Source organism: Taudactylus pleione, unplaced genomic scaffold (genome assembly GCF_031769625.1).
Source record: "Taudactylus pleione unplaced genomic scaffold, aTauple2 ptg000016l, whole genome shotgun sequence".
Taxonomy (NCBI): Eukaryota; Metazoa; Chordata; class Amphibia; order Anura; family Myobatrachidae; genus Taudactylus; species Taudactylus pleione.
Genome location: NW_028284418.1, coordinates 37,063,018 through 37,135,106, shown reverse-complemented (window position 1 = coordinate 37,135,106; position 72,089 = coordinate 37,063,018). Strand labels below are relative to the sequence as shown.

Genomic DNA, 72,089 nt, shown 5'->3' with positions numbered 1-72,089 from the left:
AAAGGAGTGTACAATTTTCCATAAGAGGAGGTCTGGATCTAAGAGACACTTCATGGCTGCCCCTAAAACCATATAAATGTAGTTTGGTAGAGCCCCCCTAATGTGCCCTTCAAATGTCCTGAATCAAAATACAGTAACTAAACAATACAGCAGCAATTCCAGGTCTACACCAAAATATGGCTATAGGTGGCCAGTCCCATAGACAATGTTTCATACATGCCCCAAATCTTGCACTCTTGGGACTGCCTGGTTTTGAGCCTGAAAGGGCTCCTGTAGAGCTGGACATGTACATTTACACATTTTTGTACTGTACATCCATAAAAACGTATTACACTTTCATCCACCCATCCAGCATCTTGCGCTTAAGAGTCCTTACCCTTTAGAAAGTCGGAACAGTAGTGGGAGGACGAATGCAAGCATAGGCTAAGTATAGTAAAAGGTGTCCTCTTAAATGCTATTAGCCAGATGTGCCTGTCAGGAGGTATATTACTTGAGCATGCTTGACCTATGGTGCAAAATACACACTGTCAATTATGATGATGATCGGCAGCTGAATCTGATTGACTGATTGTGTCTTGATCCTTCCCACTGATAGTATACAAATAATTCGTGTGGCTGCAGGAGTCTTTTTGCATCATTTGGTTGATATTTGAACTCAGCCCGTGGGAGAAAAGTTTCCTATTTTTTTAAAAGGGAACACCATTCTACCCCCTGGTGAATCCTCACAATATCCGCCTGGTGAGGTCACCGTATCTTGCTTTGGACATTAGCATTCTGTGCTTCGCAGCCTCTGCCTTCACTACCAATGCTCATCTGCACACCACCTGACCGTCTCCTCAGGTCTCCAACTCAGCACAGCGCTGCTGTCCTTTACTAATTTAGTCCATGGCTTTGGCCTAGTCACTGCTAATGCCCGGTCCCACTCATGACTGCCACTTTTATTATCCCTGTCTATTTTTTTTCATCTCCCTCGCATACTCCCTCCTCCCTGCTCTTCTCTACCATTCTGCTCTTGTCAGTTACTTTAACACTCTCTGTCACTACTTCATCACATGTCTGTTCTGCCTGGCTCTGCAATCATGCTGACCCTAATGGTGACCCTGCTGCTATTTTATCCCATATACCTCTCCATCTTCCATGCTTCTTTTTTCTCCCTTCCCTTACTCGCACATCTGCACCTTTACACTCCTCCCCTGCTTTCTTAAATTCATCCCATCCCACAAGTCCTTCCCCCACCACCTTTTGACCCCACTCAGTTCTACCCCTATTGACCTTCTTCCTATCTGCTCCCCCCGCATCCCTTTTCCATATCACTCCTGCCGTGCCCACCTCCACATCCCCTATTCTACTTGTGCTAGGTTGCAACCTATACCCTCTCTCTTCCACTCCTGCTCACCTTGCAACAAGTCTGACTCTGCCCCATCATCCAGTAGCCTGGGTAAACTCATCACTTCACTCTTTTCCTCTCTCTTGTGGCTTATGGAAGGCCAGGCCTGTGAGTAATAAACTAATATCTGCTCATTACTTCTGTATTTTAAACTCCCTCATCTCTTTGCTGTCACTGAGACTTGAATCTCCCATTCTCTTGCTGATCTCTCTTTTACGCGTCTATTTATCAAGCAGTGAAAAGCATGGATAAGTGGACCAGTGGAGAAGTTGCCCATAGCAACCAATCAGCTCCTACCTATTATTTGATAGACTGTACTTGATAAATGCTACTTCAATTGGTTCCTATGGGGAACTTATCCACTGGTTCACTTCTCCACGCTTTTCACTGCTTGATAAATAGACCCCTTAGGGCTCTATTCATTATGTAATGGCGGAATGAGAAACCCTTCTCACTCTCTGACTTTATTCATTCAAATTCATGCTCTATGTTTGCTTTCTCAAAACATTTTTCCTTTATATTCCTCATCTCCTCAAACTTCCAACCCCTGATCCCTCTTGGCCAGTTTCGATTCCCTTCTTTGCTCCCTTCCACTCTTTACATTTCATTTTGCTACTTGCCTTTCTTACAAAATTCCTCCACTAACCCTTCTGCTGACTCATCCCATTTTATTGTTGGCTGACAACATCATCCTCCCTATCTACATGCCCCCTTGATCCCATTCCCTCCCACTTCCTCTACACTCTCTCTTGAGACTTGCTCTCAATCTCACCAACCTCTTTAACTTCTCTCCCTCTCCACTGGCATTGTCCTCTCTTCCTTTAAACTTGCTCTTATCGCTCTCATTCTTAAAAAAAAACCTCTCTCTAGATCCTAACTTGCTCTGAATCTACCACCTCATCTTTCTTCTCCAATTTGCCTCTAAACTCTTAGGAGTATATTTACTAAAGTGCGGGCTTATAGAAGTGGAGGTGTTGCCCATAGCAACCAATTAGATTCTAGCTATTATCTTCTAGAAGGTGCTAGATAGATAAGTAGAATCTGATTGGTTGCTATGGGCAACACCTCCACTTCTAAAAATTTTATTAAATATACTCCTTAGAGTGACGTGTTCAATAGCCTATCCATCTTTCCTTACACTTCCTCCTTCACCCTATCACGGTCACCTGTACTTGTTTGATCCATGTGGGGACCTTGGGTCTAGTTAAAGCTGGTTTAAAGCTGAAACTACTGTAGGTGCTTTACTGGAACTTTTGCTCATCGAATATGACCAGGACCAGAGTAGCACTGGGAATAGGGAATGACCCTGGGACCAGAGACTAGACCGGAATTAGGGACTGGAATCCACCGGAATGAGACCCTGGAACCGATCGTGGCATAATCAGCCTCAGCACCTGAACTCCAGGTACTAGAGTCTGGCACCTTCTACTGGGAACTCAGAGCACAGACAAGTGGAGACTCAGAACCAAATAAGGGAAACTATTACTTGTAATTATTAATAACTCGTAAAAACTAGACTGGAATCGAGAACTCTGAGGTAGAGAGCTCAGACATGTACATCTGAAGACATCCAGAACCAAACCCACTCACCAGCATAGAACTGGAAATTTAACCTGAGACTCAGCACTAGCCCCAGCTACCAGATAACTGGAACTTAGAGACCAAACACCTACACTTAGGATGTGCTAGCAGGTGGACCGGTATGAAGGTAAGTAGTGAGACAGTGACTAGATGGAGGCAGCGCACTGCTGAGGACAGATGCTGGATGGTAACGTAGAGTACTTGCTGGAGGAGAATCCATGAAAGGAATGAGAAATCCTTTGCAACAGCAGCAGCAGGTGGACTTGCTGGAGTACCAGTGGAGTCTCAGGAGTGATAACTGATGACAGGGGCACCAGGAGAACTTGCAGGTAAACAAGGGTACTTGCAGGTGAAAAGAGCGGTTGCAGGAACACAAGCATACTTGTAGGTAAATGGGAGCGCTTGCACATGAATACAGGAACAAAGCAATAGCAGCTGAAGCCCGGAGCCAGAGAGAATCCTCTTCCTAAGCAGCAAGTTGTTCTGGCAATGAGTAGCTCACAAGGTCTGGTTTAAATAGGGTGCTCGTCTGCTCCATTGGTAGCAGTGGTCATGTGAACGCAGTTCCTGAGATGTGACTGGATGAGTGTTCACTTGACTGAATCCAATATTGCCATATCCATGCAGTCAGGATATTTGTATACAAGGTAGACTCTGAAGTTTAGGAATACCGGCGACAACCAGGAGAAGAGTTGGACACCATATGACAGTGTCAAACAGGATAAGTAAGGCTAAGACCCCAGTGCATGACAGACCGCTTCAATCTGGTACTCATTCCCTTCATTCCACTGAAACTGCCCTTACCAAGGTCACCAAGAACCTATTCACTACTACTTCTAAGGGGTATATTCAATTGGGCGCGAGGTTTAGCGAGGCTAAAACCTCACGCCCCTCGTGGCCAATTTCGGAATCCCGCGAGTATGCACTCTCCCGATACCCGCAGGATTCAATTAAAAAAACAGTGGACACGGGGTTTTCATCAATGAAAACTCTGCGCCGCATAAATTAAAGACCTTCCCGGCTCCCAGTGGCTTCCCCTCTCACTTCTTACTGGAGAGAGGGCTGCTGGGAGTCCCAGGGGCTGATGGTAGGAGCAAGGGCTGCTGGGAGATGTAGTTCTCCCAGCGCCCATTCCGGGGGGGCCACACACACTGCACCGTGGGTCACACACACATACACACACTCATACACACTTACATACACCACACACACTGACATACTCACCCTGCAGCAGAACAGCCGGCTCCCGACGCTGGATGCAGAAGAAGATGCAGAAGACAGCGCTGAGGAAGGTGAGTAATTAAGGACTAATTAAGCTAATTGTATAATTCCAATTGCTTAATTAGTCCTAAGGGGGGGTGCCGCGGAGGTGTCAGGGCAAGTCCCGGAGATTTTTCCTTAAATCATCGATTTTAGGCAAAATCACGCTTGCTCAGGAGGTGCGTGGAAAAAACCTCCCGGTGCGTGTTTTTTAAAAAACCTCGCACCTAATAGAATAGCTACAAACCCGCACCTGCAGGAAAAACCTCACAGGTGCGGGTTTTTTGCTATTCTCGCACACAATTGAATATGCCCCTAAGAGTCCTATGGGTCACTTTTTTTTCCTCTTCCTTCTAATCCTTCAAAAATAGTCTAAAGATTTACCTCTTCACCCAAGCATTTCACTAATGTCCCTTGTTTAAGTTTATTTTGTATTTTGTACTGTAAAGATAAAAGTAAAGCACTTTGAGTCCTTTAGGAGAAAAGCGCTATATAAATAAAATTATTATTATTATTACCCTGTCAGCTAACTTTTACACTTTTGACCATTTTCTCCTTTTTCAAACCCTCCATTCCTTTGGGCTCCATAGCACTGCCCTCTCATGACTGTCCTTCTAAATTTCTAACCACTCCTTCTAAATCTCTATCTCCAACTCTACCTCCTTTCTCTTCCTGTTGGTGTTCCCCAAGGACTTGTTCTTCGTGCCCTTCTCTTCTCTCTACACCTTCTCCTTTGATGAGTTCATCAGCATCTTCATGTCTGCAATACCACCTTTATGCTGATGATACACAAATCTGTCACTCACTGCTAGGGAATGCCTCCTATTTGGTGGGCTGTGGGGCCCAGCTGGTGTTCCTTGCCACTCTCCTTAATGACAGTTTTGCTGACTCTGGTGGATCTCTGCTCCTACAGTGCCCCACAGGGTGCCACCATTTTGCTAGTGCCTTTTCCCTTTGTTAGGCCTCTAATGGTTGCCCATACAAGTAATTTCTGGGAGGTGCCCTGCTCCAGTGGGCATTCTTCTTCCTATGTAGGCACCATATTTAAACCCCTCTCTCCCACAGCACAGTGTCAGATCCTTGTTTGCACTTCCCAGACAGGGGCCATGGCCAGGGTGCATGGCGAAAACCACAGTCGGGTTATAACCACTTTATTTGTCAGATTTCAGGTCATTTTTTACACAGTCCAATAACGCACCCCTCATGTCCCTTGATATGCCTCAAAGCCCCCTTATGCCCCTAAATATGTCTCAGAGCCCCCTAATGCCCTTATATGTCAGCCCAGAGACATCTTATGCCATTTATATGCCTCTAAACCCCCTGTGTTTCTGAAACTCCAGCTCCAATGTCTCTCCAGAACCATTCACCGTCTCTCCAGCTCTAGCCTCGTTATGTCTCTCCAGCTTCAGGCCTCTTACATATGTCTCTTTAGCTCCAGACCCCTTACATGTCTCTCCAGCTCCAACTTGTGACCTGGACAGTGCAACTGATTTATGGACTGTTCAGAGGAATCCCGGAAGGATGGTAACCCTAAATGATGAAGTTTGTCAAACACAATAAATGCTTAAAGGCATTAACAACTTATCTGACAATCCCCCCCTTCAGAAAACAAAACGGACAAAAAACGGTCAGGAATTGTCATTTTTGTTTCACATTTACGTTTTTTTTTTAAGTATCAGGCTGTTTCAATGTTTTTATGTGGATCTGTTTTTTTCAATGTACAGTATTTTATGTGGATTTGACTTTTTCAATATTAATATGGATCCTGCTTTTCTTCTATACGTATTGTTGTGGCTTCATCTGACTTTCCATATATATTTAGTAGAGATGTGCGCCGACCCCCGTGTTTTGGTTTTGGATCTGTATTTTTTCCAAAAAGTGATATAAACAGCTAAAACCACATAATTTGGGCCTGTTTTTGTTCCTACAGTATTATTGACCTTAATAACAATCATTTTCAGGCATTTCTAGGCATTTTTAACTACCTCACAGCTCACAATATTGATTTCACTATTTTTCACCAATACAAGCCAAAGACTGCAGGGAGCTGGCTGGCTAAAGTAAGCAACAGAGCAACAGCACAAACGCAGGGCAGTTTAAACAAATATAGGACATCTATGAAACATTATCACACAGCAGTGGCAGACAGAATGGCAGTTTAATAAACTATAATTTCAGTCGACAATGCCCCAAATTGTGCCAAATGTAAAGGAAAGAGGTGCAAGATGGAATTGTCCGTCCCACCCACTCTTATGTGGGATATTAAAAAGGACATGCACAGTTTAACAAACCAAGCACTTTCGTGGCTGAACTCCTTGGTTTGTTTGGGCCCCCACAAAACATTTTTTGGAAGGACTACCTTCAATTATTAAGGAGGAGGTTGATGATGAGGGTGTTGGTGGTGGAGATTGCATGTGCTGGTCCAAGCTGTTGGTAGCTGATACTGGACTGCTTGTTATTAATTTACAAATTATAATTTTGTTAAACAAATTGCATGAACTCCCTGCAAATGACGTAACAGGGAGGAGGTGCCTAGATGGTTAACGTCCCTTCCTCTGCTAACTTTGGCTTTACAAATGGAACAGATGCCTTCACAACTGTTGTCAGAATTTAGACTAAAATAATTCCACACCCAAGATGTTGCTTTTCTGGCTTTCTTTTTATCATTAGCAAGAACTGTTGCCACTGGTGGCTGATTTACTCAAACCACATCCTTATCATCAACATCCACATTAGCATCAGATAGGACACAAATATCCCCCTCATCCTCCTTTTGCACTTCCTCCACACTTTCATCCTCATTTTTTATTATTTCACCATCTAATACTAGCACAGCCGTCATGGCGTCAGTGATCCGCTGTGAAACTGGGTGACAGCTGTTATACTTTCTTCCTCTATCAAAGGACTGTTTAATAGTCAATTGTTTTTTTAAATGACTTCTGATCACGAATGAGGATGTTGATGATGATGCAGGTGTTGATGTTGGAGATCGAAGGCGCTTGGATCACACAGAGAGGGAGCAGGTAGGTGACACTGGACTTGTTACGTTTTGAGTTTTGGAACTTGGCGACATACACTTTGATATTTGATGAATGTGCTCCAAGTGACGTAACAAGGAGGTTTAGGTCCCTCCCTCTAATCACTCTTGCTCTGCAGTGGTTACATATGGCTTGACAACTGTTGTCCGGATTGGGGTGGAAATAATTCCACACGTGAGAAATGGATTTTTTTGTCTTTTGCCCCGGCATGACAACAATGGGCTTTGGCTTTTTCAATCCATGGGCAACAGCTGTTGCCTTACTTACACAAAGGACATCCTCGGCATGAACATCTTCATCACCAACATGTTCATCATCAACATCCTCATCATCTTTAGCACCTTCAACTACCAAAATATCTTCCTCCTCCATGTGCAATTGCACAGAAGCATCCTCAATGACTACGTGTGCAAGATGTTGACTGCCCTTCCCCACATTTACAGAGGGCACACAAATGTTGGAACTTGGAGGATCCTCCAGTACACTAGTATTTAGGTCGTGCTCACACATGGCAACCGCGGACACACTTGCACTCTCCTCGGGGATTTGTGATTTCGATTTCTCAGGGCACACAGTTGGTTTTTCCGGAGCTGTCTTAACAACTTTCACATTTTTAATTGGACCACCACCACTACTATTACAAGCAGAAGGGCTATCAGAATCAGCAGTCTTCCTAAAGAAAGGCCAAGGCCTTATCCTTTCCTTGCCACTTTGTGTAGTGAATGGCATATTGCCAATTTTTGTTTATCTAAAGGCAAATATCATTTCCATTTTATTTTTCTTAACTTCAGTAAAACTTGCTTTACCATATTGATGGTGTGACTTAAGCCCTGGGGCATGGGCCTTCATAGAGGACGAGGAAGTTGACGGCCTTGCATTGCTGGCAGCAGCTACAACATGAGGTTCTTGGCCTTGCTCTCCTGTCATGTGACAGACCTCCATATTTTCTGCAGTCTTGAAGCAGTGTCACAATCACCAATAGTGTAGCCAAGGTGCAGTTACAAAATTCACACACGTGCAGTCATGCGCACACACAAAAATATTAGAAAAAAAGACAAATGATGATTTTTACTTTTTGTCAGCTCCAGAAGAACTTGGCCCCAGAGCAACGATTGATCATGACTGGAGTCGGGCAGCACTAGATTGCAACTTTCGCTGCTGGCTGGATCTTGTGCGGTACTGCGAATAAACCTAACACGCATGAGCACACACACACAGAAAAATATAAAAGACACTTTGATTTTTTCTGTTTTTAGCACGACTAGAGTTGGGCTGGATCTTGTGCGGTACTGCGGTTAAACCTAACACGCACGCGCACACACACACAGAAATATATAAAAGACATTTTGATTGACTTTTTTTTACTATATTTTTTTTTTTTTGGAGTCCAGAACTTGGGCCCAGATGGACACAGCACAAGCCCAGATGTATCTGCAGTTCTGCACCAGCCCAGATGGACACAGCAGACATGAAAAACACCAGCCCAGAATGGATCAGCAGCACCAGCCCAGGACACAGCAGACAGCCCAGATGGATCAGCAGATAGCACAGTGACAGTGACAGCACCGTGACCAGAGACCAGAATGGATCAGCAGTCACCAGCCCAGGACACAGCAGATAGCCCAGATGGATCAGCAGATAGCACAGTGACAGTGACAGCACCGTGACCAGAGACCAGAATGGATCAGCAGTCACCAGCCCAATACACAGCAGATAGCACCAGCACCTCTCCCAGCCCTACACTACCCACCCTCCCTGTTCAGTCTCCACAGCCGGAGCGAAATGGCGTCTGTCGTGTGGTCCCTTATATACTACATTGATCATAGAGACGAAAGCTCGCGAACCGCGAGATTTCGTCTCTATGGTTTTGCCTCGATTTGCCTCAATTTGAGAGATCCGAGTAAGGCAGGAAACTCCGACTCGGTTATGCTAAATTCGGGTGGGTTCGGATCTCTGGAATCCGAACCCGCTCATCTCTAATATTTAGTATGTATTCTGGTTTTCTGTGTGTGTGTGTGTGTGTGTGTGTGTGTGAATTTACATTAGTTTGCTTTCATTTATTTCTGTATTTGTAGTTATATGTACTTATATAATAGATTGCTATGTTATAATAACACCCACCTTTTCTACAAAAATAGCACTGGTGCATTCCTTATGTGGTAAATTTAATTATTTTCTTTTTGAACTCACACCATAGGTTACTTTGGTACTGTTACCTACATATTGCATGTGATGTGCTGTGGCACCACAGTGACCACATCCAGGTCCCATACAGCGAGGTCCACTCCACACCCCTCATCGTCTGGTCTGCTGTCTGGGGAGACTTGTAGCTGCACTGTGGGCCTGATTTAGAGTTGTGCGCTAATGCTCCCACAATTACTTACATATATGCAGCATTGGACGCAGAATCCTTGAGTGAGTCTATGGTCACTCAGAATGGCCGCCGTATAACTAAGACGCCGCAGCCATGTTTCCAGCGTATGTTTCCAGAATTGCAGACGCAGGTTCTGACACGCTCCCGAAATGCTCGAGGCATGTCTGGGTTTTTAGCAAACACTCCCTGCCTGTCAATCACACTGCAAATAAAGAATTGCAGTATGCGACTACGGTAATGTTCCTTGGCGCACTCACAGTGTGACTCAGTACAACTCTGAGTCAGGCCCTGTATCTGAGAGATTGAATGATTAGTGATTAATGACTGCTCACTCTCTCAGTATTGGTCATGGAAAGAAGAGGGAGAGTTGCATCGTGTATGTAGCTTGCTGATTGGTGTGGTGTGAACTGAAATGTGGAAGGGCCTTCAGCTGCAATACTTTGAGAAGGTAATATATACAGTGGGTAAAATAAGTATTGAACACATCAACATTTTTCTCAGTAAATATATTTGTAATGGGGCTATTGTAATGACATTTTCACCAAATCTCAGCAACAACCCATGCAATCCACACATGCAAAGAAATCAAACCAAATTCCACACAAACAGTCTTCAAATCTTGAAGGTTCCGTGGGCCTCTTCTATGAACCCTGATTGATATTTAGTTCTTTAAATAGATTTTCAATTGGATTCAGGTCAGGTGATTGGCTGGGCCATTCTAGCAGCTTTATTTTCTTTCTTTGAAACCCATTGAGAGTGTCCTTGGCTGTGTGTTTGGGATCATTGTCTTGCTGAAATGTCCACCCTCGTTTCATCTTCAGCATCCTGGTAGATGGCAGCAGATTTTTATCAAGAATGTCTTTTTCCATTCATCCTTCCTTCAATCACATGAAGTATGCCAGTACCGTATGCTGAAAAACAGCCCCACACCATGATGTTCCCACCTCCAAACTTCACTGTTGGTATGGTGTTTGGGGGTGATGTGCAGTGTCATTTCTCCTCCAAACATGATGTGTATTATGGCAACCAAAAAGTTGAATTTGGTCTCATTTGGCCAGACTATGGGCCTGATTCAGACCCACTCGCGAGCGGCTGCCCGCTCGCAAGTGGGTCGATGTTATGCACTGAGCATGCGCACGACGGAGGGAGCTCCGTCGTGCGCATGCGCCTGACGCGACGAGCGAAGGAAAGTCCTTCGCTCGTTGTGTCCGATCAAATAGGGCGTGCTGTCAATGTTGATTGACAGCACGCCCCCTTTGGTGGGCGTGCCAGGGGCGTGCCTCCCTGACGGGGGCGTTCCCACGGGAACGCCTCCCGTCAGAAGCCGGCCCACTGACATCACTAGTGATGTCAGTGGGAGTGATTTTGGCTCTGATAGAGCCAAAATCACTCCGGAGCTTGCGGTTGAAAACCTCAACCGCAGGCTCCGGCTCGCAATTTCGATGGTCGCGATGGTCTCGACCATCGCGGCCATCAAAAAGCACGCTCGTATAGCCTGTGGGTGGTGACCCACAGCTATACGAGCGTCCAGGAGGACGCTCCATGAAAATGGAGCCCGGCCCTCATTCAGAGCGTGCGCTCTGCTCAGAGCGTACGGCTCTGAATGAGGGCCTATATTCTCCCAGTATTTCACAGGCTTGTGGACAAATGTTGTGCAGCAAACTTTAAATTTAAAGGAGCTTCAGCATGCTTTTTCTTCAGCAATGGAGTCTTGAGTGGTGAGCGTGCATACAGGCCATGGCGGTTGAGTGCATTACTTATTGTTTTCTTTGAAACAATTGTACCTACTAATTCCAAGTCTTTCTGATGCTTTCCACAAGTGGTCCTTGGCTCTTGGACAACTCTTCTGATTATTCTTTTCACTCCTCTGCCATAAATCTTGTGAGGAGCACCAGGTCGTGGCTGGTTTATGGTGAAATTATGGTCTTTCCACTTCCGGATTATGGCCCCAACAGTGCTCACTGGAACATTCAGAAGTTTAGAAATCCTTTCGTAACCAATGCCATCAGTATGCTTTGCAAAAATAAGGTTGCAAAGGTCTTGAGAGAGTTTTTTTATTTTACCCACCATGAGATGTTTCTTGTGTGACACCTTGGTAATGAGACACCTTTTTATAGGCCATCAGTTGGGACTGAACCAGCTTATATTAATTTGCACTGACAAAGGGCAGGATTGCTTTCTAATTACTGATTTAAGGTGGTGTCTTCTTGGCTTTCCATGCCTTTTTGCACCTCCCTTTCTTCATATGTTCATTACTTTTTCCCTGTGTCAATTCATATTATTACACATGATATAATGTATGGACATCTATGGTTTGATTTCTTTGCATGTGTGGATGGCATGGGTAGTTGCTGACATTTGGTGAAAACTTCATTACAATAGCCCCATTACAAATATATTTACTGAGAAACATGTTGATGTGTTCAACACTTATTTTACCCACTATATATTTTTTAACAGAGCCACCTTACAATAGAAACATAGAATGTGAGGACAAATAATACCCTACAGGTCCATCTACTGTATAACCTGTCCCCTTTGAGTTTAGTTTACTAAAACTACTAAAAAGGAAAAATGGAGCTGCTGCCAAAGCAACCAATCAGATTATTTTTTTTTGTGTAATCAATATTTATTAGCAATCACCAAAATACAAATTGTGGGCCTGATTCAGAAGCAACGCAGTTGCTAATACGCACGCAATCAGTCGATTAATTTGCAGTGCGCATCCATCGCAGTGTGCATGCACAAAGTAGCATTTGCCATCTAAACTGCGATTGCAGAGGGTACGCAGACCCATTACAGAGTGATTGACAGGAAGTGCCATTTGTGGTTGGTGACAGGGGGGTGGTCGGGCGAACGCAGGCGTGCCAGTGCGTTGTAACGCCGTTGCAGGGGTGTGCATAAATTATCCACTTCATGGCCATATGCAGCCTGAGGCCTCATAGCGTGTGCTGAAATGAGCAATTCCAAGTGAGGTCTGACCTGCCTTAACTGTGCGTATGGGTCCCATGTTACTCGATGTTACCGATTACTTCGCTATGTTGCCCAAGTATATGGATGTGAGTAAGGGGAAGTGGGCGTCCTTATGTTAGGCTGTGGTCACAAACATTTGCATATCACCGCTGATATTAGCTACTGCGCAGCGTGCGTATTAGCAGAATAGCGATCCTTGCTGAATCAGGCCCTGAATACAGACACAGTATAAATGCGTTTTTCAAATATATAACAAAAGGAAATAAAGAACACATGGGAAGGGATATAAGGAAAGAACACTGAGGGTAGGAGAACCAGGAAATGGAATGGGAAAAAGGACAGATTAAGTTAAGTATATAAAAAGAAAACAACGTCGGTACCAAAGAAAACAGGAAATAGGAAAAGATAGGGTGTCTAAACCCACCCAGTTTATCTGGTCAGATTTTCACGGTATGCAGCAGATTCTTTGTATTCGAGCCAGGCAAACCATGTAGCAGTAAACTCCTGTCGACTGTCCTAGCTGGATAGAAATAGATCCTCCATCAGGGCCGTAACTAGGGGGGGCTAGAGGTGCACGTGCACCGGGTGCCGGAATGCAGGGGGTGAAAAAGGGATGGATCACGTTGGCTTGGGGGCTGCAGAGTCAGAAGACGGCCATCCAAAAATGGGCGCCGCCAAGGAGGAGACAGATGCTAGAGGTCCTTACTGGACCTCTAGTGTGTCTCCTCCTCGGCGGCGGCCATTTTCAGATGGTAATTTTCAGCAGATTCCATGTGGACTAGTCGTCCGCATGGACCCTGCTGAAAACGCCCATCCAAAAATGGCTGCCGCCGAGGAGGAGACGGACACTAGTGGTCCTACTGGACCTCGTGTGTCTGTTAGGCCAGCGCAAGTACCAGGAGAAGATGCTGAAAGCTGCATCTTCTCCCATGAAACCCCCTGGCAATGAGCATAAACCTCATGGCAACGAGCATGTAACCCGTGGCAACGAGCATAAACCCCATAGCAACGAGCATAAGCCCCATAGCAATGAGCATAAACCCCATAGCAACGAGCATGAAACCCCCTGGCAACGAGCATGAAACCCCCTGGCAACAAGCATGGAACCCCCTGGCAAAGAGCATGGAACCCCTGACAACGAGCAGGTAATTTTAAAGTAATTAGAAGCCTTACTGTGGGGCATAAAATGGTGTCGAGCAAATATGTAAGTGGCACTTTGGTAATAGGCATTATAGTGTGTGGCATAATGTGTAATGGGCATTATTGTGTGTGGAATAATGTAAGTCACTATACCAGGGACATTTCACTAGTGCACTGCCTTATGGAGGAGCAAGGACAAAATCCAGGTACAGGAAGGGAGGGGGCGCAAAATTGCTACCTTGCACCGGGTGACAGATATCCTAGTTTCGGCCCTGCCTCCATATCCATACACAAATCTATTCTGTGCAACCAAGCAGATATGAAGGGGGGGGGTGCTTTCCAGAAACCGGAATAACGGCCTTGCCGCATTGACAAAATGTTTGAATAAAAACTTCTTATATTTGGAAATAGGTAAATCTATCAAATTAAGCAACCAGGAGCCTGGGTCAGAAGGCGTCCACTCCCCAACTACAACCTTAGTGATCTGGAAAATCGTGGTTAGCAACCAATCAGATTCTAACTACTATTTATTTTGTACATTCTAGAAATAATATCTAGAATCGGATTGGTTTCTATGGAGAACACCTCAACTTTTCCTTTTTAGAAGTTTTAGTAAATCTACCCCTAAGACTTATCAATTTGCCCCATGCATTGTTCAATTATTTTGCCTGTATGAGTCCCCACCACAACTGTGTTGAGAGTGACTATTGCTGGGATCTATCATCATTTTGGTAAAAATTCAATAATTTCAGTCTTCCTCCCTTCAATTTCCATATGTTTCTTCTGGCTTGTAAAAATCCTGTTCTGTTATTTTTTTTTTTTTAAACACTGCCTATCTGATTAATAATACCTTTAATGAGGGGTGTGTGACTGGTGCTGCCACCTCAGGGCCACCACGGTTGCTGCCCTGACATTAGCCATTTGAAGCTTATGGGAAGCCTCCAGGTTTAGAAATGTTTAAGGGGTGTCTTTAGGACATGCACTGCACACATCTGACTGTTCCCGCCACTTGTTATGAGACACCATGAAATTATGTGCATAGGGGATGGGCGGTCACACCAATGGCACCACCGTGCCCCACTATGGCATTGTTTACTATATGGGGGTCAATCCAATTAGCCGCAAATCCGTTGTGGGTGCGAGTCAGCTCGGTAACAGCTGCTCCTTAGGGCATCCTGAATTTGCTCAAAACTGAGAGGAAAAACAAGCGCATTTCAGCTGAGAGTGGGTCACAAGGGATGCGAGATGCAGTGTCATTGCTGGTGTTTTAACGCAGTTTGCAATGGTAACCTTTGCAGTTAATTGGAATGACCCCTATGAATGATTCTATCATACTGCTGCTGTAACTTCTCTCCTCTAAGCTGCACAAGACTCAGGATAACTTTATACACCTTATTCTACCTTCATGTGTTATTTTAGAAATGTTGGGGTTTAGTGGACTTTTAATATGGGAGATGTATTTTGACAGTAGGTAAGGTAATAAAAGTGACAAATGTTATGGGTAGCATGTCCCCAAACTGTACCTCATGTACTGTACATGATGAGTGAATAGGAACTGGGAACAGGAGTGGAGGATGGGAGAAGGAGAAAGGGGAAGAAGGTTGAGAGATGGTCGTGACTTGTGAGGTCCTCACCTGTGCCTCCTAGAATTTTGCTGCACGAATCAAAGCTGTCACATTGCGTTATGGTAGGAATATGAGTCTGTGTCAAATCATTTGCATCAGAAGGAGAATGCTACTACTCTGTCATTCTCAAGTCCACTGTAAGGCCTCATATACGCTACCTCCACCATTATATGTCACATTAAACTTCACATGATCTACTGGGATGTTCAAAATGTTACAGCTTATTGCTTCTTCTCTGCAAAGCCACTGTCCATGCAGGAAAATTGCAATTCTATTCATTTCACAGTTTATTTTCTTGTTATTAAACTTAGTATAACATGTGATAATTTCACTAGGAATAAAAACACTTCTAGATCTAAATGAGTGTTATTTCATGCACTGTACACATAGGATCCCTTTTTTTAAGCTCTCCCTCCTCCCTCTTAGCTCCTTCTATCCTCTATCTTGGTGTTTGTTTTATTGGAGCCTGGGGTGTTCTTTTGATCAACTCAATCTCTCTCTGGCACTTCAGTCCTGATTGGCTAAAGGGTTTAGAGGGAAAATCTTTAATTAAGTAGATAATCTCTTCTTAGTAGGTTAGCAGCTCCATTTCTCTGTCTCCTTGGTTCTCACTTGGGATCCCTTACTGGTCCTGGCTACAACTTGCAGAAGAACAGTCTTTGATTTTAGTGCCTTTGGATTTTCCAGTCTTGGATTATGTTGTATATTGGCTCCCTCTTGATTATCTTCCTCCTACTTCCAGTCCATTTTTGCAACTCCTGGTAAGTATCATCTGGCACTTAACTCATAAGGCATATTGGGATTTATAACTCTGCCACCAGCTAAATTGTTACAAAACGTCTACATTGTTTTATTTAGTTTATTTTTAGACCTATTATTGATATATGAACACATATATAGATATAGTGCAAAAAAACTATCAAACTATCACAGTTACAGACACATACATACACATGCGCACACACATATACATGCATATGGAAATAAATATTTAAATATATTTCTAGAGAACTTTGTATTTAAATGAAACTGAAGATTATTTAATATAATTTTCCTTTCTAAAAAATTAATTCCTTGCATCTCTCACAATTTATGTTCTATTGTATATTGCCTGTGCTCACTATCTGAATCCATAAATCGATAATTAGGATTATGTAGGCACTCATTTTGAAGGATCAGATGTAACATTAATTTAGTTGTGTATATACTGTATTTAATCAAAATCTATATAAAGCACATGGGAAAATAGTTATAGAGTAATAAAATTTGCAACTTTAGTGGAAATCAACTAAGGATACATTTATTTACAATTTCTAGAGAGCACTACAATATATTTATTTTCTAGCTACAAAAAAATGAGTTTCCCATAACTTCTATATTATACAACTCCTTGTAGACAAATAACTATGGATCTATATTTAAACATTTTACAAAAATAAAAAAATATATACAGTATATCTGCTTCTTGCTCAAGAGTTGAATGAGTCTTGCTCAGTTTGGGTGTCACTAGTTACTGATATTACTATTTGCTAAGTGATTAATTGGAAGGTTGATCTCTTGTTTAATATGTACTGTTTATATATAGTAATATAACTTAAAAATTTAGTTTACTCAATTAACTCCTAGAATCTGCATTACAGTTATATAACTAAATGACTATGTACCCATTTCTTGCAGAGCTTTGTCACAGAGCCGCCAATAATATTCATAGTCATTCCATTATAGAGTTATTTAGGACTCCTATTTCACAGTAGGCAAAATATGTTTCTCCAGCATTTCCATTGAATTCAATAATCATTTTCTGGTGTTCTCAATATCAATATACACTATGTCTTATATGCAATTTCTTTTTATCTTATTGGCAACATTTATAAATTAGCAAATGCAGTTGTGTGGCATTAAGAAGACATGAATATTATTTGGTGCAATTGGTGCCTTTTTATTGCAGAAAATTATGCACATAATAATTCTAATTATGATTAACGACTCACAAGTTGTGGAGCTATTTCTAACTAGTTTAGCACTGGAAATTTTGATTAGTACCATCTTCTATGCCTATCTATTTGAAACACAAATTATACGCAGCACATGAAATTAAACATACTTAAATAATACATAGGTATGTGTTTAGCCATTCACATCCGTCCCTGCCCCAGTGGAGCTTACAATCTATGTTCCCTACCATATGGAAACACACAGACACACTAGGGTTCATATTTTATTGGGAGCCAATTAACCTGGGAGGAAACAGGATTAACCGGAGGAAACCAACGCAAGCACTGGGAGAATATACCAAGGCCACACAGTTAGGGTTGTTGTGGGAATCGAATCTCAGGGCTGTGAGGCAATAATGTCAGGCCATTACACCATCTGTGCTTACTGAACATAACTGTGTTACTTTACTGTGCTATATGTATTTGGGCATGTAGAGGGAAGAAACAAGAGAGGCAATTATTGGTATAGAACAGAATCATATGCACATTCCTGGACTACAAGTGATTACCTTTTATGGAGTATGCAACATTCTTTAGATAAAGATGTGTCATTTTCACTAGAAATAATTTTTCTTATAAGTCTGATTCTACTATTGCCTTTGGTGACGTCTCATTTGAATTCAGAGATCTGAAGCTTTGGCAGAATTTCTTGAAGCGTATGAGCCATTATCCCTTCCATCCTCACATGGGATATTCTGAGTCAGTAGACAGAGGATACTAATAAATCACTTAGGATAATTTCTTTATCTGTGTGCACAAGTCACCATGTTTCTTGTGTAGAGGATTTAAAATGACGTGACCCAGTAATAATTGTGACCACCACCTAGCAAAGTCTTTTGCCTGAGAATCCCCAGAAAGCTAAGCATTATGAGCATGGAATGTCTGGAAAATGCCTAGAATCTCTGTGATATTATTTCAAACACACAATTATAATTGGCCTTAGAGCCTAAATGATCAGGAATCCTACTTTGGTCAGAGTCCAGTACATCTGAGCATTGGCTACAAACTATGGTTTTCTCACTCTTATTGTCTCTGTGGGTTTGAATTCAGCACTAACAGCCCAACATTGTGGTTTGTTGTGCTTTTTATATATCACATCAGACAGTCGCACGATCTGGAGGATTTGCCAACTAGGGAATAATTTTTTTACAATGACAATGTCTGAAAGGGAAAATCTAACTTTTAAGGTTGTTAATTACTAATATTTTAGCATAAAAATACTTCCTATGGCATATTCCAAGAATAAGGGAACAGCTTATCCTCGGTGCCAAGGATGTTGGTTTTGATATCAGTGAACCTGTGGTTACAGGCATACAAATTATTCTAAGAATTTTCAGTGATAAAAGATAAGACTTTACCCAGTTTACGACTGTCGTAAAACCCAGGCCCCCTTCTGGAAAACCAGATATGAGGTGTCTTATGCTTCAGTAACTGATGATAATAATCAGATGTTTCCTGGGAATGGGGATGGAATACTGAACATTTCTGTGACCTATTGTGCTTTCTGCAATAGCAGAGCGTACCTCTAGTCCTTACAGCCAGTGGTGGTTTTCCCATCAGGCATGGTGCTTAGGGGTGCCACTTGCTGGGGGCGGCATTCAGATGTTTGTTTTATTACTCTAAGTCCAAAATGTTTTGAAAGCAAAATTTGAAAGCAATAAGGAAACCCGTGTAATCTGTCCTACTTAGTAAATATGTGTACATAATTACAAATACAATACAATACAAGTAATAGCTCATGGCTTGTTTTTTTATAATGCGATACTGCCCATTGCCACAATAGGGCTTTTAAAACAAATATAGAATATAGTGAAATTGGGGGATGTCTAGGGGCAATTTGACCCCGAAATCTGCCCCAGTAAATAGTAGGGCTTCACAAAATGACAAGATAATTACTACACATAACTATTTATTTCTACCATTTGGTTATCATGTACAGAGAATGTAAATCAGTGAAGGATGAACATCACTACAGCTACAATGCTGCATTCTATGAAGAAGGATCCCCAAAATATGGTAATTTTTATTTTAATATGCAAAATGAAGTATAATTGAATATTTGTCATTTTGGCAAATGAGAAAGAACGTGCAGTTCTGCTTCTATTATTTTCTGATGATGCCCCAAATATTCATTGCTGAGCTGATAACACTGCAGTTCATTGGTAATTATTATAATAATTTGTTTTGATCTGAGTAGGACTTAATATTTACAGATTCATAATTACATCTGTGCCAGTTAAAAATGTATTCCATGCTCGTTATTTACTTAAAACAAATGACCTGATTTAGTTAGTTATTATTTCCTGGCCTTCTACTGTATGTATAGGAGAGCGAGCAGGGAGATTCAGCAAACAGTCTAGTAAGTAGCCAACATCTGAATATAATGTCAAGTGACACTTGGTGCTGTATGCATGGAAGCACATCATACTCCAAGCAGTCAAAATAGAAGTCTACCAGGGGTACTCAATTTGGAGCGAAAATTACGGAATCACGTAATTTTCGCTGATTTCAATTATCCCCGTATTCAATTTCAAAGACTTTTCGCAGGTTCGAAAAGTCTTTGAGAAAAAACGGGGATAACTTTTCACCACTGAATAGGTGGCGAAAAAAAGTGCAGTATTGGGGTTTAGGGATGCAGGCTTAAAAAAAATAGCCTGCAACCCTGGGAATGTCATTTAAAAATAAATTACATTCCTAGGGTTAATGGGAATGTCATTTTATAATAAATAAATTGTCAAAAAAAGTTAAAAAAAAGAAAATTAGGGACCCCCCCAAAAAAATATTAAAAAATTGGGGTGAAAAAAAAATGGAAAAAAGTGTTTAAAAATAGGGGAATAGGTTCAGGGCTATTCTGCAAGTATGCGGCAGGTGTTTTCTAGAATAGGCTATTAGCGGCAGCGATGTGGAGTGAAAAGTCCAGCACGGACTTTTCGCTCCAAATTGAATACCCCTTTTGATATGGTTATAATCTGACTTTTTTTGCTTTTGAAATACTCACTAAGGGATCTATTCATTATGTTAATTATCGGAATCTGAATGGACCCCGATGAACATAGCAAGAGATCAAATCTTTTAGAGCAGTGAGACTAGTAAGCACCAAGCGCCCCCGCCAATCAGCCAATGCAGAAACAGCAGCCGTTTGTCATCCTAATCATCAGTGTGTGTTTTGCACCAAAGTTCCAGTACCTGAAAGAGATAAGCCTCCTGATGGGCACATGTATGTGTCTGTGTCCAGGTCTAACTTGGTCTCATTTACGTTACCACCCCCTTACTGTGCTTGACCTAAGCTTACACTTATCTCTAAGTGTAAGAATTGTAAATGTAATCTGAATGTGGAAGCAGTATTTTATGCAAGAGAAACAAAAACATGCCAACACTACCAAAGCCTATAAGAGAATAAAGTTGCAGAGTGCAAAGTGCTCCATGTACATACAGTAGAATGAGAAATATTGAACCTGATTCAGGGCTGTACTATAATGACACCGTTACTGCTTATGTGTATGCAGCTGCTACGTGAAAATATGCAAATGAGATGCCCACCTGTGGCTTTGCAAATCCAGGCAACTGCGTAAAATGTTGCAGCATCTGCGTACAAAGATGCATGATCGGTTGCAGATCATTTTATTAACACCGGAGCCATATTCCTTGCATACGAACTCGCAGTCGCAGGGTGAGACACGCTCCCAAAACTGTTGCGACACACCTGCGTTCCTTGCAGGATGCCCCGTTATCTCCCCCAAATGCTCCCTGGCTGTCAATCACACTGCTAATAAATACTTGCTGCGAGCGACTACGGTAATGTACCTTGACAAATGCGCAGTGAGACTCAGACGCATCCACAGACGGGTGGATAATCGCTCAACTGCGAAATCATCGGCACAGCGTACAACTCTGAATCAGGCCTATTGTACTGTACAGGTGGTGTAAAAAAACAGACATTTCCTGTGGAAAATATTTCCAGGGACCAACGTTAAAACTCTTGGACATAGTGCAATCTGCAATTACATTTACATGTAAAAAGGGGGATGAGTAAAAGAGTACTTTCTGTCCTTGAAACATAACCTTGTTTGATTTAAAAGTATTGTTTGGAGGGCCAGGGAGCTTTAAGTAGTGACAAGATCATTTGTATCAGTTATTTCCTTACTTGTATTTACTTAATAAGCAACATCGGTAAAGTTCATGGTAATTTGAATAGGGGGGACCCGCTGCAGGCATGGCGTGGCATTTGTTCTGTGTGCAGGGGCTTATGTGCATCGCACACTCAACACCCATTATAGAAATGCCACTGGGTAGAGTTAGTACTTGCTGACTATCCTAAAATGTCTGGGAGACTCCCAAAATAATTGGCAATCTATCTGGGACAGAATGAGATTTGTCATTATTATTATTATCCTTTATTTATATGGCACCACAAGTACATTAACAAGTGAGCAAACAAGAAATCAGCGACTTACAGTATGATACAATGCAGGACAAGGACAAAGTTAGGGATCAAAACATTTAACAAGTAGCAGGGCGCAAGCAGCCAAGTGTTGGGTGCCCTTGTGGGGAGTTAGGAGTAGATGATAGTATGAGTAAGAGAAGGATAAGCACATGAGGGAAGAGGACCCTGCTCCTGAGAACTTACATTCTAAAGGGGAGGGGCAGACAGACAGGGGTGACACAGATGCGGTAGACAGTCAGAAAAGAGCATGAAGCAGCGGGTTAGGATGAGAGCTGGAAGGCAATGATGAAGTAATGGGTCTTGAGAGTCCGTTTGAAGATTTGTAGAGAGGAGGAAAGTCTGATCGGGAGAGGGAGAGGTATGGAGAAGCATGTGCAAAATCTTGGAGGCGGCAGTGGGAGGAAGTAATCATACGGCAGGAGAGGTGGCATGCATTTGTTGAGCGAAGTGGGTGGGTGGGAGTGTGAAGGGAGATAAGGTCTGAGATGTCATCACTCTCACTCCAACTTCACTGAGTGGAACGTCAGCATTAATGATATACATGATCCAGCAGTAACTGTATTCCTGTGGAATCAGAAGAGCCATCAGAAATCCAGTAACAGAATTGGACTTGGATGCAGGCTATGGGCATATTGTGAAAGAGAACTGGGCTTTGCCTTATTGCAAGGACAACCAAAAGAGGCATTCTGGATATCCTGATTTACATCCCAGTGTTTGCTCTTTGTGACCCTGGACAAATCACTTTATCTTGATGCCAGACTGATGCATTCTATGATAACATTGCTATGGCTACTGTCTATAACAAAGTCTACATACCTGGCTGCAATAAAATGGACAGAAAAGTACAAGAACCAGAATGGCAGCAATAGCCGGTAGCAGTTGTTAAATTCAAATTTTATAAGCGGTTTTGCTTTTCTTAGTAAGTGCAATTGACAAATATTTAGCTGAAATCATGTTGCTGCAAATTGTCCATTCTCAGCTAAGCTCAATCAATGTTCATAAAGACATGCGTGATCACAAACTGCTAATGTGTTTGCCCAGACCTAGAAAGTCTTGTAGGGATTGTATTAATTGGACACAAGATTGAACAAAAAGGGAGTCAGAGATAGTTGTTATTCCAGAGTTAGAAGAATGTTGTCACCCATGAAATAGGACAGTGTAAGATTGCAAATGTATTATGATGGCTTGTCCAGATTAGTGAATTTTCAGAGTGCCCAAGTGAACACAAAGGGCTCATGCTGAGTTGTCATTATTACTATAGAACAAGCATATTCTGCTGAACTATACAATTGGGAGCAGAACAGTAATAAAATTAGACTGCGTATTAACAGACAGAGATAGAGGTAAGAGGACCCTGCTTTTAAGCTTACAATGTGTAGTATAAAAGATGTTTAATACATGAGGTAAGGACATACTTGCAAAATTTATTTAAGCCCCCGCTGAGAGGGCAATCCACTCCAATGGCGCGTGGTGCCACATTTTCCTCATCGTTGAAAGTCGCATCTTACAGTGGGGACAGGGCTACTCGTATTGTGGACGTACCACCTACTGTTCAAAACCACGATTTGTGAATTTTGCAGCTGGGGCGACGCTAGGATAATACGATTTAATGTGAATTGTGTCATCCAACCTCCCAGCTGTCCACTTCAGTCGGGAAGTGGACGGAACCAGAAGACTGACCAACTATGTTGGGGGGTCGGGAGAGACCCCCCAAATTCGGGACTCTCCCACACCTTCCGGGAGTGTTGACAAGTTTGGGTTAAGAGCCACATTGCAAGGGTAAAAAGTGGGATATACTGTACTCTATTACCCAGTCACACAGTAATGTTGGTCTGGGTCCAGTATGTGGTTTGAGCATAGAAATATAACACATGAGAGACGTAAGAGTCTAAGGGGAGGGGGCGGAGCCAATATGATTGATTACATGAGCCTAATAATGCAAAATGTCTGGCCCTGTCTCATTCAACAACTTGCTGTGCTACATCAAAAGTGTAAGTGTGTGTATGATATAGGTACCTGTGTGTTATATATACTGTACAGTATGTGTGTGTGTGTGATATAATATATGTCTCTCTGTGTTAAATATAATATCTGTGTCTATGGGCTCTGTTTATTAACATTATTTTGACTAAAATAAAGTGAAAAAGGGTGTTTTCACACCGTTTTCACATTATTTTAGTATCACCTATAGTTATTACAGGGCAATTGGAGTAGAATTCGTAAAATTCTACTCCAACCCCATAGTACTTATTTTTAGTAATCAGATCGTATTTCCCATAATTGTAATGGGAAATGTGATCTGTCTGGTAGTTACTAAAAATAAATTGTGAAAAAAATATCTGGGGAGGCCCTGTGATAATAACGCCACCTGGAGGTGGCGTTATCAAGGGTCTCCCCCGGTTACCGGACTCCTACTCTGCTCTATCGGGGAGAGCAGAGACGGGAGTCGGTCCCAGTGATCAGCTGTGTGGTCTAAACAGACCGCAAGCTGATTCACTGCAAAAAAAAAAAATTGTAAAACAATTTTTTTACTTACCTGACTCCATGGACCAATGATCAGGGCTCCGGTGATGTCCTCCCTCCGGTCAGCTGGTCTCCCATACTGCACTGCGGCCCGGTCATCAGGTGATCGGGTCCCAGTGCAGCGTGGGAGATCACCTGACCGGAGGCATGGAGGACATCACCAGAGGCCCGGATCATGCAGGTAAGTGTAATTAAGGGAGGGGGGTCGCGGGGGTGCGCGGCTTAGCACTGGGGGCGGGGCTTAGCTCCGGGGGCAGCGGCGGCTGGTCGGCACATGCGCGGGCACTTTGTCACGGTATATTTTGCGAAAATATCGTGACTAGTGTGCGGATGGGATTCGCAGGGCAGAGCTTTATCGCAAGCTCTGTCCCTGAAAGGGATTTGTAGTTAATCCCACTCGTATTGCCTGAGTTCGCAATGCGAGTTCAGTCGTTAATATCACACTACAATCTGCATTCAATATGCGGATTGTAGTAAATAGAGCCCTATGTGTGTGTTCTATGTAAAATATATATAGAACCCCCCCTCCTTTCAAATTCTGCGGTTGCCCCTAATACAATTTCTTATGTGTACTATATGGAAATTTGTATTGCTCGTACCACCCCCCCAAAAAAAAATTAAACACCTACAGCATGCAGATTTAGTACTTGCACCTTCATATGTTTGGGGAGGTGGAATGTGAGAGGGAGGGGCTGTGCCAATACAGACCAAGAACAGTAAAGGAGCATACACATGAGACAATATCGTTCAACGATATATCATTCACATCGTTCAGTGTGTATGCAGTGAACGACCAACGATGCGCACTCCCGCTGGACGATAACGATATCTTTTGTCGTCCGTGCATGCAGGCAAATTAGGACGATATCGTCAATAATTGCCTGTTCAGAGATGTGGCAGGATGACTACACTGCAAGATATCTAACATAGATATCTATCAGTGTGTACACCCAATATCATTTGACCTGCACTACAGAAAGTTCAAGGGAAATCTTTCACCAATATCGTTCATACAGCACATCATCCCGTGTGTATGCCCCTAAAGCTGGATACACACTGACAGATATATTGGCCGATCAATTGATCGGCCAATGTATCTGCTGCCCATCGGGCAGTGTGTACCTGCGATATCTTCACCGACATATTGCATTGGCTGTGCTGCACAGCCAATGGACAGATATGTCTGCAGACACATCTGTCCATCGGCAGGTGTGTACGGCAGACCGCACATACACACACAGCGGCAGCCGCGAGGAGGGGGCAGGACATGCCCCCCGCCCACCAGGACACACCCCCTGGTCGCCGTGACCTGCGAGCAGGCACAGATGATGGTTGTTCAGTGTGTACGAACAACCATCATCTGCAGATATATCTGTGTAGTGTGTACCCACCTTAAGACAGTGGAGCTGATTCAGACCCGCACGCTATGCGCTCGCAAGCAGGTCAATGTTTGCCCCCTGCACATGCCCCACCTCCGACGTGCGCATGCGCAAGATCCGGCCAGCGACGGGTGCTTCATCACTGCGGGTCTTGCACCAAAACGGGCCGGCTGTCGATTGTGATTGACAGCTCGCCCCGTTTTGGAGGCGGGCAGGGGGGGTGGCTATACAAACGGAGGCGTTCCCGAGGGAACGCCTGCCGTTTGTGGGAGGCTCCACTGACATCACCAGTGATGTCAGTGGTGAGCTTCCTGCTCTATTTAGAGCAGGAAGCTCACTGGGGCTTGCGGGAACGAGACCCTACCACAAGGGTCTCGTCGCAAGCCCCGATGGTCGCAACCATCGAGACCATCCCCTGGCCGCTCGCAAAAGCTGTAGGTGGTCACCCACAGCTTAGCGAGTGGCCAGGAGGCCGGTTCCAGAGAAAAAAAAAAAAAAACGCCCTGATTCAGAGCGAGCGCTCTGAAAGAGTGTCCGGCTTTGAATCAGGGCAAGTGTTCAAGTAATGGAGTTACCCACGTGTAGATTCCTAAATGCTTGTCAGTTACCGTACCACTTGCGGATGCAAATTCACAATGATGAATGATGACGATGTTGCCAGCACTAGCTATCTGATACTGATTAACTGAACACAGAGTCAATTCCGAAGCTTTAAGTGCTATCCTCATTGCTCATGCCTAAGTTATATTCTCAGTGTATTTAAGCATTTACTTTCACTGGTACATGAAGAAGAAAATGAAACATGCGAATATAATAATAATAACATGCTAATATAATAATAGTAACATGCTAATATAATAATAGTTTTATTTATTGAAATCAAATCTTTCCTTTAATTTCATTCTCAACTTTCTGCAATTAGTCCTCTGCCCTCATCATTGCACTGCACACACACAATTGAACAATCTACTTAAAGCAAAATTTAAAGATCACTTCTCCAGACTCATCCTCTTGACCTCTCTGATGCTTTTGACAATGTTGATCCCTGTCTACTCCTACTCTTCTCTGTCTTGGTCTTTGTGACACAATTATTTCCTGGATCACGCTCTACTTAAGGGTAGATTTGTATCAAGCCTTGGAGAGAGATAAAGTGGAGAATCAGCTTCTAATTGTCATTTCATAGACTGCAATAGATAAATGACAGTTAGATGCTGATTGGTTGCTTTGGGCAAATTCTTCACAGTATCTTTCTCAAAGGCTTGTTGCATCTCCCCCAGCTTGTTCCTACCCATGGTAATTCCTTCCCTCCTCTCCTGCTATATGTTAGGGTTGCATTAGGCACTGAGCTCAGCCCTCTGATTTTCTCACTTTGGGCTCTATTTACTACAATCCGCATTGGTAATGCAGATTGTAGTGTGATATTACCGAGTGAATTCACATTGCGAATTCAGGCAATATCACAGGGATTTACTACAAATCCCTTGCAGGGACAGAGCTTGCGAGAAAGCTCTGTCCCTGCGAATCCCCTCCGCACACTAGTTACGGTATTTTCGCAAAAAAATACCATGACAAGTGCTCTGCGCATGTGCTGACCGGCCGCCGCTGCAGCCACCTCCCTGGCGGTAAGCCATGACCCGCCACAAAGCCCTGCCCACCGCGATCACGGACCCCCCCGCAACCCCCCCGCGACACCCCCTCTCCCTTAATTATACTTACTTGCATGATCCGGGCTCCGTTGACGTCCTCCATGTCCTCCAGTCAGCTGACATCCCATACTGCACTGGGACCCTGTCAAGTGACGACTGGGCCACAGTGCATCATGGGAGACCAGGTGACCGGAGAGAGGACATCACCGAAGCCCTGATCACCTGTCCCTGGAGTCAGGTAAGTTTGTTTTTTTTTTTACTTTTTTTTACAGTGAATCAGCTGATCACTGGGGCCGGCTCCGGTTTCTGCTCTTCTTGTCAGAGCAGAGCAGGAGTCTGGTAACCGGGGGAGACCCTGGATCACAGGGCTTCCCCTGGTATTTTTTCACAATTTATTTTTAGTAACTTGCACACAGATCGCATTTCCCATTACTATTATGGGAAATGCAATATGATTACTAAAAATAAGTGATACTTAGGGGTTGGAGTAGAATTTTACGAATTCTACTCCAATTGCCATTTAGTAACTGTAGGTGATACTAAAACAATGTGAAAAGGGTGTGAAAACACCCTTTTTCACTTTATTTTAGTAAAAATAATGTTAATAAATAGAGCCCTATGTCCTCTTGGGAAACTAATTTGTTCATTCCACCTCCAATGTCACCTCCACACTGATGATAGTCTAATTGTTCTACACTACCTTGTGTTACTACATGTCTCTGCTATCCAGTGGCGTAATTACAGGTTGGCCAGACTGGCAAATGTTTAGGGTCCCACAAGGTGTAGAGGGCCCACCACCAAGCACCCTGCAGGCTCCAAACATCCTAAGGATGCTTGGAGCGGTGAAGTAGTAATCCGAAGTCGGCATTGCCCAAACTCAACTGGGAGCGTGCAGCCAATGCCCATGAAACACTTCTGCTACTGAGAGTGTCTGGAACGCCACAATGTGCGCCGCCTCTGGAAATGCGCGGTGCCATGCAATGAGCACACAGAGGTGATTGGCCGGCCGCTCTCTGCATGCGAGGAGACTTGCAGTGTTTGGGGCTGGTCAGACTTGGTGTAAATGCTGTGTGCTTGCCCGGCGTCTCAGCAGTGGCAGTAGAGTAACCAGATAATGGCAGCAGATGCAGGGCGCTCAGCCCCTCCAATGAGTTGGTTTGGTTATACCGATGGGAGCATGCCAATGATGACAGTAAGGCACCCAACTCCTTCTGTATACTGCTGTAGGGTGAGCTTGTACAAGATGGTAGGGTAAAAGTTCTTACATGAGTTAATGTATCCCAGCTATGCAGGAAGGGGTTAAAGGAGAAGATAACACAATTAACTTCACCGCTAATGCCTGACTCCTACAACATCGCACTGTATAGCGCAGAGACGTAACTAGACATTTTGGTGCCCTGTGTCAGATATAGCTTTGGCGCCCTCCTTTATACTGTAAACGGGAACAGGGCACCAAGAAGGTGCTTGGACTCGTGGGGAAGAGCGTGGCCAAATTATAGTACCCTCCATTCACATTAGTAATGTCCCTTTTACACGTTAAGCTATACAGTAGTAGTGTCCCTTACACATTACGACACACAGTAGTAACTAACCTTACACATTATGACCATAGTAGTCAAATCCCCCCTTACACATTATGCCACACAGTAGAAATCCCCCCCTTTACACATTATATGCCACACAGTAAAAATGCCCCCACACATATAACCCACACAGTCAGCACTCACCTGGTTTTTGATACTCTGACCAGGCACAAAGACTGATGACCATGTCTGGAGTGGACTGAAGGCTGAATCTGCCTGCCGCCTTGTATATGGACTGTGTAACACAGTCTGTTACTGTACTGGACTCTGCCTGCACACCCAGAAAAACGGCTCCTCACTCCTCAGTCTTGCCACTATGGGAGTGTGGTGACTGGAGAGATGTCATGATGTCTCTCTTGTCCATACAGAAAGGGCACCGAGTGCAGGAACCGGGGGAGGTCTCAGCTGCTAGTGACAGCTGAGACAGGCAGCCATCAGGGCTGCTGTGAAGGACTGGAGCCAGGTGCATCGCTGCTAGTACTGTATATACACATAAGCAGGCGGCCCGACACATAGAAATTGCATCGGGTGCCGGGCCCTCTCAAGGGCACACTGAGCTCTGTGTGGCGGCACCGGCCGCATTACTCTAGTTACAGCCCTGGTTTAGCACAAAACATTGTTCTCTACAGCGTTTAACAGTTTCTGCTATTGAGGTAACAGGAAAACGTAAACAAAACCCTTAAAGTCTTATCTTATATAACGCCATGTGAGAATCCTTTTTTATGCCGAATACTGCAGGGACAGATGGCCCTCGCTAAATCAGTCCATGCAGCCGGCTGAAACTCTGCACACTCTCTGCCCCTCATTAGGTAATTACACTGCCAGCATTCCCAGCAGTATAATTACACAGCATTGTAAAATATATATATATATATATATATATAATTATATATAAACAATGCCTTTATCTTGCGCTACAATAATGCAGCACCTCAAGTAGCTCCCATGTTAGTGGGAACAATAAATAACAGAAATAACAAAAATCACTTAGAGGGCACACCAAGCACATAAAAGTCTTTAGCTGAAGAAAATAGCTTGAACACTATATTGTAGCAATGGGGGAAAGATCCAATCGGGAATGTCAAATGCTGAACACTGATGAAAGTGTTCCTTTCTTTGAGAAATCTTCTTCAGATTTTTCTCAACAATGGTTCTAAAAAAGACCCTCTCACCAAAGAACACCCAGAGAATTTGGCCAATAAGGCCTCACATTAGAATCAATCCAAAAATTATTTATTTTTCAGAAATTTTTATTAAAATTCACTTGTCACTTGACATAAATTTAAAGACGTTACTTCATTACTAAAAATTGCTTACATCAGTAATGATCCAATGCTACAGCTTGGGAGAAATAAGTATCCTGCTGCTACCCACACAGGAGTTAGATCTTTTATAGCACGTTCTTCCCTCAGGGCAATCGGATTCCACAGATTAATACCCTATCTATATCTATCTCAAAAATGGCATTTTACTGGCTATCCGGCTATCATTTGTTTTGGATAACCAATAAGATAGATCTGAACTTGCGCTAATTTGGCGGAAAGAACAGAGTAGAATATATATAGCTATTTGCGGTGCTTGTCTGCCTTAAATTGATACGGCTTTCCCCCACATGTTTCTCAGTGGAAACTGTACCTGGGAGATGGAGGAGTATGTGGGGGAAAGACCAATATGAATTTAAGGCTGACAAGCACAGGGAAGTGCTATATATATAGTTTGTCTTGCCATATTATCCCCTTAATCTGGGACACATGTTCTGTGGCTGGCTAAATTCAAACCTGGATTTCACCTAGTTTTAATCAACCACAGAACCTGGGTAAATCACGGGTGTCCCAGATTAAAGCATAGTTGCCTACCCTCCCGGTATGAAAGGGATAGTCTCCCAGTCCACCCGCCACCTGCGCACCAATTCCTCAAAACTGAGTGAAAGTGGGCAGTCTGCGAGGGAGGGGGCAATGACGTGATTAGCCCCACCCCTTGCTTTACAATGCTGGTAATTTTCGCATTGTATAGTGGGGACGGGCCGCAATGACACGATCGCACTGCCACGCCCCCACACAGCCCTCCATTGCCGCAACGCCCCATGCTGTGCCGACCTGGCTGCCCCCTCCCGACTTGCCAACTTTCTGACTGCCCGTACACAAGCATGGATTAAAGGGATATTATGACAAGCCTATATGTAGTGTACATATAAATATATACACTATACATATATTCTGTAAGGAGATGAGGCAAGTGCAGAGCAGGACAGTCTTTTCGGACTGGCATGTGCCTTGCATGTATGTATTGAGAGGAGACAGTGCTCTCTAACAAAAGTACATAATGGATGGGGAACAATTAAGGCAAATGATTAAGAAGGGCCTCCCTATTTTTTTTATTGTTTTATTAAACACGAATATCTGTAGGAACATGTGTCTATATTTGTATGGAGCACTGGCTGCTGGTATGTAGTGATTACCAGTGTACTTTACATGAACCTTTGCATAGACAGTTAGCAAATTAGAAATCCACCAAGCAAAAGAAATTCTACTTATCACAATCAACTAATGCTTGTGTATGTGGAGTCTAGAACAGGGATATTTGGTCTCTTCAAAGCTTCCATTCACTTTAACACATCCCAATTGTAGATTAAGGGATATTGGTATTTACATTACAGCCTCACCACCACCTCAGATTCACTCCATACCAGGTGTGACTGGCCTTAAAGTTAATAGGATTATGATAATGTTGACTGGTCACCAGCCTCAATGTTTTTCCACATGTTCTTTATCCTTTTTTGTCCTGTGGTATCAGAGGTTGCCTCTTCAAACTAATCTCCCTAGTATCCTGTTTAGTCCTAAATTGCTACATAGGAACACAGCCTGTAGCTTTTCCCAACCTAAATACGTTCGGTTTGAAGAGGTCATATGAAGTACTTGGAATAGTCTTCAAATGGAAACTCACACGAAAAAAGTAGAATTATGCAAGTCTGTGATGGCAGTTCCCCCTTCTTTCAACATCCTGTTTAAGAAAAGCTCCATAGAAATGGTTACCAGGTAACCTCAAAAATACGCGGTGTTCGTGTTTTAATTTTAAGCCTCTTCATAATTAATTTGTATTTGGAACGTGCTTTCAGACAAGAGTTTGACACAACTGAAAGCGTTGATTCCAAGCTAGAAGGTTTTAAGCTGTGCTTCATCCAATGTAGGGCTGTACAACGCCAAGTCTTGTGGCCCAGTGACAAGCCGCATTGTATGAGAGAACCTGACTAATTATAAGTATAGCAATCAAAATAACCAAATCCAATGAGTGCCACATCATTGTATTCTTCATAAAAAGCAGTTTTTAAATAACTTAAATTGACTTTGATATTTCTTGAAGTTTTTTTTCTGCATTAGTTGAAAAGGTATAACCCTGGTCTTCCCCATAGCCATCACAATAAGGTTTACTTTCCCATCGTGATCAAGTATGGCAATTAGCAGTTTCCTCCTAGCCAGTACTATTGAATTTTTCCAAAGTAAAGTTCCCATTTGCTGTATTAGTTTCTAGACCTGTATTGTGTGTAACCCAGCAGCGTAACTTATATTCAAGTTGTACATTAGTTTGGTAAATTAAACTCCTCAGAGAAAATGTAAAAAATATATGTGAACAATCAATTCATGTAATTTAATAAATATTTACACCTATAAGGGGTACTTACTGTAGAAAAGATTGGAAATCCATGCATCCAACTGTCTCAAACTTTTTGTTCAATATGAAAACTTCAATCTGAAAATTTTGTAACTGCAACTGTTTCTACTTTACAATATGGATCATCGGTATAGTACATTAATTCTTATTCTGTATACTGGTTGCCAGTCTCACCTTTCTCATTATAATTTAATATATATCGTGATGGAGTATTAAAAAAAAATACAAAAATGTTCATTATACTTAATTTCAGAAAACATATGATGATAGGCATTGTACTTGTTTTTCACTTCCTTATAGTCATTAAAAATCACCACAATGTGCATTTGGACACAAGTATTAATTTCCCAAGAGTAGGTTATTTAAAATGTTTTAAATTGTCATATTTAATCAGTCATCCGAGCTGTGCATGCAGGGAAATAATTCAAAAATAATTCTTACAGTTTATTGTGTTCCTTGATGATATAATCATTAATTATAATAATATCAGATGTAGCATTTTCAAGTCTTGCTCTGCCTCATTTAAGAAACTATAGCCCTAATAAACTCAATTGGGGAAATGTAGTAGAATCTATTTGGCGGGTAGTTCAAACTTGCGACACATGGACAGAGATTTTGGCCTCTAAACTGGGTGTAATATTCAGCAGTTTGGTGGATTCAAATCGCATGACAAGACAAAATCGCTAGCAAATGGCCAGATAGATTGCTCAAACTGCATGCATCCATCAAGAACATAATAGAGGGGCACATTAAACATATATGTTTAATTGTTGCTAATTAACAATTAAAGGGCCTAAACAATTAATAAATATATTTAAGGGGCACAATTATTTAATGAATAAATACACATAGTAACATTTTAATTATGCATACAATATAATATTAATTAATTAATTAATTAATTAATATGGCCACAATTAACAAAGCCATATTAATGGCCCATTATTTAACTTATAAATAATATTAACCCCTTAAAATGTATTCAATATTATATTGTATTTGTAAATATTTATTTTCTATTATTATGTTATTTTAATTTGTTCCCAATATTAATTAAACAAATACCTGTGCCCCATAAATATATTTATTGTTTGGGACCCTTGATTAAGTGCTATTTGGTAACAAATAAAATCATATGTATAATATGCCCCTTTGCTATGATCTGGCCCAACAGATAGCTCAAGCTGCATGTAGTTTGAGCAATCTTGCCTGACTGAGGCACCTCTATTGTTTGCCCACAATTTTTTAACTCACAGCTTATTATAACAAAAAAATTGTATTCAGAAGACTGAAAACAAATGTGGATGGCGAGTTGCGGCTGGTAGTATGCCACTCGCCCCCCCCAAAAACTCCCTGAAAACCTGTGACTTGAGCATATTGCACTCAATTACATTTTTCCTACCACTTTCTTCCACCTGTCTCAGTTTCCCTAAATCGTTGTGTCATCCCAAATATAATGATGATTTTATTTTTATGGAGGGCAGGAATGAGATCAGTTCTCCAAGTTGCCATTCGTTTAGGTGCGTACACATGGTACAATATCGTTCAATGATATATCGTTCATTTTTATGTAGTGAACGACCAACGATGCGCGTTCCCGCGCGATAACGATATCTATGATCGTCTCTACATGATATTGTCAATTTTGCCTGTTCAGAGATGTGGCAGGATGACTTCACTGAAAGATATCTTTCAAGTCGTTGGTGGTACAGATCGTACTGTGTGTATGCAGCATAAGGTTGTCTCTTTTTAAGTGACCATATTTTTTATGCTGCATATACATCTTTCCTATGGATATTGTAAAGTGTCTAATATTGCTGTTTTATAGCTGTTTTTAGGTAAAAATTTAGGTTTCAATGCATGTCATACAAGGACATAGAACACAATGAGACCCTTGTCATACCGCATCAAAGCTTAAATGTAACAGACCAAATATAGAGAAATTTTCCTGTTGTTAATTTACTCTTTAAAGACACAAATGTTGGCAGTTTTTTTCTATAGGTTTTCATGACCAGATGTTATTATTCCTGAAAATGTAGCCATCAAATTACATCTTCGCTGTATCACAGTTGCCTTCAGTAAGTGCAATCAGTGAGGGTTATTATAAATGTGTGTATAGGGGATGTGCCACCTGGTGGCTCCATCTGCAAGATATTATATAATGCTTAAAAATATTTACATTTATATCTAAATGTAACTATTATTCTAACTATACTAAGAAACAAATAACTAATATTATTCACTAGAGATGAGGGACAGGGGGAGATGTGGTTCCATATATACTGTACTAACTGCTATTTAGCATAAATTGCCCTGTGGAGGAATTTCACACAATTTACAAAAGTTAAGGTGCGTACACACTGGGCGATAAAGTGTACGACTGAACGATAACGATATCGTTATCATTCAGTCGTCCACTTTATCGTCCATTTTGAACCCCAAAAAGATGAACGATAACGACGACGCGCGTTCCCGCGGGTCGTTCTTCATTATCGTTCATCGGGCTGACATGCAGGCCAACCTGACGACCTCGTCAGGTTGCTGCATGTCAGGGAATGGGGGAGAGAGCCCGGCACTGAACGATATCGTTAATGATATCGTTCAGCGGCTGTGCTCAATGTCATGAACGACATTGAGCACAGCCTGCCGGGGACAACACTACACGATATCGCTCAGGGAGCATATCATGTAGTGTGTACCCACCATCAGTTCACATTTTTCTGTTCATCTGAAACTTGTGATAAGTAAAACCCAGGTATAATACAAGTGAAGCAAAATACAAGTTAAACAAGCAAGAATGTATAGAAGAGCAAAGACTTCCATTGCACTATCCAAAAGAAAGAACAAGTAAAATAGGAAAAATCGTAATACATCATATAAATATAACACATGGTTGGTATTGCTTCTTATACCAATACATAAATTGAATTATCCCATGCCACTAATTTGTAATCTAAGAAAGGAAAAACGTAGGGCCTGATTCAGAGGCTTTGTGCATGCGCCAAAGCCTTGATGGGTTTGCAGCTGGAGAGACCCCTGGCATCTTAGGTGAGACACCCATTCTGAGACAGCAAAGGCTTGCTCAAATGTTCGATGTGAAACTGGTTTCCGATGTTTTTGCTTTTGTACATTAGAGGCGGATGTGAGATGCTGGAGAAGGGCGTTTCTGCGCTCAAGATGGCGACTGAGTCATTAGCATATTTTAGCAAATCTGCTGCATATTGGATCGCAGCATTGACAGGCATAGCATGCATCTCTCAATCAGGCCCGTAGTCCCACATAATAGAGAAATTGTTACCAATGTAGTCCATGTCTCAGTCATGCATTCATCTATGGTGCGTACACACGTAGCGATCTGTCAGTGATACGATATCGCTGGCAGAACGTTATGCACCCTCCCTGATATGCTAGATGATCAATATCGATCATCCAGCACACCACCAAGTTAATGACGACTAAAGCGACCCACGATCGTCGATTGCGGTTCCCTATAGTAACTTGCTCGATATCGAGCAAGTTGACCGACATGCACGGCCGATGGACGATATCGCTATCATCCATACGTGCCCGCGCATCACTGGTCGATGGTAAGTTGGTAGGGTCCATTTAAAAGAATGATTTGAAAGATAATAGTAACGATAACGATATCATTATTGTTCAAAACGTTCTTTTAAAACGCTACGTGTGTACGCACCATCAGCATTGCTTGTGTGGTTTTACTCTGCAAATCTTATGAATAAGAGCAATTTGAAAGAGCTACGCTTCACTGTAATACAATGCATTGCCCTTTATATTGGCTAATGTATCATACAAGGTCCCTTCCTCAAGGCTGCTGCACGAACTAGACCCCCTTCCCTGTGCTTAGCTTCCTCCATGATGCTTCTACTTGAAATTATCTCTGTCCTAGGATCCTGAAACTGCTGTCAAATATAAGGCAATATTCTGTGTTGCAAGACTGTCCTAATCTGGAGTTCTCTTTCTGAGATACAGATTGTGGTAAAAGTTCAGAAAAAGAGAGAATTTTATTTTATATACAGTATATATTTTTCCAGATTGCTAGATATTGGATTTTGTTTCATGCAGTCCCCAGATATCAGATATATAAGAGAACTGAGTTAGGCAGCTAATGGCCTTTCTGACCAGTGTCATTTCCCCTCATCTAAAGATTATGATACCACAGATTAGTTGTGACAGAGTAGCAGGTAACACTGCATGCTGGCAGCTTGTGGTATGCCTTAATACTGTGAAACATGAGACCCCTGAAAGATATCACTTTGCCACTACTGTGTGAGAATAAGCTGTGAGTCCCCTCAAGGCACAATCAGCTGTGTAATAGGTGCTTAAATATAAACACATACATGGAATTGCTGCCAGCTGGAAAGTTTACAAGACAGTATTGCATATATTTCTGACAAAAACAAACAACTGTGTCTGTCTGGCAAATTCTATTGTATGTAATAGGGAGAGGAAAGTTATGCATGGTTGCTACTCTCCCGGAACGGGAAAATCGGGTGGCTCCCGGCCCCCTGCAAGAGAAGGCAACTCTAATGGATCGGTAATATCGGCAATGTAAGCGGGGACGAGGATGCGATGACGCGATCGAACCACCATTCCCCCACACAGCCCACTCACGCCCGCGCCACGCCCCCTGCTGCACCGACCTGGCTGCCCCCTTCTGTAGGGGGCAGCCAGAAACATGTCGACTGACATCTCCAGCTCACTTCCCCATATCACCAGTAGTGACTTCATCAAAGGGTTCAAAGTCACTACTGATGAAACGCATAAGGGGAGTGGCCTAATGCACAGCACTTTGTCAGAGCGCTCAAAGTCACTACTGATGAAACACATAAGGGGAGTGGCCTAAGGCACAGCACTTCATCAGATGGCTCAAAGTGACTATTGATGAAACACATAAGGGAGTGGCCTAAGGCACAGCACTTTGTCAGAGCGCTCAAAGTGACTACTGATGAAACACATAAGGGGAGTGGCCTAATGTACAGCACTTCATCAGATGGCTCAAAGTGACTACTGATGAAACACATAAGGGGAGTGGCCTAATGTACAGCACTTCATCAGATGGCTCAAAGTGACTATTGATGAAACACATAAGGGGAGTGGCCTAAGGCACAGCACTTTGTCAGAGCGCTCAAAGTGACTACTGATGAAACACATAAGGGGAGAGGCCTAATGTACAGCACTTTGTCAGATGGCTCAAAGTGACTACTGATGAAACACATAACGGGAGTGGCCTAAGGCACAGCACTTTGTCAGAGGGCACAAAGTCAGTATTGACAAAATGCGTCCCCTGACGCAGTGCAAGAGTCACATCAAACTCTCCCTTTCCTGAAGTTGTATTTTGACTCCCGTGAAGCTGTTACTTCTCTGGAGACCTGTGTGATATGCCTGTCTAATCCGGATGGTACAATTCTAGTATATATTTTTTATGCAATGAAAACAATTTTAATCCAATTAAAACATTTATATAGGTTTATAGGGGTCCATTCATCATGTTACTTATTCGGGGGGTTGGCAGCCGCTGATAATTAACTATCCAACTCACTGTGAGTAGCAGCGGTGGATACACATTCACCAGATCAATTCAACATTTCTCTGGTGCGGAGACAACGGATCCGAAAATCAGCTGTCTGCGCAATCTCTTTCATGTTATTTACGTAGCAGTGAAAGTTAGCACTGCTAGTGTGTCTCCATGAACTGGACTTCACGCAGGTGCACAAGCATCGGCATCCGGCGGCTGGAGCCGGGCAGGGTGAAGAGATCCCTCTTCACAACCAGGGACTCCTTCCCATAGGGAAGGAGCGGGGCTTCGGAGCAAACGCCATCTGAAGATGGCAAATGCTACCACAGTCAAGCTCCGCAAACATTGTATTTTCGGAGCTAGATGAATTTAGGTCTCCATACTAGTGTATGGGGACCGTGGACAGATCAGGCTGTAACATAAGTAAGAGATATCTGTGATATCACTATACATATATCACCTATATAATGAATAGCCCCGATCCTTAATTTCTACAAAAGTTGGTGAAAATTTTAAGTTTCACCTGTTTTTGTAGAAATAAAGTGATGACGAATGGACCCTTTACTGAGAAAGGTGTTTGCGTACACCGAAATGGCTTTCATTCATCTGACTCGATAAGTATTGCTATACATTTATTGAGTGATGGCTTTGTGAATCTATGGTTTTGAAATAAATTGTATATTGCTTGTATGAGATTGAGAAGTGTTTGGCTTTTTGCCTGAACTATTACTTTACTATTTCTAAATATATATATTTGTATGTGTGTATGCATGTGTACGTATGTATGTATGTATAGCCACACTAAATATGACAAGTGAAAGAAGAATTCCTGGCATGTCCTGGCTGAATAGTAAAGCTGGAGGTTGTTTCTTTCAATTAATGGCTTGCTCTGTCTCTTGCAGGTCAGTGAACAATTTTCTGATGACCGGCCCCAAGGTAAGAAACATTCCTTTGATCTACATGTAGACTTTGTAAAATGATTTCTAGCTTGTGAGAGATCTAATTTGTAATCTGCAGCAGGGTTATGGATTTGTCCTGTACTGTAACTACTCTAATACTGTTGAGACATAGAGAATTTATTTCAGTGTTTACAGAAAATGTCCTCTTATACCACTTTCACCCATAAATCCCTGGCTTCAACCCAGCTCGGGGTCGGGACACAGAGCACAGGTTGAAGCTGGGCTACCTCTTTCACACTTAGGGGGACAACCCGGGTTATTCACGGGTCGACACCCTTCACACCGGACCCGGGACTTGCAGTGACACTGGACGTCTGGCATTCAGTGGGTTCTTGGAGATGATGTCATCTCCAAGCACCACTGTCCCGGCCAATCAATTTGTTTTAGGCATGACCTGGGTCATCAAGACTTGGGTCCCACCTTTCACACTTCATCCGGGTTGCCGACCTGGGTTGCAAGTTCCAGGAAAAACCTTGCTAGTGAGCAGGGTCGCAGATGGACAGTCCCTTTCAGATATATGTCAGACACGGGTTGATGCATGTTTGCGCATAAAATACTGTACTATAGCTAAAGCTCTGTTTAGTAGATGCAAGTGTTCCTTTCCACTTCTTCTGTTTAGAAAATAAATCTGGGTACACATTAAACAATCCGATGGTCATGGCGATCAGTGTCGTAACTAGGGCAGGGTGAGCGGGGTGCGTGCCCTGGGCGCCGTTGGACCGGCGGCAAGGGGAGGCACTGCTGGCCACGGTACCAGCCCGCCCTAGTTAGCCAGGGTAGCGCTGACCGCAATGAGTGCGGTCAGCACTACACATGTACACAGGACCGGCGCTAGGCTTCCAGTGCCGGTCCTGTGCTGCACACCTGAGCCAGTTCCCTCTCCCTGAGTGCTTGCCCAATAGCGCTAGGAGGCGGGCTCAGGCTGTGCATAACACACGCATCGCCGCCAGCGCTAGCGGCGATGCGTGTGTTAAACAGCAGCCAATGAGAGTCAGATAGACTCTCATTGACTGCTGCAGCACCCACTGCAAGAGCCGGGCTTCCGTCCAGCTCCTGCAGTGGGTAATGGGACAGACGTCATGACATTCTGTCCCATAATGCTGAGCGCGCCAGCCCGGGAGGACTGGCGGGCGGCGGCGGCAGGAGCGGCGTCGCGGACCGGAGCAGCAGCAGCGTGGATTCAGGTAAGTATATTTTTATATATATATTTCTTTTTTTAACCTATCTGCACTACTGGGGGAGGGGGGTGGCTACTACTGGGGGGACCTCTACTGGGGGTAGGGGCACAACGGGGGAGGGGTGGCTACTACTGGGGGCACCATTATTGGGAGGACCTCTACTGGGGGGGGCTACTACTGGGGGAACTTAATCGGGAGGGGGAACCTCTACTGGGGACTACTACTTGGGGGGGAACTACCACTGTGGGCATTATAAAAGGGGCCTACTACTAGAGGCACTGCGCTCGGGGGACCACTACTGGGGGCAATAATAGGAAGGGCCACTACAGGGGGCACTGGATAGGGGGGATCACTACTGGGTGCCTGCATAAAGGGGCCACTACTGGGAAAACTGCATGTGGGGGGACTACTGCTGGGGGCACTATATAAAGGGCACTGCACAGAGGGGGGACTACTACTGGGGGCACCATATAAAGGGCACTGCATAAGGGGATACCGCTACTGGGCGCACTGCATTGTGGGGACTGCAACTGGGGGCACTGCATAAGAGGGAACACTACATGGGGCACTGCATTTGGGGGGGCCACTACTGGGGGTACTGAGTAAGGGGAACTAATTGGGGGCTGTATAAGGGGGACCACTACTGGGGATACTGTATAAGGGGCACTACTATGGGCGTGCATAAGAGGGACCACAACTGCATACTGGGGGTACTGTATAAGGGGTACTACTGGGGTTAAGGTGCATATGGATAGGAATGTTCAGTGTGAAAATAAAGGGGTGTGTCATGTTGACACACCCCATTTTTAAGTGACCACGCCCATTTTTTGCCGCGCACGCCTTCGGCGCGTGCACATCCCTTTTCAAATTTGCTCTGGGCTCCAAATACCCTAGTTACGCCACTGATGGCAATTACCCTTCGCCCCGGACTATGCAAGATTGCCAGTATACACTAGAAGATTTAGTGAATAATGGAGCGATCACTCATTCCGTTCTTCATTAATATGCACTGTACCACATGCAATATCTTGTGATATCGCGCAATAGTGCATACACACTAGACCTGGGGTGTCAACATATGGCCGTCCAGCTGCAGTGGGACTACACATCCAGCATGAACTGCCACAGTTTTGCTTTTAGGGCATGCTGGGATATGTTGTCCCACAGCAGCTGGAGGGCTGCATTTTTGACACCCCTGCACTAAACAATGTGGACGATTTGTTGTTCCAATACGTCTAAAATTGTCAAATCGTTTAATTTATGGTCTAGTGTGTACTATCTTGATTTTATGGTCTAGTGTGTACTATCTTGATTTCTGTTCTACCCTTCTGTTAGGTCAATTGTAGATAAGGTTTTAAATGTAACATAATAGTAGCCTGAGTATAATGAATCAGAAGGAAAATGTGTCTTATTCCAAGCTTATATTTTTACTTTGTTTTCCAACTTCAATTTTCTTACAGGCTTATCTTATCTACTCAAGCAGTGTGGCAGCTGGAGCACAGAGTGGTATTGAGGAGTGTAAGTACCAGTTTGTCTGGGACCGCTGGAACTGTCCTGAGAGAACACTGCAACTCTCTAGCCATAGCGGACTGCGCAGTGGTAAGAGGCTTTTATCAATTGTTTCTAGCTCCTCTGGATTGTGAAGTTTTATTTACTAAATTGCTACAGTTTCTTCTATCTTTAACTAGAGAACGTAACTGATCTGCGCTGAGAATCTCATAAATAAAGAAATCTCGATAATTATATCCAGAACTCAATGATCATAACACCTGAATTAAAATTGTACATTTATTACAGATAAACACAATCACATAAATATAAAGATAAATAAAGATAAAAATTGTGGCCACAATTGTAATATAAATACCTAGAAAAATTATTGAATTAAGCCTTTTGTAAAATGCTATTTCAAAATAACCAATTGTGCATGTAATATTGATGTTACAGAATCATTTATCTTTGAAAAAGTAGCCTCTTCATGTAGTCAATACTTTGTTGCGATTCACCAAAAGTAAACCAACTTCTCTGGTGTAGGCATTTCTTCACAGTTTTGTCTGCTACATACCTACTACCTTGTAGTGTAGGCTCTTGGTCCTTGGAGGCAATCAGTTTAAAAAATTAAAAAGCTTTTCAAATATGTTTCACACTCCAAGCTGACTTAACATTTAGCATATTGCCAGGTTTCGGAGAGTCATTTCTTGGAAGAATATTCACCAAATCTATTTTGGTTATTTGTCAATTTTTTGTTTTAGTTGATTTTTGTTTTTATGGTGGTGAGTAGCAATTTCCACTCAAAGGTTCTACAAGAGATTTATCTTCTGATCAGCTGGACTTTCCTTCATCCTGATGGGATAACTCCTTTTTGGTACTTCTCAAAATAAACAAGTACTCATTAACAAATTTCCAGCTAGGTTCAAAATAAATTGACTGGGGTTAAAACAAAAACCTCAATTTCCCAAGTATCCTCTTTTCCAGACTGGAACCCTCATTCTACAGGATCTTCTACCACAGGCAGCAGCCTCTATGAAACTGGGCCTACTTCTCCAGTCTGGAGCATTCATTTCAACAGGATCCTCTTTTCTAGACTGGAATCTCAATACAACCGAACTTTCTTATCTCGTCTCCAGATTCCATTTCCACCGAATTACCCACCACCTGGAACCTCTCTTTCTACCGGATTCATTTCTCCAGGTTAGAGTTTTTATATACTTTTTTCATAATAGGACCATCTCTCCAGATGTTGGTCTTTTTTGCAGAGCCTAATCCTTCACATAATGCTTTGGCTGATGTTTTTTTCTTCCTTTTTTCAGTATTTTAAACCTGAGCTGCTTCACTCTACCTCTCAGAAAGTTAAAAGCACCAAATTGCATGAGGAACAATAAATATGCAACAATCACATGCAGACCAATTCTTCTCAAGTAAATATTTAGGGACTTTTGTATATTTGGATGCAAACACAATTTGCACTCCAAAGATTCCCCTCCACTATGGTGACTGGGACACATTTTGTGCTCAGGTCACTTTCTGCAGAGTGAGGCTATATGGGGGCCGGAGGAGGCACTTAAACGCGGTTAATATAAAATGATAGCCTATGGCACAATATGCATCACATGCTGACCACGCAGATGCGCTGTTTGGAGATGGACCACTTGCACATAATCAACATCTAATGCAAAATGTGAACTGATGATGATGATGATCATTCCTGCTTCTGATTGGCTGAATGAGTCTGATACTATTACTACTGTAAAGTGACTGCTGCAATCTATTTGCATTATTAAACTGATATTGTAATCATTTTGAACCAATAAAACAGATACCTATTTCAGCATTAAAAGGAGAAGGTAATGGATGTGTGCATTGAACATAATTAGTACTTTCCTTTTAACTTTGCTTCTTGTTCTGACTTCTTTTTACATCGTAAATGCAAAGGCATTAGTTATTAATATCATTGTCCATGCATGTACTATATTATATATGAATTAAGTATTGTAATTTTAGCATTTACTACATTGAAGTGCAAAAGTCATGGGAGAGCAGTATGTAAAGGTAATGGTAGTTGGCGTCTCTGTACTTTGATATCTCGGAAATGCCCAGACCTGGATCAGTTGTAATCTGACATCTCGTGAGTCAGTTTGAACACCGGCTAAACTGCTCATGGCAAAGCAACATGAATTATCAGTTGAAACGGGGCATGATAGTGGGTGCCCGACAAATGGAACATTCAACATTCCTCAATCTATGGTGTCACATGAGTAATGGGAATACCTGAAGGAATGCATTACCACCCACCGTGGACAGTGCAGTGGCCGACCATGGGTGCTTAATGATCATGAGCAGTGGTGTCTAGCCAGAATTGTCCATGGTAACAGACAAGCGACACAACACATCCATGTTCGATGCAGGAGGTACCAGATGCATATCCAGCAAATCAGTGCAGCATTCTTTTGCTTCTGTGGGATATGGGAGCAGAAGACCCACCAGAGTGCCCCTGTTAATACTACACCAGACACAGCTCCTCACCTGGGCTTGTAACTTCGCTAATTGGACCCTGGGGGACTTGCAACATGTGGTATGGTCCGATAAATCACAGTTGAAGTTGTTTTGGACTGATGGTAGGGTTTGGGTATGGCGCAGACCCCATGAGACCATGGACCCCAGTTGTCAACAAGGCACCGTGCAGGCTGATGGAGGTTCCATAATGGTGTGGAGTGTATTCACGTGACATGGGTTGGGTCTGCTTATCTGCCTGAATACGTCATTAACCAGTAACCGCTATGCTACATTGCTTGATGACCTTTTGCAGCCCTTCATGGACTTCATGTACCCTCACACAGATGGAATATTCCAGCAGGATAATGCCTCATGTCATCAGTCCCATGTTGTCCAGAATTGCTTTGAGGAGCATTCTGGAGAATTCTGACATATGGTGTGGCCACCACATTCGCCTGAAGCCAGGCAAGCATTTATGGGACATGGTGGAGAGGTCCATTTGAACCCAAGATGCTACACCTACAAATATCAGGGAGCTGTGGGAAGCTATCCAGACAGCATAGGTCAACACCTCTCCAGAGGTCTTCCATCCACTTGTGGAATTGATGCCATGTCGAGTTGCTGCATTTAACCGGGCTAGAAGGGGTCCTACACGATACTAGGCATCTATCCCATGACTTTTGGCAATCACCTGATCTCCAAATATACTACCATTTTCTCCAGGAATAAATCAGGTGTAAATTCTTTTCTTGCTGGGCTTCTTGCAATATGGCCAGCTAAATGTGCTTTCTTTCCGGGTGCATTTTTTGCTTGTGATTAAGAATCAAATATCGTTCATCTCAGAAAAAGCCCCTGATTGTTTAGGATGACATTTATAGTGTCCATGAACTGTGAAAAGAAGCTCAGAAGATGATTTTAAAACATTTAAGTATCATTGACTTATAAAAAAAATTTCTACCCATTACCAAAGAGTCTTTTCATTCAGTTTAAACATGTTACATGTTTAAACTGAACCAATGATGTTTTAGGACTTCTAATCTAATAATGTCTTGATCAATTCACTGGTAAATTATGGTAAATTGAGCAGGATTCTTCTATGTTCGAAGTTTTCTTGGAATCATTATATAGACATGTCAAACTTGGTTTATTTCTAAAACTAGGAACAATCTTGCTTCACAGAAATAACTAATTATTTATTAACAGCAAATGCTGCATATTATGCAACACTTTACAGAGAATATTTAATAATTCCCACCAGAACCTGAGCCAGAAGAGCTTACTACTATAGCAGTGATTCCCACACATTCTTGAATCACGGAGTATCAGCATTTTTTTCACGGCAGCCCAAGGCCAAAAGTTTTTTATTGGGAAATTTCCCAAAAATTATTAACTTAAGTGCTTATCTGTCATTTTTAGTTGTTGTATTCCCACTACACTAACAAACAAACTAGGATAACTTTTATCAGAATTCAATTAACCTACCATTATCTATTTGGAATCAGGGAAAAAATTAATTGTGTTTGTCAGTTGTGGTTATTATGGCCTATTGCACAATATACTTGAGTTTCCAGGTAAATGGTGACTTGGATACCCTACAAACCAGCGTTTTTCAACCACGGTGCTCAGCGCACTTGTACTGTAGTGTGTTTTATTCCTGAGGGGGCCAATGTGTGTGGGGGCCAATGTGTGTATTTTTTTAATGTGGGAACCAATGTTTATGTTTTTTCATTGGTAATGCACACATCGCCGGATAGTGTGCTTTGGCAATTTTAAAATCGTGTGTAGTGTGCCTCGAGTTGAAAATTACTGCTATAAATATTCAATATAGTTACCGCACATTCTGTGACCATTAACACAACTGCAATCTACACCAAAAAGGAAAGGTTATGTCATTCCTATGTTCAGCTACTAATGAGGAATTTATCTGATTTAGTCTTCCTTGCTTCTACGGTACCACTTCTTTGTTACAAAGAAAATAATCATCATTCGCCCATACAAATTATATTTACAGTGACCTTCTTGAAGATGTGCACACAAGTACAATGCTTACAGAAATAAAAGGAAACAAAAGGGTGACCATGAGTCGAACTTGAAACAAACTATATTCCATTTTTCAATCTGTGTCCAGCTTGCATTTCTACAGCCCTATAACATCTATGGATAGTTAACTCCCTGGTATGAATGCCAAAGCCTGCTCCATGTGAATCACCTGGAACCCGGCTAGCGAGGTCTTCCGCCACTAACAACTGCCCGTTGTTCCCTTAGAACTAGACACATTCACCGGTACTTAGGCGGCCGCCTGGTCTTAATACTTGGGGTAGTAGCGGTTCACAAGAAGGTACAAAGGGATCCAGTGGTGAGTGGGACAGCAGGAACAGAAACAGTAGAGGTGCAGCTTGGGAGCTGATGGTATGACTAGTGAGCTGATGGTGCGGCTTGTGTGCCGATGGTGCGGCAGGAGCCAGTGGCAGAGGTTGGTACAAAATTGATGAGGCTTTGAGAGCCAATGGTGTGGCTAGTGAGCTGGTACACAAGTGGGTGTACTTTAGGTGCGGGTTTGAGAGCCGATGGTGTGACTTTGAGAGCCGGTACACAAGTCTTTGTACTAGTTTGTATACCAATTAGTGTACTGCGGCTTGAGAGCCGGTATACAAGTTTGTGTACTAGTTTGTGTACCAATTAGTGTACTGCGGCTTTGAGAGTCGGTACACAAGTTTGTGTACCAATTAGTGTACTGCAGCTTTGAGAGACGGTGGCAGCACAGAAGCTGCTGGTGCTGCAAGGGTGCCGTCGGAGAGGCTGGAGAGCCGATGGCAGCACGGAAGCTGCTGGTGTGGCTAGGGAGCCGTTTGGAGAGGCTGAGAGCCGGTGGCAGCACGGAAGCGGCTGGTGTGGCTAGGGAGCCGTTGGAGAGGCTAAGAGTCGATGGCAGCACGGAAGCTGCTGGTGCAGCTTGGGAGCCATTGGAGAGGCTGAGAGCCGGGGGCAGCACGGAATCTGCTGGTGAGGCAAGGGAGCCGTTGGAGAGGCTAAGAGCCGATGGCAGCATGGAAGCTGCTGGTGCGGCTAAGGAGCTGTTGGAGAGTCTGAGAGCCGGTGACAGCACAGAAGCTGCTGGTGGGGCTAAGGAGCCGTTGGAGAGGCTGGTGAGCCGGTAGCAAGGTAATTTCGCTGAAGTACAGGAAAACACTACTACGAGGGGATACAGAATGCTGACCAAGCAGCTGACCCAAGAGAACCTACAGGAACGCTATAGTTGACGAGGTGGCAAAAGGCCAGCATACACAATTAGGAGGAAAAGCCAATCACACCATGCTGTGGATAACACATGACCTCCTGAGGCATGCAGATCACCTAGCAACTGAGGGAACCGGGACAACAGCGTCATGAGAAGGTAAACTACCTGAGGGAGACAAGTCCTGACCTTGACTTGTAACACTCCTGAACTGTACTTCGTTTGTCTCCACCGTCCAGATGTTTAAGGGGGCTTGTCCTGTTGTTCAGGGTGTAGGCAAGATGTGTCAAGACATGACCAAGGCAAATAGCGGATACATTCAAGTGTGTCCTAATTTATTTATCTTATTAATATTGTACATGTTGGCAGCTATGATTTTTCTTTTTCACAGTAACTTGTTCTAACACTTTTTACTGGATCTGAGGTTTGCCAAGAGAAAAGAAAAAAACTTTTTTGGGGCACTCTTACCTGAAATAATTATTATCAGGGGTCATTCCATGTCAAATCACCCAGAACAATTTAATTATGACACCCACCAATTTTCATGAAACTCTGCACATTTGATACTACGACATAGCTACAACCCCATGTAATTTTTTTTTCTCTATGCCTCATAGTTTTAGAGATATAAGGAGACAAAGTTTGGAAACATTGCACGGAAATGCCACTCCTGATGCTAAGTTTTTAGTGAGTTGTATGTGGAAAATAATTCCCATCTCAGTGCCTGATCCACATACACATATCACTTTGAAATTTTGACCCTTTGTCGATCAAAATATGGAGATTCCAGAAAAAAAATGTTTTATCAGCCTTGCCTGACTCTGAGAGTTATTATACATTCCTTCATACTTCATTTTGCTTTTGGTGCAAAAAAAAAAGTGGGCTTATTAAGCATTATCAACTTAAGGCAGATGAATTATCATGTCCCTTTTTGTTTACATTGAACCTTAATGTATACTTTAAAGGGCTATGAAAGAAAAATAGAGAGAAGTTGTTACTGCTTATCGGGGTGAACCAGTATTACCCTATAGCAGCCGCTCACTACCCAGTGGCAAACGTAGGATTTCTAGAGGAGGGTTTCCAATTACTTGATTTTAAAGCACTTAACCAGATATATAATATACATCATACAAAGGTATGTAATAATTCTGGCATATACAGGACCAGCAAACACAGTATCCCATTATATGCGGAAGTAGCGCCATTCTGTCTGAGTTGAATTTTTTTAATTCAGATGTGGGCTCCATTCCAGATCATTTGAGCAAGTTTGGGAATCTGTGTTGTATGGGGGGGGAGGGGGGTAGGTGACTCGAAAGAGAACCTTGCACTGTCATGGACATATGCAGTATGTACAGTTTGGACTCCTTATGTACTGAATAGTGTAGTATTATATAGTATTAATAATTGACCCTATAGATGGTATATTTCAGTGTAGCCCTAACAGTGCATGTTTACCTGATCTCCTAGTTGGTGCACAAGTATATTCATTACTGGCTGACACATTTTAAAAGATCAACAGGAGGTGCTAATTATTTCATTTGTGACACTGAGGAGATCTTAAAAACTTGCAACTTTAGTATCATATGCTATTTCTATTGTGGTCATCATGGTGTGGGCTAGGGAGGGGGGTTTCCAGGCAAACGGAAACCCCCTCTGCGATTGCCTATGCTACCTTCATTCTGCCCTTCTTGTTGGTTTTTTATACTGATTGTATTATCTGTAGTATGTGCACTCAATACAAATATTTAGGTGAAAAGCCAAATTGGAATCCCCTACCATACAGAATTTGCTCTTGAAATACCATGCGCGGCAAAAAATGGGCGTGGCCACTTAAAAATGGGGTCTGTCAACATGACACACCCCTTTATTTTTATACTAAACATTCCTATCCATATGCACTTTAACCCCAGTAGTACCCCTTATACAGTACCCCCAGTATGCAGTTGTGGTCCCTCTTATGCAGGCCTATAGTAGTGCCCCTTATACAGTATCCCCAGTAGTGGTCCCCCTTATACAGCCCCCAATTAGTTCCCCTTGCTCAGTACCCCCAGTAGTGGCCGACCCAAATGCAGTGCCCCATGTAGTGTTCCCCCTTATGCAGTGCCCCCAGTAGCAGTCCCCACAATGCAGTGCGCCCAGTAGCTGTATCCCCTTATGCAGTGCCCTTTATATGGTGCCCCCAGTAGTAGTCCCCCCCCCATGCAGTGCCCTTTATATAGTGCCCCCAGCAGTAGTCCCCCCATGCAGTTTTCCCAGTAGTGGTCCCCTTATGCAGGCACCCAGTAGTGATCCCCCCTATCCAGTGCCCCCTGTAGTGGCCCTTCCTATTATTGCCCCCAGTAGTGGTCCCCCGAGTGCAGTGCCTCTAGTAGTAGGCCCCTTTTATAATGCCCCCAGTGGTAGTTCCCCCCCAAGTAGTAGTCCCCAGTAGAGGTTCCCCCTCCCGATTAAGTGCCCCCAGTAGTAGCCCCCCCCAGTAGAGGTCCTCCCAATAATGGTGCCCCCAGTAATAGCCATCCCTCCCCCATTGTGCCCCCACCCCCAGTGGAGGTCCCCCAAGTAGTGGCCACCCCCCTCCCCCGTTGTGCCCCCAGTAGTGCAGATAGGTTAAAAAAAAATATATATAAAAATATACTTACCTGAATCCACGCTGCTGCTGCTCCGGTCCGCACCGCCGCTCCCGCCGCCGCCGCCCGCCAGTCCTCCTGGGCTGGCGCACTCAGCGTTATGGGACAGACGTCATGACGGCTGTCCCATTACCCACTGCAGGAGCCGGATGGAAGCCCGGCTCTTGCAGTGGGTGCTGCAGCAGTCAATCTGACTCTCATTGGCTGCTGTTTAACACACGCATCACCGCCAGCGCTGGCGGCGATGCGTGTGTTATGCACAGCCTGAGCCCGCCTCCTAGCGCTATTGGGCAAGTGCTCAGGTGGAGGGAGCGGGCTCAGGTGTGCAGCACAGGACCGGCACTGGAAGCCTAGCGCCGGTCCTGTGTAAATGTGTAACGCTGACCGCACTCATTGCGGTCGGCGCTACACTGGCTAACTAGGGCGGGCGGGCCAGTACCTTGGCTGGCGGCGCCCCCTCGTGCTGCCGGTCCAACGGCGCCCAGGGCACGCACCCCGCTCGCCCTGCCCTAGTTACGCCACTGCTGTCATGTCATCCATTATATTGCAGTATATGTCCACCTTCATTTCAGGAGTTAAAAATATATAGGGCAAACATTTTCTATGCATAAACAGTGACAGCTCATTCATCACTGCTAATGAGGAGGAGCATGAGGTTAATTGGATAATGCATGGCTATTTACGTATACAGTAGCAATATATTTAAGATGATATAAACCTTGTTAGGTAGTTACACTACTCACCAGAGCTTGGGAAGGGCTAAAAGAAAGCCACAATGCAATAAGCAGAATAGTGGGGATCTTGTTGCTCAGACTGATACCTTCCTTACCTATTGTATTCTCCATAAATTCCTAGCTTTACATGCACATCACTTGACTCTTGTGTACTATAGCACTGTGTAACTCAAGTACAGTAAGGGTGGGCACACATACAGTATGTCTATGCAAAACTATTCTGAATAAGCCACATCTCTAGTTACACCTTTTAACAGGAGTATCTTTTGCAAGTGCTTGAACCTTGGTGCAAAGATATGTGTTAATGGTGATCATCAGCATGGTTTTTTGCAGTGTTAAACAAAAATAAAATACTATAGCCTAGCATAGCACTCAAAGTAAAAAAATAAAACAGGACACATAGTCTGGTCTGATTACAACTAATGGGAATAAAGGAGGTGGCAACAGCATGAGAGCCACCCGCAAAAGTCGCAACCGGTGCCAAGTTATGACATGCTGGACTGTGCCACAGGGAAACCTGCAGCATGGGACCCTTTGGTAAAAGTGGCTTTATGCTGTAAGTTAAGCATGGTGCTGAATTCTCTAGAGAAAAAAATGCAGACAGAAACAGCAGTGTGCTGGTCCTCTTCCCAAAACCACTAGGCAATGGGTGTTATAGCATTTTATATATTTAGTGACATCTATTTATATAGCGCCAGCATGTTCCGTTGTACTTTACAATTGGAAACAAAACAGTAATAAAATGAGACTGGTTAATAAAAGACAGACAAAGAAGTAAGAGGACCCTGCTTACAATCTTTAGGGAAATAGGAATTCATGCATGAGTATAAGTGCTACATACTACAAAATGTAGTCCTGGCAACAATTATCTGATTGGGTATGCTGGTTGAGGCATTTGTGGGGCACCACTCTGTTGGGCCCCTGCATTAGCTTTAACCAACCAAGGCTATGATTGCTGGTGTACTTTTCACTATGGGCTAGAGGTCTACGCTGGGATTTTTGTTTCTTTTCATATATTTTTAATACACATTTTATACACCAGCATAAAGCATATCTTGACAGCATTATAACATACTATTTTGAGTTGCATGTATCTTAAGATAGGTACAACTCAAAATAACCAAATGAGCATAAATTTGCAGTGTGCATTTTACATGTACACACGATTTATAAATATAACATCAGACTCCCAGCAGTTGTGGGTAGTCCATATTGTACAGACAATAAACCCCTTTGTCATTCTATTGGACTGTAATAGAAAATAACTGCAACGCTGTAAAATATGGAGAATAAAAATCGATTTAACTTTCTGTGTTACAGCAAACCGGGAAACTGCATTTGTCCATGCCATAAGCTCAGCTGGAGTAATGTACACACTGACACGGAATTGCAGCCTTGGAGACTTTGATAATTGTGGTTGTGACGATTCCAGAAATGGACAACTTGGTAAGAACTGGGAAAGAGCATTTTAGACCTATGTCTTCTATACAGCTTAAGTTCTGTACAGCCAACATCTATATCACTTGTAATAGGGATCATTGATCTCGATAGAGAAATACATAGGCCTTCGGGGATATAGTTATATTGCTGGCGGACAGGATGATGCCGTCGATATACCAACGCTGGAATCCCGCCACCCGGCAAAATGCAGACGCCGCTATCCCCTTAGGGATCAGGATACCGGCGTCTGAATACTGACAGCTGGCACACCGATTGTAAGACAGAGGCCAAGGTATGTGTTAGCCGTGGGGGAGGGAGGGTTAGGTTTAGGCACTCCCAGGGGGACAGGGTTAGGCACCCCCCCAGAAGGGTTAGGCTGCGGGTAGGAGGGTTAGGCACCCTCGGGGGAAGGTTAGGGATAGGCACCCCCACCCCCTGGGAGTGTTAGGTTTAGGGTGCAAGAAGGGGGGGTTAGGGTTAGGCACAAATGGGGGGAGGGTTAGGCACCCTCCAGGGAGGTTAGGGTTAGGCACCATTAAGGGAGGGTTAGGGGGGGTACAGGGTTAGTATACTTACAGCTGCTGTCAGGATTCTGCATGTTCGGGCTGCTACTGTCGGGATTTGAACCGGCGGTTTTTATACCCAACCCGGCCTTCATAATGAACACTGGGTGGACTATAACTGTAAAAATAATCAACTAGGTGCATTCAACATGTGGCTGAAATTGGCTCAGGCTAAACACCCAGGGAGTTAGTTCAGTAAATAACATAAACACTACCTTACATAGACCAATATTTAAAAAGCATGAATTCTAGGACAGTATGTTGTATTTAATGTATAAGCTTGGTAGTAATTTGCGCAAAAGAAAACATGAAATTTATTGATAATTAATAATAGTAGGGTTTCATATATAGCAACAGTCAAGTGATTCTGCCTAAAAGTATTGTAGAATTGTGCACGTATGTATTTCTCAAACAGGAATTTTGTATACTGGGATGCAGGAAGCCAATAAGCATCATGCATCTCAGATGGATGAAATTTATAAAACCGTAGTCCTTGAATGATGTATTGCAATGTTTACCCAAAACATATTAAAAGTCTGTTTGAGCCTTCAGCGCACCCATTGATCGAAGAGGTTACTAAAAATAAACACAGAGATTTTTTTGCAGCTAGATTGGGCTCGTCAGTTTTCACTTTATCATAATGAAAGAAAGGCACAGGGAACACAGTGTGCATTAAAATGCTGTTTTGGATTAAAATTTGAGTCTGTAACATCCAATTTGAGTGGGGTAATTGGTTAACAATTTAATATTTTTACTTGCATTGTTGAAAATGTATTTATATTTTGGAATAACATTGTCAATTCAAGGAAATATCAGTATATTATATAACAATAAAAGAATGTATCTCTTCATAGATATATGAAGAATATGGGCCTTATGTAGTAGCCTGCTAGATGTAGCCATGTAAGACATTCTGGTGTGTCTGCCTGCATATTTAAAGCAGCAATAATTTAACAGGCAACACCAGGATTTCCTGACGTGAATGTCCTTACGGCATCGTGGTCACTTCACAGTGATATCTCTGTACAGATTTTAGACTCTGTGAATACAGCTTCTCTTTTCTTCCTGCACAAGAGCATCCCCGGTCTCCAATATTTCAGGCTTCTGGCAGCAAGAGCTGCTAAGAGTTGTAGCTTTAGGTGCCTCATTAGGGTAGGGATGGACATCAAAGACTGATTTATGAAATCTATTGAAACACATGGTCCATTATCAATATGGTGAACATGATTTAGTACATGAATCAATTCTGATGTCACGATCTTTCACAGACAGAGCCATCTACTTTTCCCAGCTATCTCCTCCGCTTACTGGAGGCTATCCTAGCTGTTGACTCTTAGGAATATATTTACTAAAGTGCAGGTTTATAGAAGTGGAGATGTTGCCCATAGCAACCAATCTGATTCTAGCTATTATCTTCTAGAAGGTGCTAGATAAATGCCAGATAGAAGCTGAATGGTTGCTATGGGCAACATCTCCACTTAAAACCCCCCACACTTTAGTAAATCTAACCCTTGGTGTCTTCTTATGTAGTTTTTCAACCTCTCTGAGAAAAAGATATGAAATCAGCCCAGGCCTGAAGTGCTTGCTTATTATTCTGTATAGTAAAGTGATCTGTGAGACACAGAGACAGACACTGCCACAGTGAGTTTATTTAACTTTCTCCGTTCTGACTGAGGGGTATATTTACTAAAGTGAGAGTTTTTAGAAGCTGAGATGTTGCTCATAGCAACCAATCAGATTCTACTACAACTAAGCTGATTGGTTGCTATGGGCAACATCTCCACTTCTAAAAACTCTCTTTAGTAAATATAGCCGTCTCTGAAACAATCATACTAGTGTTGTCATACAGATGGCCGTAACTAGGGTGGTGCGACCTGTGCCATGGCACAGGGCACCTCAGGGCAGGAGGGCGCTGTTTGGGCCTGTCAATTTTCTGTTAATTATCATTCTAACTTTTAGCTTCCTCTTCTTTTATCCCCAGCATCTCCTGGCCTCCCCTATCTCTTCCCTGGCCCTTCCCCATAAGGCCATGGCCCTTTTTCGGGTGCACGTCTTATGCCCCTATTTGAAAAATAGGGGAGCGGTGAAAATGCTCTCTCTGGCACAGGGCACCAAAAAGTCTAGTTATGGCTCTGGTCATACAGACAGGCCAGACAGACAGTGAGCAGCAGCTATTTGTACGGTACTGTACAGCACTGTGCTGAGGCAAATCAGGCACTTTCACAGGGCTGTAACTGCGCATGCACTGAAAATTGATAGCACAAAATATTGATTTAAGTTTTACAGTTATCTGCCTTTTGTGTTCGGCATGTGCTGATATTAGATTGAATTAACAACATAGGAGCTACAATTGTCCATCCCTACCTTAGGTTTACATAATCGAAAGGGCAACATCGATGTTACCCATAGATATTGCCAATGATGATGAACACCCCTTGGCTGGAAAACATTGATATTTTGGACCATTGATGTGTTGCGTTTTGCGCGTTTGTACAAGAAGCTAGTTGGGCTATATGACTGTAGATTATCCCCTGAGGTAAGCAAGCAATGAAAAAGGTGAAAGGATAGCAATGTCTACTTCTCATGTACCAGTGAACCTGCCCCACACAAACTGCACTAATCTAACCAGTTACATGGAGCACATCTTCGAAACTAAAAATCCACACCGGGGTACACAGCGACACTAACCAGTGCCTGGCTTCACAGCAATTCTCTTTCTCCTGCTCTTCAGATCTGAACATTCACAGGATTATACCTGCTCCTCTGCTCACAGCTTTTTCCCCTCCTTTCTTTCTCCGGACCACTCTCTCACTTCTTATCACAGCCTTCTCTCTCATTCTTTCTCTGACAACTTCCCTCCCTCCATTAACAAGCATCAGTAAAACATCAATATAAATCTACCAATGGAGGTAAACCATTGCCCTCGCGCCATAGATGAAAAATAAAAATCTATAGATGGAAAAAAAAGAAAACATCAATGGTTGATGAACAGCCGTATACTTCTATGGTTCCATAGCTGGAAGTCTCCGTTGTGATGGAGATTACATTCATATATTCGGGAACTATATTCTCTAAAACAAGCCTGTTTCAGAGCGTCACGCAGTCTGCAGGCAATGCTGATGTTCACGTAGTTGAGCGATTATTTGCAACTGCGAATGCGTGGACAATTCTGAAATCTCCTATGGCAGATGCAATATCCTGAGTATCAAAGGTGATGTTGTGATCGAGACAGATGGTACCAGAAGTGTGGCGGAGAAGTGATGGGCGCTCCTGGGTGTTGACTAGGAGGTGACTAATAGTGCGTGCAAAAATGGTCCATTCAGTGGGAGTGTCGCAGGCTTGTCAATACAGCCGCAAGCATAGGAGGTCATAGTCAGAAGGAGATACTACATCTGCCATAGAGCCAAAGCAAGTTTCAAAGGTGCAATCGGTGGTGCAATATAAGGAGGCACCAATCAGTATTACAGTGTGCATGGGCGCTAAAAGTGGGCGTCTCAGTCCCTGCACATTCAACTGCACGAATGTACCCAAGGAAAGGAGTTTGTGGGCCATCTGCAGAAAGTTGCATACTGTGACCGCCAATACACTCTGCTGCGTGCAACTCAAAATCAGGCCCTCATTGTGATTTATGCAGGTTTGTGGGTCTAGCTATAGTAAAAACAGTAAAACATTCACTTCATAGTCTAAAGTACTATAGCTTTCAGGCGAAACCCTTCATTGTAACATTTCAGGTTTCACGTCTCAGTTAAGACTTATTAATCACTTCAGTGAGTTGAGAGAGCATCAGGATGTATTTATTACATGTATTGCAATCGTGTGTTAGAATGTTTTCAGGACATCGCTTTATGTACATCTGAAGATTAACTTTCCCATATAAATTATGCTTGGAAGTAGAAGGCATCCCACTGAGTGTATATGCCAAGTCCTATTCATTGTACCACCAAATAGATCATGTAAAATTCAAGTAGAACCTTGTGTTAGCAACTGGACTTAAAATGTGTCTAGTCCACATTTAGTAATTTAGTAGTGGAAGTCACAGGTTTGTCCAGCTCTTCCCACCAGGACATGCAACACTATAGTGTGAGGCCAATTTTTATTTTTTTTTATATATATATATATAGTGAAATGGTTAAACACTACAAGCTGTCTCTAAGAATAACTGTGTGTTATTGACTGTGTATGACTGATCAGCCACAATAAAATCACATGTCTATTGTGCATGACTTTTCACATGTCTGAGTCACCAGACTTAAAGTTCAAACCAATCAGACTGCAGGCGCAAGACTTGTTTACTTGGCTCTATAAAAGGGTCTGTATGTGCCCAAGCCTGTCACTGTGTGTATTGGAGCCTCACATTGCTGTACAGCTGTACAGTACTTATCATATTGAGTGATGTTTATCTTCAATCACCTGTATCCTGTTATCTTAAATAAATTCTATTCTGATTTGGAATCAGTTCTCCTTGTTCACATTTGCTACGCACCTAAAACCAAATAATTTAGACATGCAGACTCCAAGCATATTGCATAAAATAGGGGCAAATTGCATTTTTGCACCTGGACTTTAATAAATCAACTCTACTGTCAGCTCCTAATGTAATGACTATTGACAACATCAGTCACCTCAGGGGCTCATTTGAAGTACTGTATGTCTGATATTCATAATGTTACTCCATTTGCTGAAATCAAAACTCCCAGGGGGAGCTGAACCCTGTGCAGAACGGGACTTAGGCGCCCCTTACCTACTCATGGTGAAAATGGAGGTGTGGCCTAATTACCATAGGCAACGCCCCCTAAATGCCGTTATTTGGGGGCGTGTCCGTATGGCACTCCGTCAGTAGCTGGGCTGCCCCCAGCCCTCTTCCTGCACTGAATGGATGCCGCACGAATGCGTGCGGCATCCATTCTCATCTCCAGGGTCCAGCACCGCCCGCACAGCTGCGGCAGTGGAGGTGCCCAACCTCCCGCGGGACACTTCGGCTCGTGGGTGGTACAGCAGGGCAGCGCCCGAAAAACGGGACTGTCCTGCTGAAATCAGGAATGGGTGGGAGGGGTACGCCCTCTATGGGGTGGCGCCCCTGTTCGACAGCACTGGTCGGACGTGCCTCGAGCCGGCCCTGCTTTTTGACAGGTGCTGTAGAGATGAAATAAAAGGCAAAATCTAATAACTACATGTACTCTATGAGGATGTATTTTATTATATGTGGTTGATAAATACACTGCTTGCTACTATTCAGAATACAAACAGTAAGGACCTTTTTCTAGTTAATGCCATACACTTCAAGATGTTAATTGAGCTGTAATGTTTTTGGGCTCACAGGCGGACAAGGATGGCTCTGGGGTGGCTGCAGTGACAATGTGGGTTTTGGAGAAGCCATTTCTAAGCAGTTTGTGGATGCACTAGAGACGGGACAAGATGCAAGAGCGGCCATGAACCTCCATAATAACGAGGCAGGAAGGAAGGTACAGTTTTACTTTGAATGTATGTTTCTTCTTCTTCATTTTTTATTGAAAATGTAGCAATAAAAAAAACAAATCTAATAAGCAGATATTGAAAATTATATTACAACCAATATACTGTATGAAATCTAATATTACTATCAAAGGGGAAGAGTGAATAGACTTTTATACTACAGTAGCTAGGGGATGGGTATATATCCTGGAAAGTCACAATTGCCATATCAGTTTGAAGTTTTGCTAACTGCATAGACTGTGCAATCCTTAAAATAGATATATTTCTTCTTTAGAGGCAACAACAGAAATGTAATAAGCTCTGTAGGCTAGTATATAGCTGCCACATTCCGTTGTGCAGTGGCTTGCCATTCTGTTTATAAACCACTTCTAGTGACCCTGACCTTTGGCTTAATTTAATCTCCCCTCAGATTCTGCCTCTGTACTGCGATATTGCATCTTTGCTATAATTTCCAGTTCCTTTGGTACTTTTCCTGGGGCTGCAGCGTGTGGGGGTTCCTGCAGTGAAGTACATATATCCTTACGGGGTTTCCTGGTGAACACCAGGTCCTTGTTAGACTGTGGTGCACCCGCTGTTAGAGAGAAGCATTCTGCGCAAACTCGGTTACAGGCCCCAGAGATCTCTGACCTTTGAATGCGCTACTACGCATGTGCAGCTACAATACACGTCTTTCTCCTGTGGTGTCCTTCATGGATGGACATACCCCCGAGTACTCCATGCTGTCTGAAGCCACGAGCAAACTCCATTACTGTGTGTACAAGCTAGTGGCGCATGCAGGTGGAGTTTCTGAGTACCCAGAAACTCCCCCTGACAGACACAAGAGCGGGCACCATGGTATTAAGCCCAGCCTACCTGCTGCAAAATGCTGCGATTTGCGGGTCAATAGGGAGGAGGCTGAGCCAATATGATACCATTCCATTAGATTCGCATTATTTGGCTCAGCCTCTCCTGTCCCCATCTACAACCCGCAGCTGATCCCTCCAGTCTGTAGCTAGTAATTCACCCTGTGTCATATGCTACCTGTTTCTACCTGGTTAAGCCAATCAGACTCACCTCCATATGCACACCTGCTGTGCACTTAGTGCACTCAGAACTTGAGCCACACTGATAATACCCCCATGTGAGTCTAGCCAAACCAACTGTGACTAATGGAATCCTTAAAATGTATGCAAATCCTGACAATAGTGACCTATTTGCCGGCTATGGGGATGCCCTTTTTCAAGTGCTATTTAATATTTTACTGTATATTTAGGCTCCATGGGTCTCATGTAGAGTTGGATACAAATGTACACATAAAATGTATGCCGCACATTTACTTGATGGCCTTCCCAATTAGAATCCTTAACAGAACCCAGTTGGGCTCAGCCTCAGGCTAGAGATAACATAACACCTCTCTCAGGTGTTACCACTAACCTCCAGCACTGATGACTCATGCAGGGAATCACCCATAAGCCACTGTAAGAACCTGCTCAGTGCACTCCTCCAGTGCCTGAGTATCAGCTGTGTTCTACATAGGTGTTCTCGCTACAGAACTATACTTTCCAGTAATTATACCAGCTAAATACTCTGTTGGAATTCATGGTGGTAAAAAACTACACTGGGCTGAGACCTGGGCCTCACTGAGTAAAGTACATATCCTCTTGCAGGGATTCCTGATTAAGTCTGGTGGGGCTTTTAGACTCCATGCCAGGGTATTTGGTTGTGCCATTTACACCTGTTTGTATTTAGCATCTGTGTGGGTGTGTACAGTATACTCTGATACACTTGCTGTCTGTTTTGAGCTCCAGGGTTACTGCAATATACTCCTTGTAGCTCATTGCACATTCCAAGCCGCTGAATGGACTATATGCACTGTTTCCACATTGCCAGCACATGCACGTATTTCATTAAATGATACGTGCTGTCCAAACAGTGCCAACACCTCGGTATACCCTATTGTACTCTATGCACAGTTCAGACAGTGCCAACACTTCCATGTACCTTATTACATGCTACATGGTATACGAACAGAGCCAACTAATCCGTGTAACTTTTAGAACACTACCAAAATCTGACACTTTGTGTACTCAGCTGTACCTTTAGCATTTTTGCTTACTGTGTTAAACACTGCAGGGTATTCCATGGCTAATAAACTCTCGGAGTATAGCAGCTATACCTCTTTCGGTGTGCTCCTCCATAGAAGCAAATCCCAAGGCTCCACAATAATAAACACATATAAATATATAATAAAAACTGTTGTTGAAAAAAATAAAAAAAATAAAAATGCATGTCCTCAACCTGCAAAGCATTCATAACCAGGGTTGGTTGCCATTGCAGGTAGACAAACAGCACAGGGTCCCGCCGTAAAAACGGCAACCAGCACCAAGGCTGTGATATATGAGGCTGGGCAGGCTATAACAGGACAATATATTTAAAAAAATTTAAAGAATGCGGATAAAATGTGTACATCAAATATAAATTAGAAACAGTTTATCTGGTATTGGACAGTGGAAACATGCCCCTGATGAAGTCTTGACAGAACGAAATGCATTTGGTCTGTGGTCATCTTTTTTACTTGGAACCTACCTTTGATCCAGTTCTTAGTTCAATACCATATAAGCTGTTTTAATTTATATTTGATGTACATCTTTTATCTTTTGCTTTTATTTGGCTAAATAAGCCTGTGTTTTACATATTACACTATTGATCTGTTTATATGTTTTATATATGGATGCAAAGGACTGACTCAAAAGTTGGCAGATATCTACTGTAGTTTCAGGTATACAGATAGGCATAATTTCAATATATATTTGGTACAAGTTGTTGATTCCCTCACAATCAGTACATAATGTATCTAAAATACTACACTTAATACTCCTACTTGGTCAGGTCCTTGACTGCATCTGTGACCATTTTTATTGTATCTTTAGTGAGACTGACCCATGTTGTTAGTCTATTAATCATTTTTTTTTTCCAAGTTAATTAAACAAACATGATCAGATAGGGTTCTGCTCATTTCGGTTGTGTGCTCTGGAAATTGCTGTTTGGATTTAAATTTGTCATTACAAAGAGCAGTTAATACAGAGACACCTTTACATAAAAAAGGTCCCTTGATTTTCTTTTTTTAAATCTGCCACTGCAAAAGTTAACTATTGTTTTAAGGTCGATAAGGTTGAAAATGCTAATACTTTAGATTAAAAAGCTATTGAAAGTCACCTGTATATTATGTGACTGCTAAAGAGCCTATTGTGTTATTTTGGCTGTAACATTATAACATTAATGAATTTTTCTACATTTCGTTATAAGCCATGTATAGTGCTGTCATAACATCAGTGTTCGTGCCTGTGTACACGGAAATCCATTCTGTTACTGTCAATTGTTTTTGTAATTCCCATCTGATTTCTAGACATTTCTCTGCCTTCTGTATGGACGCACAGAACTCCCAAATAATAAGATGTGTCTCTAGAACCCTGTATAATACTATTACTGTACTTATATCTCCCATCTTATACAGGCAGTGAAAAGCACCATGAAGAGGACCTGTAAGTGTCATGGGGTTTCTGGAAGCTGCACTACCCAAACTTGCTGGCTTCAGCTGCCTGAGTTTAGAGAAGTGGGCTATTATTTGAAGGAAAAATACCACAAAGCTCTAAAAGTGGATCTGCTGCAAGGAGCAGGTAACAGCGCAGCCAGCAGGGGCGCCATAGCTGAAACTTTTAGTTCTATATCCAAGAAAGAGCTTGTGCACCTGGAAGACTCTCCAGATTACTGCCTGGAGAACAAGACTCTGGGACTGCTGGGCACAGAAGGCAGGGAGTGCCTCAAGAGAGGCAAGACGCTCAGCAAGTGGGAAAAGAGAAGCTGCAAGCGTCTTTGTGGAGACTGTGGTTTGGTTGTGGAGGAGAGAAGAGCAGACATGGTCTCCAGCTGTAACTGCAAATTTCACTGGTGTTGCGCTGTTAAATGTGAACAGTGCAGGAAAAGTGTGACCAAATACTTCTGTGTCAAAAAGGAGAAGCGTGAGAGGAGCGGAGGCGGCATCATACGTAAGAAAGAAACTAAACCAAAAAAGACATTTTAAACCATATCTCACTGCTCCATAATTACATCATATATGAAACTGCACCATTATGTTGCTGCACACTAAGGGGTCAATCCGTGCGATGATCTCGCCCATAAGGCTGCGAGCAAAATTTGGCGAATTCAGGGTCGGGTCGGGCTGCGAAGGGTGTGATGTGCCGGTCCGTTGCCGGCGTTTTAACGCCGTTGCAACGGCACAATGCACCCTTCGCAGGTAATAGGATTGACCCCTATGAATAGATATGTCCGCCTGGTGAGCCAAAAGAATGAAATGGTTCCCACCAATATTTACTAATTGGACTAATGGACAATTAAATTGAAAATATGCCATTTATTAGTTCAGTTTCGCATCCCAGACAATGCGTGCCCTGTTACTCTAAGAACAGAATTTGACTTAATATATATTTAAAGGTTGTTCACTTATTTAATTTAAAAAAGCTTTTAATCGCTCTTAAAATCAACTTTTGTTGTACTTGGTGACAGTGCTGTATTCTATCACTTCTCCAAACCTCCAAGAAGCAATTTGTAAAAAATAAAAAAGGCATAAGCATACACTGTCAGATACAATGTGTGTCAGGCCGACAGACACTTCATGTGACATGCCTGAGTCCATCGGATATCATGGCCATACACTGTGAGATACATCACAGTATATGGCCACAAAATGTCTGCTTTACTCCCCTGGGGAGAAGACATTTCCCTTTTCCTCCCGTGTGAAGGCACAGGGGAAATGTTGGGCGGTTGGCTGAGGCAGGGCATACACTGCCAGGTGCAGCACACCAATGATCTGATCAGTGGGGCATGTTGGAAGATTTCACATAATTTCACATACCCAACCATTCGATCATCGCTGATTGGTCACAGCCATACACTCTGCAATTATTGTCCTGATTCGCTGATCATCTGTGGATTGGGCCGATAATAACTCAAAGGATGCTTGGCTAGGTATTATAGAAAAACAACCTGTCACTGGACTACAATTCCGAGCATGATTAATCAATCATCATGGTGGGAGTGTCAGCTCAACTATCGTAGTCATGTAAAAATAATCAGTCCCTAACAGAGGCTTATTATGCATAGGATTAGGAAATCTAATCCAAACTGCAATCTCTGTTTACTCCCATGGTATATGTATGTTTGTGTGTGCGTGTGCATATAATGGAGACTATTTTGTGGAATTAACAATGTTGATGGTAACCCAAGATAACCACATACTACAAAACGTTCAATCTGCACTGTTTTATATACCTATCATCTACATAATAAAGAATTTGGGGCACAAACCAACATAGTATTATACTCTGGTAGAATGTCTGGGAAGTCCCTGAATTTTGGGGAGATCTCCAGGACTAGCTAGAGAGTAAACTATCCTCCCGGATCTGCCTACATTCCCAGTGAGTCGCATCATTGTGGCCCCTTCCCCTGAAATTTCAGCAGCATGATTCATCACACCCCGCCCGCGTCTCCTACTTGCTTGCTGGGACTCCTGGAGAACTTTAGCAAAATATTAGGAAAGTATGATGTAAAGGAAATTCAGTATATCCTTCTTTGGAAACCAGTTTTAGCACCGAGCTATACAGTCCCTTGGAAACATGGGACGCATCTCATTTATAGTCACTGACAAAATGGCTGTCTCTAATGTGTACAGACAAATGGCCTGATTCTGAGGTGGAAGCGATGTCAATGTCGGGCATAGTCTAGCTCTTTTATTCTACTGCACGTGCGCCAAAGCCGTGCTACACACGTTCAGCGATGGCTTACAGACGGCGGATGCAGTGAGGATTTAATTGCAAAGTGACAAGTAGTCAGAGAGTTTTGGGAGTTAATGGAAGGTAACAAAAACATGGTAAGAAAAACACAGGTGTGTCAGGACCGGTTTCTGGGTGTACCTTGGTGATACACTGTGAATCTGTACGCAGCTGGAGACAGGTTGTCAGATGTTAGGCCGATGTTTCGTCTTTTGTACATAAGCGGCGGATGAAAGATGCAGGAGGTGTTATTAGCATGTTTTCACAAGTCCGTTGCATCCGAAATCACAATTGTGAATACAGGTTGAGTCTCCCATATCCAAATATTCCGAAATACGGAATATTTTTAGCATGACTGAGATAGTGAAACCTTTGATTTTTGATAGTTCAATGTACACAAACTTTGTTTAAGGCACTAAATTATTAAAAAATAAAGTATAAAATGACCTATAGGCTGTGTGTATAAGGTGTATATGACATACAAATGAATTTCATGTATCAACACAAACTTTGTTTGAGCCACAAAACTATTGAAAATATTGTACAAAATTACCTTCAGGCTGTGTGTATAAGGTGTATATGAATCATAAATGCATTCTGTGTTTAGATTTGGGCCCTATTCCTAAGACTGGGTACACACGTAAAGATTTTCTGTCCAACCATCCAACTAGTTGATTAGTTGGAATGAAAATCTGGTAAGGTATGAAAGCAAATGACAATCAGCGATTTGCTCCCAAACGCTGGAAAATGGACAAAAACTGTTGTTTGAACAAATTGTTTAGATCAAACATTTAACAAACTTGTCTGAATGACCATTTTCATCTGTTTTCTGGCATTTAGGTGCAAATTGCTGATCATCAGTTACTCCCATACGTTACCAGATTTTCATTCCAACCAATCAACTAGTTGGATGGTTGGACAGAAAATCTTTACGTGTGTATGCAGCATAAGACATTTCAATATGGTATGCAATTATTCCAAACTACAGAATATTCCGATATCCAAAATACTCCTGGTCCCAAACATTTTGGATATGGGAGACTCAACCTGTACACCTGTGTCCCCCTCTGAAACCTGCCCAATGGCAGCTCTTGCAGTAAGCTTAGTGTTTTTTTTTTTTATTCATTTTTGTTTCATTTAAATTACATTTAAATTCCTTTAAAATGTATACAAGAATAATCCCACAATTTGTGGGCTTAAAAAGACTAAATGCTCTTTAAAATATATATATATAAAAAAAACTTATGTGCTGTAATTTTACTGTAAATGATATAGACTGTGAAGATACAATTTATGGAATTAAAATGTTGTGTCCTTTAATTGAAATATTTACTCTAGTACTAACATCTGTTATTTCTTATCCTGCTGGTCATGGTCACCAAGGGGATTTTATTGCAGTTTTCCATTACTAACCACTAATACTTACATGTCCTAGGAGAGATTGACAAAATTTCTTAAGCAGTTTAATGAATTTGTATATAGAAAGTTAAGCACTTTGTAAGTTTAATTTATTGCACAGACACTGGCGTATACATAACTCAAGTGGGTAAAGAACTAATAGGTACTCGAGTTCTGTGCTGCATTGACGTCAATGGCATGCTATGCTGGGTGTATGTTTTGTATCCTATATTTGGTATATTGACAGCACTAGTTGCAGAGTATTACATTTTGAGCAATATGTGCTAATATTGTGTACATTACAGAGTTCTTTAGAGATATATTTTTTACATTTTTTTAAACAAACTTAACAACATTTAATAAGAAGATGAGACTTGACACACAGTGTAACATGTAATGTTGCGGTACATCTCACTAGCATGGTTGTCAGAGCATGCTGGGAGTTGTAGTTAAAAAAAGCTAATGTATACATAAGTGTGTTTTTATGCTTGTAAAGATATGTCTTTTTTATACTGTAGATAACTAAAACATTACCATGTGTCTGTGTATTTTGTAGAAAATGCAATAAATTCAGCAACATCTGCTTTTTTTTTTAAACACGCATATGGTGAAGTTTTTTTAAAAAATAATATTTTATTCAACAGATGAAAGACATACAATATGCAGAGGGGGTGAAGAGTTTTTTTTTTAACATTCCACATTAATTTAAGTAACAAATTAAATATTTGGTTTAAAAAAATATATTAAATGATTCAAATGATTTAGAAGTACTATTAGAAATTGTTACTTTTTTACCTTATGGTATTTATGCACACGTTAATTTTAATGTTTAACTTGCCAAACCTTAAATTGTTTGAGTCGATGGAAATTTTACTGTGATATACCTAATTATGTCATGCCAGGATCTTGCAAATCCCAGTAATGAAGCACGTGAGACAAAGGGGTATGTTTACTAAAGTGTGGGTTTTCAGAAGTGGAGATGTTGCCCATAGCAACCAATCAGATTTTAGCTATTATCTTCTAGAAGGTGTTAGATAAATGTTAAGTAGAATCTGATTGGTTGCTATGGGCAACATCTCCACTTCTAAAAACCTGCACTGTAGTAAATATACCCCAAAGTAACCAGAATGTATATGAAATAACCACTGAATTCAGACAAAGGGACTTATGTAATAGGGTGCGACTTTCAGCCCCTGTGTGAACTCCTGCAAGCCTTTCCGTATTTTTAAAGCAGCAATTATTTTAAAGGCAAAACCTAGCTGGTTTTGCCTTTAAAATGATTGCTGCTTTAAAAATACGGGAAGAGGGCTCTAATATAACTGCATCCTTCCCTGGACTTATCTTGCACTGCGTTATTATACCACAATCCGTTATGTTTATGGACCCATATTTCTGCCAATCAGTTGGAAAATTTGGTAAGCTGCAATGCAGGAGAACATGAGGTAATATATTTTACCCTCTAATAATAAAAATCCTGTGCTGGACAGTCCTAGATAGCTATGCCACATTATAGGCACTTTTCCCCATTTTATAAATCTATACCCTATTATTTGCGGATTTCCCTTATGCAAAGAGCAGACAGTCAACCTGAAGCACCACCATTGTCATTATCTTCACATATAAGTCATCCATCATGTGTGCACTAAACATTCCTGCATAATATATACTGGTATCCGCCCCACATTTTGCATTTAGACAATTGTTTAGAGAGGATCAGGATGAGGGGGGAAACGGAGCAAAAGCTATCATTACTATCAGCACACATTTGCAGTGCACCAGCATTATCCTGGCTGCTAGAAATCCATCTGAATTTACTGGATCTTTACGTATGCTCATCACTTGGTTGCCCACAATTCTGCCTGCACACCCACAACAAACTTGAAAAACACTCTAGCAGTTGAAACACGTTGGTAGAAGGTGGGAGCGGACAAACCAAAGGAGAACATCTGGAGGGACGATCTGTACGAGTGTGTGCTCTTACAGGTTTTAAATCTGGATTGAAACCTGTTTATTATACGCATGCTGGTGTACTGATTACTCCCTTAGCTCTGGTATACAGATAGATCCCACTAATGGTTGACATGTGTGATTTTATGCTATAAGTGTTAATTAAAATACTATTTTACTATATATGATTCCTCTTTTTCCTTATGTGCCAAGTAAGGAAACTAGAAAACAGTCAAACAATAAAAAAAATGATGATATAAGAGACTAAGCCAAAGTGGTGAATTGGTGTCTATTTGTGATTCAGGTGCAATCCATTGTGAGCGCCTGACCCATTGTTTGATATTGTTATTAGTTACAAGAGTGAGTGTCCTCTTATTTGGGTTAATTGGCTGCACTCATTGTGAAGCACAATTTTTTATTAGCTTCTATAGTAAACTTTTAAGTATGAATACCTAGTTGCTGCTCAGTTACACCCATATTTCTTTGTAGTTTACAGTCGCAGGTTTCAGGAGAGGTGGGTACCAGACATGTTCAATAAAGATTAAACCAACCAGGACCCACTCGCCTTCTAATGACCCCAATTATGTTTAACTGTACATTTGTTATGTTTAATGTAGGCTTAAAATGTCTCTGTGTGTGTATGGATAGTATGCCTGCAAAATAGCACAGGCAGTGCTATTCAGTGTGTTGCTGTGGTCCTCAGTAAAAGAATAGTGTTAATTTAGGGACGTTATCAGAGCTAAGTTAATAATCACGAATTACACTCTCTTTGTTAATAACCATTGTGTAATGAAAGGTTTATTATCTCCAAAATTTGTGGAGCCAGCAGGGGGTCCAGGAATGAGAAGGGCACCTGTCAGACCCTGTCCAGCCACTGGGGAACATGTGCTACCAATAATACCTCTTTTCCACCAAAAACCCAGGTCCGACCTGGGTTTTTGGACATGGTTCCAACACTGGTCAGACCCAGGTCAGACCCATTTACACTGCACCTTCGATCTGGGCTACTCCCAGATCAGCCCTGTTCACACTGAACTCATGTCTGCCCTACTAAACCTGTGAGGTCATAAAAAGTGGGAGGTGAATGCTCCACAACCACCAATCAGCTCATTTTAGACATGACCCAGGTCAGATAACCCTGGTTGCACCGTTTACACTGCACCATTACCCGGGTCCATCCTGGGTCCAACCCTGGTAGCTACTTGGGTTGGATTGCTGGGTCACTTGACCTGGGTTATTTTTCAGGGACCCTTTTACACTGAGCTGTGACCCGGGTAGACACAGCAAAAACCCAGGTTTTTGCTCTGGTGTAAAAGGGGTATTAGGTAGCAAGTAGAGCTAGCTGCATGTCTGGTTTTCATGCTTAAAGTCTCCTTGGTGCAGAGTCAGGATAAAAGACTCTGGGTCTGATTCAGACCCGGATGCTATGCTGCGCTTGCTCGCATTGAGCGATTTTATGCAATCTGCGCATGCATATGAGTCGCAATGCGCGTGCGCGAACCAGTCATTGTGATGGGAAAGTGCTCGCCTGTAGCCCGCAGTCGGGCCGCTATTTTGAGTGACAGATAGTGCGGTTTGTGGGTGGTAACAGGGGAAGGTGCTTGTAAACGGTGGTGTGGTGACAGAGAGTGTCGTATGTGGGTGGTAACAGGGGAAGGTGCTTGTAAACGAGGGTGTGGATGTGCGAACACAGGCGTGCCCGACCGTCAGAACGGCGTTTAATGGGTGTGCATAATTAGCATAATTAGCAAAGTAGCGTCATTATACACGTGACTGGGTTGTATTTTAGCCTGAACTGCTCGCAATGTTGTGGTGGGAAAAGGCTACCACAAGCGCTGCGAGCAGCTCCGATGGCTCTCGATGTTCCTGATTAATCCTACTACTGCCGGAGATGACGTGTGTTGAGAAGGGCAAAGGGGCGTCTTTATACAGGTGCGAGCGCATAGTGCGGCCACTCGCTATTACTTAGTGGGCAGCTTTACGCGACGCAGTGCGAGCACATGATTTAAATAGCGGGCCCCTTTTAGCCAGCGAGCGACCGCAAATAGCGTCCAGGTCTGAATCAGGCCCTCTGTACCAGGTGGGAGCTTCATCAGTGAACATTGTAGAAGCTTGAAGTCAGAACAGGTGAGGAAGGGTTTATGGGCCTGATTCAGAGCCGGACGCTATTTGCGAACGGTCGTTCAGAAAAAGGGGCCGGCTATTTAAATTGAGCACTCGCTCTTTGTGGTCTGTTGACGCCTCTATGTCTGAGCGAGCGAACGAAACATGCACTCGCTATTTTGTAGACGCCCCCTGGCCGTTCGCATCATACATCATCTCCGCTATTTATTAGATTAATCAAGTACATCGAAAGGCGTCTGAACTGCTCGCAGTGCTTGTGGTAAGTTTTACTTTCCGCAATCATTGCGAGCCGTTCAGGCTAAAAGACAACCAAGTGACGTGGTCGATGACGCTGCTTTGTTAATTATGCACACCCATTAAACGCCCGTTTTGACCGTTTGGCACGCCTGCGTTCGGATCTCCTCTCCCCGTTTTCAAGCACCTTCCCCTGTTACCACCCACAAACGCCTCATCCTGTCACTCAAATTAGCAGGCAATCGCTGTTTTGCGAGCGCACGATTTCCGACCGCAAAGACTGGTTGGCGCATGCGCATTACGACCCATACGCATGAGCAGATGTGCGAACATCGCTCGGAGGGAACGAGCGGCCGCTTACGAGCGGCTCTGAATCAGGCCCTATGTCTCCAGATGGCTGATCAACACAGACTACAGCAAAGACCAGCAATCTATATCCTTCAGCCTCATTCCCTGCATGTGTTATGGATCTGTGTTCCCACTGAAAAGTAACACAATGACAATAAAGCAGGACCTCTGCCATATTGGCAGCAACAAGAGAGAAGCCTAGTTATACAGGATCAACCCGAAACCCTTAGGGCTGGTATTGTACTGTAATTGCTCTGTGGTGTGATACAGTACGATTGATTAAACCAATGCAGTAAAGTTCTATATTTATGTTGATTTATGTTAAATAAACGCAAGCATTCTTTATTAAAATTTTGCTTAGGTGCAAACATATGTTCCCCTAGCCACAGCACTGGAGGCAGGAAATTGGCTGTGATGTAGCCTACTGTAGTACAATTAGTGCAGGAGTCTTTGTCGTCTAACTCTAAGAACACTAAGCACTGGTTAGTGAAGACAAATAGTCTGTGGGTGCCCCAATAGTTAGTTGTAGTGCATTCAGATAAGAGCACAGGCACAAACAGCTCATTAGAGGCACTGTGCAAAAGTGTAACTGTCCAATCTCCCACCACATTAGAACCATCCAAAGGTTCTACACCTGGAGACCACAAGGGAGCATTTCTCCCATTGGGCAGTTTTACAGGGTTGTGGTCAGGATGCTGAGAGTGCTGTCAATAAACAAGGTCAGATTAACATAAGAACTGAAAGAGCTGAGTCCATAAGGGGAGCAGTGAACGTATTATTTTTAATATAAAACAATATATAAAGTCCAGCTTAGAGTTCATTACCCAGTTTCACTGCATGGGTTGTCCTCCTATTCATTGCAGAATGATCTGCTTTCTGCATATTTAGTAGAAGCTTTTTACATACATTTAGGTGCACTGCTCACCTCCTTCTCCAAAAAGTCCACTATGTAGAAAGTTAGTAATGTTTTGCTCATATTTTGAGTTGAGTTGACATGGTTGTGTTGACTTTCTGATTAGGATCAAACATAATCATGTGTTTGATTGCTTAACATAGCCCAAGTTACTTACATTGTGACCGATACTCCCAAGCTAAGTAATGATCTTTGCTTGTAGAGCGCATGCTACCCAAGTAAACAAGATTTATTATCATCACGGAAAAGGTGTCCTCCAGTATTCATTCCACCCCCACAACTTCTGGGCCCAGCAATTTTCTTCTGCATTGTCCGATGAAATCCCAGTAACATCAATAGCAATGAATTACTGGTAGTGGTAGTCAGTCCTGTTATGTTACATTGAATTGCTGACCCAGCTATAAAATGCTAGGCATAACTTTTAGATGACATGGACATAGAAGTATATGATAGTGTAACCTCGCATAGTTAAAACAAATAATGATATAGTAAAAAAAAAAATTGTATCTGCCATTATAAGTACTCATTTTTAGTATTCCTAGAATGACCACCAGGGGATGCCGTGTGCCGGAACCCTGGCATTGGGAATCCTGAATGCCGAGACAACATTGGCGCCAAAATCCCGACATGGGATGCTGACTTCAGAATCCCGGCAGACGGCATCCCGATCATAAGGACGCCGCGGAAAGGAGAGTATCAGCCGCGGGGGGCACTTAGATTTAGGCGCCCTGGGGTGTTAGCATTAGGCTGTGGGAGGGGGGAGATTAGGGTTAGGCTCCAGGTGGGGGGGTTAGGTTCAGGCACCACCTGGGGGGGTTAGGGTTAGGCACTAAGGGGGGGAAGTTTAGGGTTAGGCACTTACCCGGGGGGTGTTAGGGTGCAGGGTAGGGAGAGTCAGTATTAGGGTACAGTAAAGGAGGGTTAGGGGGTAAATAGGACAGGGGAATAGTACTCACCGCTCCCCT

The 72,089-nt window shown here is 42.7% G+C and overlaps 1 protein-coding gene across 1 annotated transcript; it reads left to right on the top strand.

Moving 5' to 3' along the window:
* The first annotated feature begins 16,074 nt into the window (after positions 1-16,074).
* Positions 16,075-62,528, top strand: WNT8B (Wnt family member 8B). The gene is made up of 7 exons (XM_088473599.1): positions 16,075-16,139; positions 39,055-39,088; positions 41,750-41,888; positions 42,765-42,980; positions 52,199-52,324; positions 58,201-58,343; positions 61,847-62,528. The coding sequence occupies exons 1-7, from the start codon at positions 16,075-16,077 to the stop codon at positions 62,411-62,413; spliced, it is 1,290 nt and encodes a 429-aa protein (XP_088329725.1). The 3' UTR covers positions 62,414-62,528.
* Positions 62,529-72,089: the final 9,561 nt, after the last annotated feature.

Excerpts from the sequence above, each read along its gene's own strand:
- WNT8B (XM_088473599.1), top strand. The coding sequence starts at position 16,075 with ATGTTGTATATTGGCTCCCTCTTGATTATCTTCCTCCTACTTCCAGTC. Across the intron at positions 39,089-41,749 it reads TTCTGATGACCGGCCCCAAG|GCTTATCTTATCTACTCAAG; the intron begins GTAAGAAACATT and ends ATTTTCTTACAG. Across the intron at positions 58,344-61,846 it reads ATAACGAGGCAGGAAGGAAG|GCAGTGAAAAGCACCATGAA; the intron begins GTACAGTTTTAC and ends CATCTTATACAG.